The sequence below is a fragment of the Cupressus sempervirens genome, chromosome 1, assembly GCF_028749045.1.
Source record: "Cupressus sempervirens isolate cs-2001-9-10 chromosome 1, ASM2874904v1, whole genome shotgun sequence".
NCBI classification, from domain to species: Eukaryota; Viridiplantae; Streptophyta; class Pinopsida; order Cupressales; family Cupressaceae; genus Cupressus; species Cupressus sempervirens.
This window is the reverse complement of record NC_143118.1, coordinates 413,188,414-413,260,502: the sequence shown is the minus strand read 5'-3', so window position 1 is coordinate 413,260,502 and position 72,089 is coordinate 413,188,414. Positions and strand designations below refer to the sequence as shown.

General features: G+C 36.8%; 2 protein-coding genes across 2 annotated transcripts; both read left to right on the top strand.

Moving 5' to 3' along the window:
* Positions 1 to 13,862: 13,862 nt before the first annotated feature.
* On the top strand, positions 13,863 to 61,861 carry LOC149578052 (non-functional NADPH-dependent codeinone reductase 2-like). Its single transcript, XM_089827383.1, has 5 exons — positions 13,863 to 14,289; positions 14,376 to 14,557; positions 60,588 to 60,831; positions 61,009 to 61,188; positions 61,421 to 61,861. Exons 1-5 carry the CDS (start codon positions 14,083 to 14,085, stop codon positions 61,646 to 61,648), a joined length of 1,041 nt encoding a protein of 346 aa, XP_089683509.1. The 5' UTR covers positions 13,863 to 14,082; the 3' UTR covers positions 61,649 to 61,861.
* On the top strand, positions 34,447 to 35,754 carry LOC149578053 (uncharacterized). Its single transcript, XM_089796216.1, has 2 exons — positions 34,447 to 34,912; positions 35,031 to 35,754. Exon 2 carries the CDS (start codon positions 35,122 to 35,124, stop codon positions 35,476 to 35,478), a length of 357 nt encoding a protein of 118 aa, XP_089652342.1. The 5' UTR covers positions 34,447 to 34,912; positions 35,031 to 35,121; the 3' UTR covers positions 35,479 to 35,754.
* Positions 61,862 to 72,089: the final 10,228 nt, after the last annotated feature.

Here is a 72,089-nt window from a genome sequence, read left to right as displayed (position 1 = left end):
CTGCCATGTCATCGCCAACCGGGCCCCATTGCCATGTGTTAGCTAGGTGCATTACCACATTATAGTGAGCAGATGTTGACTATGCATGCAGGGATGCACCTTCATGAAACATGTCCCCCATGCCACATCAACATCTCATAACTTATGCTAGGCTGGAAATCCACAACCACATCATCCTCTGACTCATCCAAGGAATGCCACGTGTCAATTCTTGATTGGTCCATCTGTCACCCTATCATTGCTAACATCATCACTCTATTTTGCATGTTTATTTAAAATTTGCACCATCATCTCTAGCTGGTCGGCATCCATGGCTCCCACACTTGAAACCTTGGCTTATAAAAGTTGATGTCTTTAAGACAACTTGGCTTTATGTGTTCACGATTATAAATATTTAAATTTTTGAACACTCAAGCTATGTTGGAAAAAAATTTATACTATCATTCCTTTCTAAAACATGCAAGCCTCCTCTTGGGCTTTTTATTATTTATCCTCCATCTCTGGTATAGGGCATCTCCTTAAAATGAGATTCATTTTTTAATACATTCCTCACCATCCCTCATGCCTTCCTCCTACTTTCACCCGTGTAATGCGCCAAAAGGGAACATTTTCCATTTCCACGCTCTACAAAACCATGATGTTTCAAAACTGTTCTTCAAAGGTGCATGGAGTTATGACAATAACCACCATATTCATCCATGCTTTGTAGAGTCTGGCAAGGAAATTGAAATTCAAAGGGGCAACAGTGTGGCCAATGGTGGATGTGCTTCCCTCATGCATAAAAGTCCATCAATGATCAAATCTTTTGCCTCCAAAAACAAACGTCTATACCACCACATTGTAGAGTGAGGTCTGCATACGGTGGAGCCAGCAGGCCATCCCTTTGGCTTTGAACTCTTATTTTGTTCTGGTTGGAAAATTACATTATCCTTGAAAGAAGTGGGGTCAGTTCAAATAAATTCCCTAGAAAAAGGGTAGATGCATGGAGAAGGGGAAGTGATCTATCCACTAATAACCAATAACCAAGTGGGGGGTTGATAGAGTTAAGGGGAGAATGCATTAATGCCAATGGAGATAGAAACCATGGTAAACATCAACTAATGAAAATAAGCTTCAGATAGCATAGATGCCCCTTCCTTTTAAAAGTAGACCTCCATGCAAGGGTGAGCCGAACTATAGATCACAATGAGGGAAAGAAAAGATCAGGCAAGCTTACGACATCTGCTCTGTGCTACGTCTAATCCCAAAATATAGAACCATCATTAGCATAAATTATATGAACAAGCCAGGGAAAAACTCTCAAATGCTATCCTTCAAATTGGCATTTGTAAATTTGGTCAACCCAACAATAGAGAAGCTCTCCAACTCAGACTAAGGCATCATTGCCATTTTAAAATATGCAAATTTGATTTTTACCTTTGTGAGCTCGTAGATTTTTCTTTAAAACTCTTTCAAATTAAGCCATTATGAATTTGTCTTTAATTCAAAACCAAGAAACTTACCCCAATTGAACTTTAAATAGAATATCCATGGATTCAAGATCAACAAATTGAAAATTGAGGCAACTCTCTTCCACTGGTGGTATACTGGTTGTTTAAATTTTTTAACTCACCATATCTTCTAATGACAATGGAGGCAGCTACAACTTGTATAACAATCTCCCTCAAACATGACAATACACAACTACCTTGTCCATTCTAGTTCTTTCTTTGAGACACGAATCAAAACAATATCTCTCCTTGGGTGCTTAATTTATTTCTTATTAATCTGCAACTTGTATAATCTTCAACAGTCGAGTGACATTAGTTGGACCCCAAAGCCTGACTAATTTTTTTTTGAATGAGTATCTGTCATTGATTGAGATCAATTATGACTGCTGAAATGTCAATTTTAACTCATTTCACCACTTTTTTGCAAGATGAGAATTTGATGCCAAGAGGTCCTTTGACTAGCCTTAAAAAACTAACCAAAACACCTGACCGAGCTTTGAAATCAGACCTATTGATTCTTTGTTCTGCATTCTTGCATCCTACCAAATCTTGTCTCACGAAAAATTCTTAGTCAAAAGATATTGATTGTCAAAGTTGTCTCTTCAGAACTGCTTGCAAGAAAACATGTCAGAAAACCATAAAATGCATTCAAATTTGGCTTTGAAAATGGGGCAGACTGACACTTAGGGGCACAAAAATTGGGCATTGGTTCACTTTTATGAGGAAAATATAAATCTATGATTTGGGCTCATGATGAATAACAAGACACATTTGGCAAGCGGTCAAAGTGGGCTATTCAGAATTGTAGAGTTGGGAACAATGACAGAAAAGTAGTTTTTGTAGATGGAATGGACCTGGGAAAGTGTGAAGAAAAATTCATCTAGACTTATAAACTGGCACACTTAAAGAATTTTTAGAGTAGAACATAATGGTGTAATCTATTTGATCTTACCTATCATGGATTCAAAGACATGAGATCACGAACAAGGGTACTGATCAATCTGCATTTACTGACACTAGTAAAACATGATAAATTGCATTTGGAATCGTGTTTGAAAACTGATCAAATGGGTTCATCATAAGCTCAAAATTGAAACATAGCAAGTCTTTGACCTATAGTATGCAAAAAAAGAAGAAGGAATTTTCTCATTTTGGTCAACTAGGTCAAAGTTGTAACAAGTCAAATAGGGTGTTGGTGTAAATAAGTATTCACTATTTACACTTACTTAAGCTTACTTAGGTTAATGCATATCTTTTCTTTATTTATTTATTAGCCACCTAGGAGTATGCACACTCTTGTGAGTTTTCACAGTGACAACATAGGAGTTTGCACCTCTTTTATGCACATGGTGTCTACAACACAGGAGTTAACACACTAATAAAGCTCATGGTGTCTACAACCTTCTCATTCTTATCCACTCATCTAGAATGTTGCATAAGGTGTGTGCTTAGTTGTCAATGCTTATCTTATCTCTTGGTTGTTTCTAGAGACATTCTAGGTGCTTCCTGATAAGCCTTTATATACAAGCACTCCTAGTGTGTTTGGACATCATAGACTGAACATAGCAATGTATTAGGACATACTTTGATTAATTGATCATTATCCATTTTTGGTCTACAATTGTGCTTGTGTTTGAGTTCTTAGTTCTTGGGTGAATTTTTCCCTTAGGAAAATTCTTACATGGTATCATAGCTATACCAAATTCTTACACAGGGCCTCCCAAAATTCAAAACAAATTGAATCAACATGATGACAATAAATGACCAACTTTGAGGGATTTAAAACCTAGTCAAAACATATCAAAACAACTTGAAATATGAAACATAGGTTCTTTGATATGGACACTAAACACTTCCAAAGTGGTGAGTCATGAAACATTACTGGGTGAAAGATATTCAATTGCAAACAAGTCCTCTTGTCATTGTTTGACACTTAGGCAAAAATGCAGATTTGGACATTACTCAAAATGGAACTTCATGGAATGACTTGGACTGACAATTTATCTTCATAGGATGAGTGGATATACTAAATTTAGGGTGTTAAAAACATTAAACACCTCTTAGGCCTCGAATGGACATCACGGTAAACTTGCATTAAAAAGCACTTATGGGGCTTGATTTCTAGGATGGTGCTCATGAAAATCAGGTCTTCAATTTTGAGTCCCAATAGAACCTTAATAATAAACTATGATAACATGGAAATCATGTAAACATGATCATAAACAAGAAGTTTGCATATATTACTTTTAGTTTCTTGTATTTGAACAACAGGCTCCTTTGCTTGTCTAAAAGCATCAAGATTTGACTTTTTCCCTTTTGTATTTATCTTGACTTCTTCTACACCTTGAACTCTCACTCTCTTCTTAGGTTTTCACTTTTTGGCCTTACTATCCTTTATCTTGACAACCACTTGTTTTTCTTCTTTATGGTCATCATTCATCTTATGGGTTATGTCCTTAATGAAAATAACAGATGCCTTTCCAACATCATTATTAATTGTCCTATTCCTTACCATCTCAACAATTATTCTATCAATTTCTTCTTTGGATGGCTTTCTCAAATTCATATGCTCAAGATCTAATGTCATGTTACACATCTTATCTTCATCTTGATCTTCATCATCTAAAAAAACCTGCTGAAGGTATCATTGATACATGCTTCGATGATTACTAACATCAATCTTAGATTCTTCTTGATTAGACTCTTCATAATTACCACATATATTAACCATTTTGTAGGTTGCATCATTATGGCTCTTTTCTTTTTCCCCTTCTTCAAGCCTGTATTTTCTGACATGTAGAGAATGATTGAGCAACAACATAATAGTCAGAAGGATGGGGAGATAGACACACTATGCACCAAGGCATTTCTTCCATCATATTTACAAAATTTCTCTATAGTGGATCTGGTATTTTATCGTCACTTGTTCCTTGGGTAGGGTTGGGAATGGGCCTACCATCTTTCTATTGTGTGGTGTAGGGGTAGTTCTGCAATCTGGTCTACCTATTATAGTTGTTATTGAGCTATGACTTTTCACTAGAATTAGGCTTATTTGTTGGAGGATTCACATTCTTAAGCAAGTTCAAGACCTAATCCATTTTGTCTTCCTCGATTTTCTTAGTTGTGATAGGTGCATCACCTTCCTTTTTGTTTCCACTAGGATTAAACAATTAGGGATCATCTCTCCTTCCATGCCTACCATATGCTCATCTATTATTTTCAATGTTGAAAGCTATCTTAAAAGAATTCGTTAATGTACTTAACCTTAGTCCCACCATTGCACCATAAACCTTTATGCTACACACAATTGTTGCCTTCTAATGCCTCCACATGTCTTATCTTCAAAATGTTATGAGGGTAGCGATTGAGAATTAGTTCATGTTCACACAATTGCAACTTGAAATTATAACTTCATACTTGACTGTTTGAAGATGTGAAAGCCCACCACTTATTTGTGTCATACCTTTGCAGTCTGGATCAACCATTTGTAATTAATTGTGGTGACCAAGTGAACACTGAGCACTTGACTATGTCTCACCATCACATCATAAAAGAGTTAAAGATTTGACAAACTAGCAATAGATTAATGACCTTTGGTTTTAGGGTCGCACCTTAAAGTTTCAAAAGTCCCTTTAAAAGTGCAAAACATTATTTAAAACAAGGAGGGTTTAAACTATGAAAATATGTAGGAGGATAAAGACTTAGGGTTTTTTAGGAAGACTTCTACAATAGGAAACATGTAACCCTAATCTCATATTTAAGATTGGATTTTCAAAATAGGTTCTTAGGATTTAAACAAGGTAAAAATACAAGCCAACACAGTTGTCTCCCTTTTTTGGGGGTTGTATAAGGTTGTTTAGTGCCTCAAATTGAACTTAGAAGCATTTCTAGGAGGTCTTCAAGAAACTTAAAACTATAATAACGTTCAAATTGTAAAACCTTTTGACCTAATTCTTTTTTTCAAGCACTTGAAATTTCAATGACAACCTTCCCTCCAACTCACACCCTCTAATTCTTCAAAAGTATATCTCTACAACAATATAACTAATTTTTTGCATTTGCACATATCTTGAGGTACACCAAAATACTAACCTAGAAAAGTAACAATAGAAATTTGAGAGTTGGAGTCTCTATTTTGCCCAAATAGGTATCCAAAAATGTGAACACATCAAACAAAAAATACTTCTAAACATTTTCTTGGGTTATACAAGATTGCCCTTACACTAATGAATGCTCCTATATCAAACAAGCTAGGTAAATTGAGAAGTGACCCTATTAGGACTCATCTAATTAAGGAAAATCCAAGTGGTCAACCTTCACCTTAGATAATCAAGTTGAGTCTTCCAAAAGTCATCCCTTCCACTTAACATGATACTCCTCAGACTGCCTATTTTCAGTACTCCTTCTCATATGACTTACCCATGATTTCTTCAATCTCCTCCTTCCCATAGGTAGGAATTGGATATTTCTCAAGTATCAATTGTGTCTCTATACCACCTTCTTGATACTCTATTAAATGTGCATATGTTTCCATGTAGGCGATCTTGGCTTCATAAAATTGGATTCATAACTTCTACATGGTATTAGAGTACTAGCAGTTCTCTAATGCACATAGCTTTGAACTCCTCTATGTTCCACTTGCACCACCAAACTCCATGCAACACCACTAACCTCTTCTTACTACCCCCTACATGTGTTACTGACACTAAAGGGAACTACTCCATACCTTACAAGTTTCTCTTAGTATCCATGTAGCCAACCAAGCTTTCTAGATCCACCACTAGAGAATAGAACCACCAGCTGCTAGCTAAGTGTTGCGAACAACACTACTAGGAGTGCTACCTCCATAGGAGGCCCTTTTTTTTTGGAAAACTTTATTTTTGATGATGGTCAATTTTTTTTCATAATCGAAGTTTTTCTCTAGCACATTTTTTGGTCATTTTGTTTTTTATGGTGATTTCCATATGAACATCAAATTTAACCCCACAAACTACTAACATCAGCACTACACTAGTGCTACATAAATAGGTATTGAAAGGACCTCCTATGGAGGCAACACTCCTATTAGTGTTATTGGAAACACTTAGGTGATGGCTGGTGGTTCTATCCTCTAGTAGTGGATCTAAGAAGCTTGTTTAGCTACATGCATGCTAAGAGAAACCTGTAGGGTGTAGAGTACTACCCTTTAGTTTTGGTGGCACATGAAGGGGAAATAAGTAGAGTTCAATGGTGTTGGGAGAAATATGGATTCCATTTGGAAACTCCATCTTGTATGCATTCCTTGATTCATGTTTCTTCAAGATCTTGCATGGATCAAATTTCTTCATCTCCAGCTTGTTGTAGGTGTTCACTAGAAAACATTCTTTCCTCAAGCACACCATAATTTGATCCCCAACTTAGAACTCCTTATGCATCCTCTTTTGATCTACCCTATCCTTATATTGCATTTTCAATTTGGTGATATGCTCATTCACTTCCTCATGTAGGTTCTTGACATGTTCAACAATGGCATCTACCCTAGCACTAGTCCTTCCTTGTTGCTCCATCATTCTCAATTTTGGTTCAGCTCTTGGACTACTCCCATACACAATTTTAAATGGTGACCTACTAGTACTTTTGTTCACAAAATTATTGCAAGAAAATTCTACCTATGGTAGAATTAAATCTAATTCCTTAAGCTTATCACCTACTAAAACCTCAACAAATTACCTAGACTTCTACACACTACTTCAATTTTCCCATTAGTTTATGGGTGATGAGTGGAACTAAACTTAAAATCTATCTTCAACTTCTTCTAAAAGGTTCTCCAAAAATAATCAAATTTTTTTTAATCGCATTCTGAAACTATACTCTTTGGAAGACCATGTAACCTTACCACCTCTTTGAAGAGAAAATCAACAATGTGAACTACATTGTGGGTCTTGTGGAAATGCATAAAATGAGCTATCTTTGAAAACCTGTCAACCACTACAAATACTAAGTCATTACCCCTTTGTGTCCTTGGAAACCCAAGAAAAAAATCCATACCTATATCTTCCCAAGGTCTTCATGGAACTGTTAATGACTGATAGAGTCCTATATATTCTGATTGATTCCTTTAGCTATATGACACACTCAACAAATATACACGAACTTCTTCACATCTTGTGACAATTTAGACCAAAAATAATGTTTACTGACAATGGAAATGATCTTATCTCATCCAAAGTGTCCTTCCAACATCCTCTATATTTCTCTTTGATTACATTCTCCCTCATGGAACTCCTCAAAATGCACAATTGGCTTCCTTTGAATAATGTACCATCTGGGATCATGTAGTCTAGACACCTTGTCCTATCTAGAGTAACAGGTTCCTTGTAAGCCTTCCAAGCCTCTACAAATTCAGGACCCTTAAGGTACAAAGTCTTAAGGTTATTAACCCAACCACCTCAACCTACATTTTCATCAGTAATATTTGTCTCCTATTTAATGCATCTACAACCCTATTAAGTCATCCACTTCTATGTTTCAATGCAAAGGTATAGCTTTGCAAGACTTCTACCATTTCAAGTGTCTTTGATTTAATTTACCCTAGCTATTTAGGTACTTTAATGTGTGATGATTAGTATACAAAACAAATTCTTTTGATAATAGATAATGCCTCCATTTCTTTAATGCCCAAACTATTGCATAGAACCCCTAATCATAATTAACTTAATCCTTGTTATTTTAATCATTTAATCTCTCACTAAAAAATGTAATACACTTACCTTCTTGGCTTAATAAAGCTCTAATGGCACTACTATTGGCATCACAATTCACCTAGAACACACCTTGTTGAAATTATGGAATACTAACATTGGTTTCTCTATCACCTTTTTCTTCAACAACTCAAAACTCCTTACAACTTTCATAGTCCACTTGAATTTAGGTCTCTATCCCCCCTCATTTTAGGGGTGCATTGGTTAGCCCAAAGGGCATTATTAACCACTCATATAAACCCTACTTGGTCTTGAAAATAGTCTTTCATTCATCACCCTCTTTGATACATGTCCAGTAATAGCCACTCTTGAGGTCTATCTTTGTGAAATATTGAGCTTTTCTCAAGTAGTCCATAAGATCATCCATCCTTGGTAGGGGAAACTTGTATTTGATGGTTATAATATTTATGGCCCTAGAGTCTATACACATCCTCCACTCTTCATCCTTTTCTAGTGCTAGTATTGCAGATATTATACATGGACTTGGGCTCTCCCAAATCAGGCCTTTTCTTAATAGTTCTTGAATTTGTTTGTTTAACTCCTCACTCTTAGTAGGAGTCATCCTATAAGCAACCTTGTTAGGAAAACTAGCTCTAGGGACTAAATCTATCTGATGATTGATTTGTCTTAACAATGGCAACCCCTTAGGGACATTATTAGATACAATATCTTCAAACTCATTCAATAGATCTGAAACCTTTATTGGAACTTCTTTAATATCTTATTTATCAACCCTAGGAATTAAAGCATAATACAAGTGTTGATGTTTCATAACATCTAGGAATTTTCTTTCATCAACAAGATATACCCTAGCACTATCACATACCTTTTCTTCTTTCTTCATTAGGGGTTTGAGCTTGTGATAAACTTCATCCTTTATTAGAGAATAGGTGTTTGTACAACCATTATGCACATCGTGCCTATCATACTACCACAACCTTCCTAACAACACATGACATGCATCCATTGGTATGATGTCACAAAGTACCTCATTATGGTAGCTTCCAATCTCAAACTTCACCAAGCATTATGGATGTGGGTATTTCTCTCTCTTTGGCTTTAACTTTGTGACCATCTCCTTTAACAAGAAGTTATTAGTGCTTCCACCATCGATAATTGCATCACAAATATTTACCCTCACACTTGCACCTATTACAAAATAAACTCCTCCTTTATTCTAGTTTATTCTCACTACTCAACAAGACTCTTCTATTTACTAGGACTTCTCCTATTTCAACATCTTTCAAATGTGACAACTTGTCATCCTTCTCCACATGTGCAACCCTATCCTGGATTTCAACTCTTCTATTTGTCCATCCTTGGCACTGAGGGCATTCATAAGCTTGATCACTTTCTTCTCCATAGTGAAAACATGTTCCATGAAAACCTCCTCTTCCTCTTCCTCTTCCTCTTCATCTTCCTCGCTAGTCTCCATAATTATGATCACACAAGTAGTTGAAACCCTCATTCTTCTAGTTTTCACTAGTACCCACATCTTCATTTTTCTTTTGGTCCTCATTTTGGCTTCTAAAAGACCTACTATCGCCCCTTCCTCCTTGACCTCCCCCTCTTAACTTTCTATCAAACCTCTTGTTTAGTTTCTCCTCAACCACAAAGGCAAATTAGTATGCTTCTTCAATGCTGGTCATTCTAACTAGGCTTGGCTCCTCCTGAATGCTTGACCTTAACCCATTAGGGTAATAGGTGACCTTCTCCTTGTAGCTTTTGCATACCCTATCCTGACATGGACTCAATAAAACTCCTCTGTATATTCCTGGACACATTTTCTTTCTTGCTTTAACCCTTGCATCTCCTTGCACAAATCAAGCTCATAATCGATAGGAATAAATTGCTTCTTTAGTTTGTCCACCATCTTATCCCACCTTGTAATTTTCTCCTTTCCTCTTCTATTTCTCTCTAATTGAATCTCTTACCACTAGATTTTTGCACGACCCTTCAATCTAGCCTTCACAAATTTGACCCTATCAAGATCCTCAATATCTTCATACTCATAATATTCCTCTAATGCATTAATCTAGTTGATCAACTCCTTCAAGTTAAAACTTCTCAAAAATGTGGGGACCTCAAGATTAGTTCTTTTCCCAATCTATAAATGGCTCTAAAAACTTTCCTCCTATTGGTTCAAAACTTCTCTGTCCCCTTCCCAATCAACATTTCCTTAATCAACTCCTCACTTTTATCTCTCACAACAAGATCCATCCCTTTGCAAATCTCTTCTTGTGGTGATTGCACTTGTTTCTAGGAGGCTCTAACCTTACGTGACACATCTCTGACTCTTCTACCACATTCTCTTCATCGAGACATTTTCTCACTCTCTCACAACCCACAACTATAGTCCTGATGCAAACTACCTCACAATTGGTGATCGGTTTCAACACTCATGAACTACTCTAATACCACTTCATGAGGGCACAATTTGAGACAAAAATGAACGCGAGAAAAAAAAAAAATTGAAATAAAAGGATACTACATGCATTATAATAAAAATAGACCCAACTACATGATACAATACTATCAGGCCTTGGTGAAAAATCCTTCTCATAGTACCTTCTCCGAAACTCCACCAAAAACTACCTTTACACCTCAAGAATGAGCCTTAAATAACATGTCTTAGGTTTAGAGTTAAGAATAAAATTTACATTTTAACATTGGGCGGCCGACATGAAAACAAAGGTTCTAGAATTTAAATTTGAGCTCAGTGCAAAAATAGAAGATCCTACAAAAAGGTAGTCCAACTTCCAAGAGACATAACATTTTATCCTAGACTTCGATTGATGAACCGTTTACATTTTTGGAGAGCTCCCTGTGCACTCTATAGACTTGTTGATTACTTACAATCAACCCCCCATTTTTTGGGGTCATATGAGACCATTTATTGTCTCAAATCAAACTTAAAAGCATTTCTAAGAGGTCTCTGTACAACTTAAAATTGTAATAATGTAGTGCCTGACCCTAGTTTACATTTTCGAGCTACATTTCTGATATCATTTCCAAACTCTTTTAGGCCAATTTATGTTTGATGATTAGTATTATTATTTTAGAGATTATTAGATGATGTTTACACTCAGTTTATTATATGATGAGATTACTTGGTACTCTATATTTCATGCATGTATGATGATTATTCAATGGTTTCAGTTATCGATGATGATTAGTTAGATGGTTTATTATTCCATGTGCTTCTTATGGATACTTACCCCATACTGCATGTGTATGGTGTGCGTGCTGTTTTATTTATGTATGGTGTTTCTGATATGGTTAAGGAAGGGAGTCGTAGTCACCTGCTAGTCGGGATCTACACGATGCACCACTTCCTGCCATTGTCTGTTTAGCTTAGAATATTGTATTTGTACATGCGTGGATTTTATGCAGGTTGCAGGTACCGGGTATCGACTTCCCTGAATTGTCAGGATGAGCGTACCCTATCGCACTATCTCAATGGTAAGGGAGGGGAGATAAACTCTTAAGTCCAAATCCTAAACCCTTTAGCCAATTGTCCTAATTGATAATTAGGACAAGTATCTGAGTTAAGTACCCTCCGAATGCATCAAATGATGTAATTTCGTGATTATAACCCTTTTGTTTGATTAGGTATGTATTTTTCTATGATGGGTTTTCGTATATTGCTTTATGAGTCCTTGGTGTATTTTCTATTAATTAAGTCTAATTAAAAAAAAGATTAATTAATGATTTAATTTAATAAAGAATTATTATGACATCTTTATATTTAATTAATTAATTAATTTAATAAAAGAATTAAAGTTGGAGATTAAAGTTCAAAGATATATTTAGAACAGGATAATATTTATTGAATTTAATAATAATATATTTGGAGTTCATTTTTAAATAAATGCTAAATATTATTGTTATTTAAATTAATTAAATATGTTATCAATTAAGTTCTAAAATAAATTAAAAAGTTGAAAGATATTAATTTATTAAGAATTCTAAATCGCATGATCTAAACATGAGTTAAATATAAGAATTAAATTAAAAGATTAAATTATAAAAATTAATAATGTTATTTTAATTTCTTAAAAGTGCACATAAGATTAAAGTAATAAATTAATTAAGAATAGAAGTCAAGTGAAATTTTAAATAAAGTTATTTAATAATTCAACTTAATGTGCATGAAAGTTGAATGCAAAAGAATAAGAAAAGATAATAAAAGTTAAATTGGAGTTAACTGAGTTGTGCAAAGAGTCTTCTCGGGTAAACGCACAATTAGTGCCCCGGAATTGAGGAGAAATTGCTTATCACAACTTTGGGGGTGCCTTTTTGGGACACACAAATTTGGACAGGGAATTTTGGGGAAGACAGAAACTTTGGGAGACAACTTTTGGAAGCAAATTTCAGAAGTCGAATTCTAAAGAAGATTTTCAGAAGAAGGTTATTGAAGAGGAGCGAATTCTCTTACAGCTTTTGGAGATTGCATAATAGCATCAGGTTGAGGTAGGGTCTTGTGTTTGATCACGGGTTGAATTATGCAATTTGATAATCCTGTCTTCTTCGTGCTTATGGGTTATAAATCCAAATGGTCTAAATTTCATTGTATGATTCTTTCACTCTCTTGTCTGAATCTTAGGATATGTATATTGTGTCTCATCTGTGTAATAAGATTATAAGAGAAATAAATCCATTTAAAAACATTCGTAGTTCAACTGGGAAGGGTTTGAATTTAAAAATGAAGATTTTAGATTGAAGAATTCAATTAGTTAATAGAATTATCTCTATTAGATTATAGAGGTAAATGTTATTTAATAAAAAAAAAAAAATGTTTAGTAAACTTAGTGAAACTTTAGGTTAATTCTTTTGGATCCCTTGGCGGGGCGTTACAAATAACTTTCAAACCGTGAAACCTTTTGAACTGATTCTTTTTTCTGAAGTAATTGAAATTTCAATTACAACTTTCTCTCCAACTCACACCCTCTAATTTTTCATAATAATGTCCCTATCAAACCAATCCAATTTTAAAATTTGCACATATCCTGACGTATGCCAAAATACTAACCCACCAAATAAATAGTAAAAATTTTAGAGTTGGAATCTCTATTTTGCTTAAATGGGTGTTTAGAAATGCAAACACATCAAATAAAAACTATCTCTAAACATATTTTTGGGTGATACAGGATTGCCCTTACACCCGTAGATGTTGTTTCATATTCTTCTTTGCGATGAAATAGAATTTATACAATTAGACACATTCAATTTTAGAACATTTACGATTCTTGCCATAGACGATTTGATGTGGTTTCTCATGTTAAATAATTTGATGGTTTAAGACATGCCCCTATTGTAAATGACATATCTTGTTGAAGTTTTCTATTATAAATCAACACTGTGTATATAATCTCTTGCTATTAGATTATATTTAGTAGTTGAATTGATTATTCCACCTTCCCTTTCAAACATTATATATATTTCTTAAAAACAAAATCATTATATTTATAACATCTCTTTACAATCTTTTGTTTCTTATTCATCTAATTATAAATATATTTATCCCTTAATTAAAAACCATTAAATATTTAAACTTTCCACTAATTAATTAAGATATATTTATCTACCGGATAAATTACTTTAAATCCTGCAATCTAATCAACCTTAACGTAAGAGGGTTGTCGCCTTAAACTAGAATAGAATTTTAGATTCAAGTTCACTCTTAATGCAACCTGTGTAGAAACCTGGACAATATACATGGTGATGTTTTTGTTTAGTCTTCATAAATATTGAAGCCAAAAGGACTAGGCACAAAAGTTCCTGTTAATCGTGAATCCAGTTGAGCGAATCCTCTCCACTGAACTAAAAACGTTTTCCTTTTGAAGAAAACCATGGAAAGGTTTGGCCGGGCGATATCCTGCCCTCTAAAGCAAGTGAATGACTTCAAATTCAAGAATAGCTCAGTGGGACGCTTGCGCGCTACTGGCAACTTTTTGCACCTCAACAACGGAACAAAGATGCCCGTGATTGGATTGGGAATGGCTACAGAGCCCATTGATTCTCACCAGCTCAAATCTTTGGTTCTCTATGCAATTCAGGTAACGCTAAACTTCTTATCTTTCCTCTTCTCACACATGAGCGCAACTTGAATACCGTTTTTAATATATAAGGTATTAAAGTGCAGGTCGGCTATAGGCATTTTGATTCTGCAAGTCTCTATACTTCACAAAGTGGGCTGGGAGATGCTCTCAATGAAGCCATGAAAGGCCAAATTATAAGTAGGGAGGAGGTTTCTGTTACTTCCAAAGTGTGGTGCACTGACGTTCATGCTGATGATGTTCTTCCTTCTTTACAAAATAGTTTAAGGTGAGTTAATCTTACCGTGAAAATCCGTTCGTATATTTATTTTTTGTTTCAAAATAATTAAAAAAATTAGAAGAAAACAATGTAAAGTGAAGGTTCCGAAAGCTTTGTGCAATAGTATGTTTTACAAAATAGAAGCAGGGAGGCAGAGCTATAGGACTGAAAAGTTATGCGAATTTGTTTTGGCTTTTAGTTATTTCGACGAGAATTATAGAGCGTCTGCATTCAGAGTTATATGGAAGAAATTCAAATGATCATAAACACTTTCGAGATCTAATTTTCAGTTTCTTTTGAGGGTTCTTCTAGTTGAGATAGGTACCTTCCTTACTGAGGCCATTGTCACGGCGCGTCTTAAAAAAATGAGCAGATAGAGGCAAATAGATTGCCTACGGTTGTCACCAAAGAATTCTTGAGCGAGAAAAAGATGTGCAAGATGAAACGAAACTTCAAGCGGATGAGAAAAGTGCCATCCACTGAGTCCTTAATAATAACATAAAAACAAATACTTTTGTTATAGGTACGTTCCACAAGTCTATGCAGTAAAGTATATGAGGGGCAAAGAGGAAACAGTAAGTTGATGAATATAACCCCACTAGTGATAACCAACAAAAGCCCTACATAGACGCTAATATCTCTTTGAGGGCAAAGGTACGAATAGCCCAATTAAGGGCAAATAAATGAGATGAAAAAGTTTGTATTCTTTGCACAGTTGGGCACTTGGATGAAAAAGGCACTTTATTCTAGATTGTAAAGCCTATACTGACACTTGAACCAATTACAGCAAGTACATTAGTGGAGGCCTCTTGTTACAAACACTCGATTTTTAAAACTTTTTTGGCAAGATGTAATCTCAACATAAACATATCAACAATGATATATTACTGTCATAAAATTTTGCTACAAGTGCTAATACGAAATATCAGTGATGAAATCACCTTCCTATGTACCCACAATAAAGAATTTAGCAACCGGCTTTTATGTAACGACAGTATAGCTCAAATTGATGACTGGGAAGATTGTTGAAGGTGTACTAAATTTTTACTTCTGATAACAGGGTCTAGACATGTCTGCTAGAGTTCTGCCATTTCTTCAAAAATAGCATACTTACTATATATTTTTCTCCAACAGCGAACTATGATAAAGTAGTATACCTAGTGATCAATAAAATGCACCCAACATGTGTTGGAATATGAAGTCAATTATATTCTTATTTCAGCTGTGATGGACAGTCGACATTGGGTGCCACTAGTTTTATTTCAACAGTGATGAATAGTCGACATTGGCTATCACTAGGGTTATCCTAGCAATGACAAGTAGTCAACATGGGATACCAATAGTGTCTCAAGTGGTGCCCAACGCAATTGTTGAAAGTCTTAAACTTTAGGCTGAAGGCTTGAAATCTAAGGGGGTTCATTTGTAACTTACTATTTATTAGCATTTCGACATGTTGCACAAGTCAACTCTCTATTTTTGATAAAGTTGTCTTCAATTAAGGTTCTGTCAATTTAGATTTCTTATGCTACATGAAGTTTTGTTTTCTATATTGTTGAGAAGACTGTTGTATTAGTGAATATTTCCTAACAAATATAATACAAAAGATCTTTCAGCATGCTTTTTCATGGTATAACTTTACCAGATTTTCCATGTAAATCTGTGTGTTTATTGTTTATGATTTTCTCTATATGAGTTTTAATGCAATTTTTCACAGTAGCAAGTGTTATATGCCTCAGATCAGATTTGCACGACACTCTTGTGCATTCTATATCACTCAGCACAGCCAGATGCCAAGGTATCCTGTTGCCCATCTCGAGGTTAACGTTGGTGTGAGTTTTGTGAGCACTCCAACATGCAGAATGAAATACTTAGTTTCATATCCTCTCTTCACCAAGGTAACTTAAAATACTAAACAATGTAATAAATGTGTGATCAAATGAAGCAACCCCAAGGTTCAAAATGTGAATGAGCAATTTTGTGTTGGATATAACTTAGAGAATATGATATGATCTTGCTGGTAATCACATAGTGACTCATGCCATTCATCCTGGACTTAATCAACTTCTTTTCTCTCAAAGTGACTGGAACTTAACACAGAACTCGACTCAAATAAATGACAAAAGGGATGAAGGGTTTAGAGAAATCTATAAGGTATTCCTAAGGATAACGATTTCAATGGACAATGCTAAGATGGGTGAATTCCTTAACCAAGCTTTGCTTCACCAAATGAAACTACTACACAAAGATGATGCTATCTCCAAAGAGACTGTGAAGGATTTTCATATTGTAATCATTCATCTGAATACCCAATACTAGCACAGTCCAAATGAACATTCACAATCAAATTTAGTATTTAATCAGGTCCAAACTAACCTTACACTACAACATGCAATTGACAAGGTCTGGAGATGGAATTCATCAGTCATCTTCACATTTCTCCATTTCAATAAATGAACTTTAACAAAACTATGAGAGCAAAAACCACATGCTAAGTGTAGAAACTCCAATACAAAGATCCACCACATCTTCAAAGAAAATTGTATTTTAACCAAAACATAATCTTGGTAACAATTTCTAATCTCCTACACCTCCTCTACTTCTACTCATTATCTAATGACTAACTAACTTTCTAGTTCCGTACAAATGAGAAGGCCAAGCTTATATAGATCTCTTAATTAAAATGAAAGGCCCTGATTGATTTGAATCAATGACCAAGATCAAAGCAGCCCTAATTAGGGCTATTACAACTTCTTGCTACATTTACTGTCATCCAATAGGAAAATTACGTTGCTTTGAAACACATACCATTATAAGGATGAAGCAATGAGAAAATTGCTTGAAATAATACATTAAATGCCATCCACATGTCCACCTGTGAATTAATGTGGTTGGATGAACTTGGACACATTGACTTGGAATTATTTGATTGGTTGAAGATGATTGGGTGTGACTTCATCATGCATATCCTTATCCTGATTTACAAAGAAGATATATCCTTCCGACGTCAATTAACCTTTTGAAACTATCCCTCTTGTGAATGAGATGTCTCATATTCCCAAATTGATTCATCTTTATATGTGTTCTTCTTCATCCTCTTTGTTTTGGAAAATTTCTCCTTGTATTGGTTCTCGAAATTGCTCTTGTCTTGACATCTTGACTTCGATCCTTCTTGATGTCTTGACTTTCTTGACCTTAACATTGTTGGGTACTTCTTGTTGATCTTCTCAAAGGAAATTCAAGATAGCATTCCTCATCTGTAGAATGATCTTGATATTGAAGATCCTTGTATTTGTTGACTTGAACCTTTGCACTTGTATTTCCAATCCTTTATTTTGCTATCATCTTTGTTGAAGTAGTTGTATTGTTGAAGTTATGATGTTCTATTTCAATGTTCTTCATCTTTGTGTAAAATTGATGTCTTCTGATATTGACTGGCTTAAGGGGTTTTAAATGTATGGTTCATAAGGCACAACACTTCCTAAAGGCTTTTCAAACCAGGCTGCAAGAAAAGTGGGCTTAACTTTGAAGGAAACTCCATGATTAAACCTGCTTGAGGTGAAGTAGTAATGGGATGGGTGACCTCCTAGGATGTCCCGATGCTTCATCTCTATAAGCATCACCTAGATGCAATGAGGACTAAGTGTTCCATTCATTCTCATGAGAGTTGGGTCCTAGTGAACCACTACTCATGAAACATGGGTCAATCCATTTGATTGAAAAGCTACACAGTTGTATGTTGATAAAAATACCACAATTTGGCTTGCTGTGGAAAATTTATCCTACTTATCAAATTAATGCCGAGAACCAAATCTTGGAATCGGATTGGAATCGGCAGGGCCTACTGGAATCATGAATGGCCTATGAATCAACTACGAATTGGCAAAGTGAAAAACCCCTTGAAATTTAAAGATTTTAATGATTTCAAACTTATTCCATGCACCCTTTAATGTATATAACTTAAAAACACTATAACATCATCAAATAGAAGCTAAAGCCTAACATACATAAGCAAGGAACATAAATGATAAATCCATCACATACGCAAATTTTTTTTGGTGATTTTTGGTTTTTTTTTACCAACTTGACTATTTTTGGGGCCAGCTTTGGTGATTTTTGACAAAAATTGCCGAGTTAGGCAATTCAGGTGATTTTTGCCTCAAAAATCAGTGATCTGGTTTAACGAGTCAGCAAAAATCGCCCATGCTTCCTCGGATCACTAAATCCAAAATCGCCAAAATGTGGCAATTCTTGTTACTCTGAATTAATGTCTCCTTCACAATCTTGAATTTCTTTCATGTTGATAGTGTGTTGTTGAATCCTTCTTCATTCTTTGCCATCATTCCTACAATGAAAAAGACATCAGTGGATCAGAGTCACAAATGAAAATTGAATGCAATAAGCCCTTAAAAAACATAAAATATTTTCTTGGTAAACACTTATTCTTGGAACAAGGATTGGGATTTCAATTTTCGAATGGAATTTGCATTTTAGGATATGGGATTGGGAAATTCAAACTATAGATTAGGAAATTGTTTGATCCCTTGATGGAATTCACTTTCCTCTTGCTGAGGGAGTTGATGCTTGATTTGTTTTTTCTTTCATCACTGCATTTGCCTGTAGATTGCTAGGAATGCATCTTGCTGAATTTCACCTTTGATTCACATTTTTCATTCTGATTTGATATTGCTTCTGCCCTAATTTTGCCTTCAAGATCCGAATTTCTGATTTTTCCTTGAATTTGCTTTGGTTGCTTGGAGGCTTCCCTTGAATTGGTCTGAATTTTTTCTCAAAATTCTGATTTGAATTTCCCTCCAGATCTGGAACTTACACTCTTCACTGCTGTCTATGTTCTTCCTTGCACTTAATCTTGCATGATTTCAGATTCTGGAAATCTCTCCTTCTCATGCTGAAGTTTTATTGTTTCTTCCTTAATTTGCTTTTAATCCTGATTTAGTTCACCTTTATTTTGATGGAATTTGCATTTATCTGATTAGATTTGATTTTGAAATGTGGATGCTTCCATGGTAAAAACAATCTTTGACTGCTGGAAATTGCCTTTTACTTGTAATTTGATTTCATACTTCTCTTGGAGTTTGCACCTTTAGGCCTGAAGTTTGCATCCGCTGGAAAATCTCTACTGATTTGTGTTTGAGTGATTATGAAACAGTGTTTTTCTTCTTTAAACTATGTTGATTCCATGAAAGGCTGCAACCTGTTTAACTCAAAGAGGGACAACCCTATTAGGAATTGATTTAAAGTTATAAATTTGCATTTGAAATCCTTCTTTCTTTAGTGCCCAGCCTGGGAATCAGACATGGCCGACTTCTCTGATTTTCTCTTTACTTATCTTTGTCCTCAAAGAATGAGATCGGGACTTCAGGAAGGTTTGTCTTGACAAAGGGTGGGAATTCATGGTTTACCATGAAATACCACCCTTCTCCTTCATTTGTCATTATAAATTTTCCCTTAGAGTGGAAAGTCGACCTCCACAAGGGAGTCTTGCTTTAGCAGTTAAAATCACCAAAGAATAAACATTCGATGTTTAGAAGGAACATTTTAGTTTTGTCATTTTTCTTCTTTCTACATTCCCATGTACTTGCATTGTTCATCATCTTGCTTCAAGGTGGAAAATTAAACTCCACAGGGAAATTTTACAAAGGGTTGAGATTTTGTGTTTCACCATGATATTCCACTCCTTTTTCATTTTTGCTAATAAATTTTCCTTGAGTGGAAAATTTACCATGACCATGTTTATGAAGATTTTACAAAGGGTGGGATTTTATGGTTGATCATGAAATTCCGCTCTTCACTTTTTTTCATAGTTACACTGCTGTTGAGGACGGGGGGACAAAGAGGCCTCAATTTTGAGACGACAAGGGGACAACAGGGTGTGTGTGTGTATACTATATACTATACATATAGTACTTAAAATGCGAGTTATGAAAAGATTTATGACTATTAAGAAGTAAAATGCCCAATACTAAACACTTCAACATTGGCATTGAACAATGAACATTGAAGTTTTCTCAGCCCTTAACTCTTCTTCTTTCTGTAGCAATCAATTTGAAATGAAAATGTGAAAACAAATGAAGCTTGGAGGCTTTTGAAGGAATGGAAGACCATAGATGGGCTCCATTTATCCTTAGGGTTCGAATAGAACCAAAGAAACAATTAAAAAAGGTTCCTTTATTAACATATTTTTTATGTTGCTGCAATGGGAAACACCTGGGCCTCCATAGGACGCTTGAGGGATGCACACGCGTCCCCCTCAGCGCCTTGGAAACACCAGGTTGTCTCTTTGTTCTCAATGATAATAGCCAAAAATGGTGGTGCTACTCAGGATGCCGGAATACTGTTCCCTAGACTTGTGTGCGCCCTGCTTAGGATTTAGTGTGGGGGGCATGGGGAATGCATTCCCGGAGTACATTGCTTTTTTTTCATTTTTCATCAATGTTTAACCTACATGAATGAAATTTGAAGAGTACCAAGGATGTTTATTTCCAACTTGTCAAATGCTGGAAATTTATGGCTGATGACGAAATTCTACTCTTCTTTTTACCTATATAAATTTGATTTAGGAGTGGAAAATCAACCCCCAAAATGGAACTCCTAAACTTGACAACATATTGACATTGCAAATTTTCACTATTCACCCTCAGTTTCCAGCTTTTGCAATCACAACATTTCAATTTCACCTCTTTCATAAATTGATCAAAATTCCACCCGAACTTGACAAGACATTACAATCTTCCCAATTGGTTAGGAAACCAAGAGACTCAAACTACTGTCAAGCTAGACTAAAACTAACAAACACCTATAAAATACTAAGCTAACACTAAGCCACTAAGTGAATAGAGGGGGTCCCCATTTGCAACAGGGCATGTGTGATTACAACACAGCAGTTAAGAGCTGTTATGAACAGTGACAATTTGGAAATCCCTTTGCAATGCTAATATAAGTTGTAACAGGTCCGACATATCATAAAGCCCTCATGTTGCACGTCTGATATAACTTTGCAGCACTGGTAACCCTCTGCAAAGATGGGCTCCACACTCCAGTCACTCCAATAAAAGGCCTTATATAACTTCAACAGAAGCTTTCAACACTTATTCCAAATCACCTTGGAAGAGGGATAAGAAAATCTGGAAATGATTTTAGACAAGAGCAGTTCTTATTAGAATAATATCTCTGTAATATCTCGTTTATTATTATTTTAACGGTGAATATTGTAAATCTTGTAAATATTAGAATGTTTCTAATATTGTTATTAGTCTTTCTTTATTAAAATGTTTCTGATAATAACAATTGTTTCATATTAGAAACATCACCTTTGTAAAGTATAGATGAGAGCATCTTGCTCATTGTTGAAAACGATAGCTTCGGTCAGATATATGATAATCAATAGCATAATATATATGAATGCATATATATCAGTATACATTGTGTATACTGATATATATACATACATATTCATATTACTTGAAATAATATTAATCTTATTGAAATTGATTATCATCTATATACCAGCTCATAACATCATATGGTACCACATATATTGTCGATCTGCACTTGCAGATTACTACTTCTGATTATTGTCATTTTATGTTTCATTTATCCCGATCAAGCAATGATCATTAAAGATCAAATGACTAAATGCAGAGATTTAAATCAGATTGAGTGATCGTATTATCTCCAGGTCGATGATCTTATAAGAAACTTGTTGTAAGTGCAACTTAGTATAAATCCTGATTAGTGATTGGGCACCATTTTGGATAATGAAAAGGTACAAATGGAGGGACATGTAATGAGTGGACATGCCTCCACTTTGTGGAGACATGTCCACTAATGGAAATGTCCTTTCATTGTGTTTATATACTAGATCCTATTGGTCAAGAAGAGCATTGAAATCAATAAATACTGTGTCTCTTGGAGATCAGGTATCACTTATATCAGATTCAGACTTGGACGATTATATTTAGTATTTTACAATATTGATTCTGACCAGAGGAATAATTTGGGGCAAAATTCCTCTAATCAGATGAGTTCCAACCAGAATCCCCTTCGTTTAGACTTAGTAAAGGAAAGTGGAGGCACGTCCACTGATGCAAGTGTCCTTTCATTGTATTTATATGCCAGATCTGATCAGTCAAGAAGAGCATTGAAATCAATAAATGCTCTGCCTCTTGGAGGTCAGGTATCACTTATATCAAATTCAGACTTGCACGATTATCTTTAGTATTTTTTAATATTGATTTCAACTAGAGGAATACTTAGGGGTGAAATTCCTCTAATCAAATGAATTCCAACCAGAATCCCCTGCGTTTAGGCTTAGTCAATTTTTCCTTTTAACCTGGGCACATTGACGTAGGCATACAAAATCTTAGGTTGTGTTGTCCTCAATTTTGACATAACAAAATTAAGGCAACCCTACGCAATTTTCTCGTGAAATTGTTTTAAGTTTTTAATGTATTGATAAAGCATCATTAAGACAAATCATTATCCCTAGTTGTACTCTATGTAACTTTGTTCATGCATTTTTTTTGAAGGTTTCCGTCAATTTTAATCCCCAAATGTTTTCAAGAAAGAGCTTTTCTTCTCTAACTATAGATGCTTGATTTTTGGTAAACTTTCACATTTTTGTGTATTTTTCTTTTTGTTGTGAATAGTTTTGAGTCTTGTTTTTGCCTTATGTTAATAACCCGTGCAATCCTACTTTTTTCGAGCTAACTTATGCCTGAAAGGGAGTTGTCTAGCTCAAGCTATGAAGGAAAAGATAGGGGTTTTGAAGACAAAAGCATGTCGTGATTAAAAACTTCCAAAAGTGGGCTTTTTAGTGGAAAATGCACAAAATAAATTATATTCAATATTTAAAGTGGATTTTGACCAAACAAACAAGACTCGAACCTGACTTTGACTCGGCAAGGGCAATTTGACTCAGGCCTGGCTTGGACTCAGTCGTGACTTGACAGTGACTCGGCAAAGTGACATAACCCTTGAAATTTAGAGATTTTTTAGCATTTAAAGAACATTTCATGCACCCATTACTAAATGAAGCTTAAAGACAATAACATCATGAAATAGAAGGTAATTTGATCACATACATAAACATACATCGATTACATAAGCACAAAGGTACATTGTAGTTGAAGGAAATAGCAAACATAGATATAAAAAATTCAAAATTCTACATATTGTCAAATCCAAATGTATATCAAATCCATGAAATCCATCACATCAATAGTCATCATCAAATGTTCCAAATATATGCAAACAAAAACAAGTCTATACCTATGGCTCCTCATCCTCATCCAGATCCTCAGGCTCAGCCTCAGAGTAATCTATATTATACCTCCTAGTACCTCCTAGTAAGGTATCTAAGGTAGGTTCTAAATGACATATTAGCCATAGTCTCTACCTGTGAGGGGCCACTAGGATCAACTGTAGCTCTCTGCTCCCTTCGTGGCCATAGCCATCACCTCGGCCTCTCTGTCCTCCCGATCAATCCACTCTATGTCCTCATCATCGAAGACAGGATTAGTAGCCTCAGTAATCCACTCAGACTGTGGATCAACCTCCTCTAGAGTAATAGGAGAGCTATCACTATCCAAAATCTCTCTGTTCGTAAGGCATAGGTTGTAATGCACAAAGACTAGATTATTCATTCTCTCCATAGACAATCTGTTACACCTCTTCGAGTGGATGTGCTTGAACATGCTACAGTTGCGCTCACATCCATAAGCGCAACATGGCTGGCTCTATATGTGGATGGCGATTTTTGGAAGGTTTTTGGCTGAAGGCCCAAACATTTGTCTTTATCTATCTGAAAAAGGAAAACAAAAAAAAAGATAAGTTTCTTTTCTGTTAATAATTGGTAGCTTTAGTTGGATAAACTATAGTGCAAATATATAAATGTGTGAGAGGGAATATATATATATATATATTAATATATTAAATATATGAGATATTTATTTGTCATTATATTTATTACATTCTAATGAATAGACGTCCTGTGAAGAGATGTGTCTATCCATACTTCATCCTATATTAGAGAGATGGCTTCCATTTGGAAAGTATATACTAAAACATTATGGCAGTGCTATTACATTTGCAGCAAATCCAGAAAACTCAACATGGTATTAGAGCCTAGTTGCAGATGTAAATCAAAAGGAAAGGAAGATAGAAGCATAAAATGCCAGGTGAAGGAAATAGGATAGAGCATGGTTTTGATAGCCTATACTCATGGAAAATATATTCTTAAACAAATTATCGTGTACTGCCACAATTTTTTGGGTATCATCGAAATATATTTGTCTGAAGCTTTATATTAGTTGCAAGATATTGAAGATTCAACTATATTGAGTTCCCTTAAGTGCCGAGACTTTCTTTATGTGGAGGATCACATTATCAGAATAGAAGATGGACAGTTCATTGTGCAAGATAATATCTATCTGCAAATATATGGATCAAATGAACGACTAAAATATCTGATTTTACTTTGATGGAAGTGGCATTTATGGAGATTGTCCTGATGAAATCAATGCTAGATATATGCTGATGTAATAAGGATCGATCTAAGAACATAAAGAGATTGTATCTACTATATTTATCCAAACGTGAGAATTTTATATCGATCAGAACATATGGATCGATTTTCGATTTGTAAGAATATCTGATCTGATCTGATATATTTGTGGTGTTATATGAAATTAAAATTACAAATATAATCACTATTATAGCGATCTGCAATATCAGTATTGCTGTTCCTGATCTTCATCAGTTTTGTGTATGCAATGATCCAATTTTTTATTCAAGTGATGGCTTGATATTGTGTGAGGGTAAAATGCTGGTCTAGTGGCTTCATATATGATTGTGGGAGGGGAAAATGTTGGTTGTGACGAGTTCCTTATAGTAGACAAATATAAAATAACCTGTGATGGAGACTTGTTTGCTCATATATGGTGTCACAGGATTTGATGCTTGACTGCACAGGGTAGAGAAAGATCCAAAGTATTGAACCCTCCAAACAAAATAGCTCCCAGATATTAGTCTATGTGAAGCTTCCTCCCTATTTGTACGATGAGTGCCTGCTATAATTTCTATAATTGTGAGGGAAGCTTATTGCTGTAATGAGTTTTGCTGGAGCCATTTGAGAAAGTGACCGTATTGTTGACTTTTAGTGCAAATATGTCTTTGATAGTTACATCAAATGAAGAGGAGAAAATCTCAATCTTAGCTTTTCAGCACATTATATTTCCAGGCATATTCCAAATGCTACTTTGAAGATGGCAATCAGATTCTATCATTTTTAAATTGCAGAACCTTCGTAGAGTCTTTTGCCCACTCAGTATTGGTTGACGTGAAACGTATTGAAATACCAAGCATAGATTATTTTAATAAGGGACCTGCGGGAATAAAGACTGACACCGTACACATTAGACAATAATAATGATGCCTATGATTATAAGGTTTTGAATGCATAACCAAAGGTAAAGATGGGCATAAACTATAAGGAAAAGGGAGACTATCATGGGCATAGGACAAACTTAGAGAATGTAGTCAACACTCTCTTCCAATTAGGAGGTTTATATCTCTAAAGTCAGCAACCTTATGGGTTGGAGATACAATAAGAACACAGACCATATATCGAGTCAGTGGATGGTAGAGTCGAAGTGGTAAATATTCATTAAGGATGAAGATTGATTCTTATGTTATATTTCCTATATGGGCTCACCTTAGAAGTGGAAGGTGAAAGGGAGTGTGGTAGTTTGGCGATGCTTGGGGCTCTTCTGCTTCAAGTTTACGGTGGCAGAAGATATGGCAATGGTTGTGGTTGGGTCAGGGTACTATGGTTAACATAGCCTTATGGTGGCTAAATGGCACCCTGCCTTAGACCCGATGAAGGAGTTGAATAGGTTGGCTCTGGTTTGGGTCAGGTTCCTAGCCCTCCCCTTGGAGTTTTGGGATGAAAGGGTCCTCAAGTCGATTGGGAACTCCTTTAGGCATTTTGTTGTTGCAGATTTAGTTACCCTTCAGAAGTCTAGGCTGGTTTTTGCGAGATTCAGCGTGAATGTAGCGATTGGTGCTACACTACTTGAGTCCATTGTGTTGAGTTCTAAGTGGGGGAAGAAGATTCAGCCTATAGTTTATGAGAATGTGGGGCTGTTCTGCCAGAATTGCTCAACGTTTGGACATGTGATTGTGGACTGTAAAAAGAATAGTAAGCCTTCTGGGATTGGAGGAGAGAAATTGAGGGAGAAAGAAGTAGTGGACCCACCTAATGAGAAGGTGGAAGAGGAAGTTGACTGGAGGGTAAAAAAGGACTCCGCAACTCCAGAGATCCTAGAGATGGGTAAGGAGGAGGTGAATAAGTTGCTCTTTGGTACTCACAGGGAAGGAATATGGGTTGAGGAGCCCTCTGCGCTCATTGAGAGGCCTCGGGAGGTGGGAGAGTCTTCGGGTGTGGTAGAGGAAGGAGAGATTGTAGACATTGATAGGGGTGATCCTTTCCCTTTCCTGCAAGGAATTGAGGGTCTCCTAAAAAACCCCATGCAAAATAAGGTGATTGAGGAGGTTTGTGGGGATTTAGAGGGAATGTGTAAAGAGATTAAGGAAGACAAGGGGTTTGAGTTGGTAGACAAAGAGGTGGCCCGTATGCTTAGTTGGAGGGAGGAATCCCCTCAGAAGCCAAGCTAGTGGAATCAATGATAACTTCTATATCGGCCTCTGCCTCCCCTCTAGGAGTAGATGAAAGAATATGGAAAATCCAGAGAAGACAGACCAGAGTGTCAAAGAAACTGGAGGTAGGGAAGGCGACAAAACTAGACATGGGGAAGATGACGAAGTAGAATAGAAGGACGAAGCAGATGGCAAGGGAGGTGGTTGTGGCAGGCAACCAACCCTGAAGGCTATGACCAAGGGTAGGAAATGATTGCCCTATCATGGAATATGTGGGGGTTGAATAGCCCTCAAAAGCAGTTTGTGCTTAAACAACAACTGACTAATACTAGGATAGATATCCTACTAATTCAAGAAGTTAAAATGTCCTTGGCAAATGTGGATAATATTGCGGTTTATATTTGGTCGGGGGCTAGTTATTGTTATAGTGAAGTGGAGGGAGCTTTGGGAGGAGTGGCCACCTTTTGAAACCCTAGTGTTGGGAAAGGGAGATTTATTCACATTTCTAAGTGCTACCTTATTATTAAGCATAAGAAGGATGAGGAAATATGGAATGTCATTAATGTGTATGCCCCAAACTCGAGACATGGAAGATGCCAGATCTGGGAGTTGTTGTCTGACTTCCTATCACATTCCAGGAACTCCTTTTGTATGAGCGATTTCAATTCTCCATTGTACCCCTCAGAGAAGTCTGGAGGAGCGGTTGATTTTACTGATAGTATGAAGGATTTGGCTGAATTTATAAATACAAAAAAATTGATAGATTTGGAGTTGAGAGGTGTCAAGCTTACATGGTCGAATAATAGGAAGGGGGAAGACCTCATTCAAGTCAAACTTGATAGACTCCTTGTCCCGGCTGGTTGGAACGGGCTGACTTCGTCCACTATCACGGGACTGCCTAGGACGGTCTCAGATCATGCCCCTATCCTTTTCAATTGGAGAGAGGAGGTGCAGGGGGGCCCAATGCCTTTTAGATATGAAATAATGTGGCAGTCTCATCCAGACTTTAGAAAATGTGTAGGAGTGGTGGAATATAAATATTGAGGGTACTGCAATGTTCAAGGTCTTAGCTAAATTGGATATTGTGAGGAATGTTCGACCTTGGAATAAGAGATACTTTGGTGATATCTTTAAGATCAAGGAGGAGGTGGAAGTAAAGTTGGAGAATCTCCAAAAGGCGATGGGGGATGTTTTGGCCTCGAAAGATATGATCATGGAAGAGGAAAAATGTAGGAGGATGTGGAAAGGCACAATGAACAGGGAGGAAATGTTCTGGACACAAAGATTGAGAATCTTGTGGCTAAAGTTGGGGGACAGGAATATGATGTTCTTCCACAGGTCTGCCTCTAATCATAGAAGGAGAAACATGATTGACTCTATGATGGATGACCACAACAAAAAATTGACAAAGATGGAGGAGATTGGTATTTGGGCGAGTAGTTACTTCCAAAATGCTTAAAAGGAGGAACATAGCATATACAATAGGGAGGACAGGAAGTGGCTGATTGACTCCATACCTAATGTGATCTCGGCGGAGGAGAATGCAGATCTTACTCAACAGGTCATGGAGGAGGAAGTGGGTAGGGTTGTTTTCTCCATGAAGGCCTATAAATCTCCGGGTCCTGATGGATTCCCCCGACCTTCTTCCAACACTTTTGGGATATAATAAAAGTTGATGTGGTTAGAGCTGCAAGAGATTTCTTCAGGATTGGGAAGATGCTCAAAAGAATTAATAGAATGTTTAGTTCTGGCCTCGAAAATGAAGGACCCGGTGGCTCTCACTGACTTCAAACCTATTACCTTATACAATACAATCTATAAGATCTTCTCTAAGATCTTGGTGAACCTCTTGAAGCCGCTACTTCACAAATTCTTTGGTAAATTTTAGAATGGGTTTGTCTCGGGTCGCCATATCCTGGATGCTGCTATTACTACCCATGAGGTGCTTCACTCGATGGATAAGAGTGGTAATCTAGCTATGACTTTGGAGCTAGATATTTCAAAAGCTTGTGATAGGATCAGTTGGTCCTTCCTATATGAAGTCATGGAGAAGAATGGCTTCAACCAGGGAGTTATTAAAATCATCAGGACAATGATTGAGATTGTGAACTACTCAATGCTGGTGGATGGTTCGCTTTGGGGTAACTTTAATGTGGAAAGAGGCCTTAGGCAGGGGGACCTTATATCACCTAATTAGTTCATCATGGTTGTTGAAGTGCTAGGAAGAGCATTCTTGAGAATGGCGGAAAGGGGAGAGATCAAAGGTATTAAATTGACCACCTCCCTCTCGACAGAGGTTAGACAACAATTTGTGGATGATACTTTCCTATGTGGGGATTCTTCGATGTCTGAAGCTAGAGCCTGGAAACATGTCTTGGAGATTTACGTAATGAATGCTGGCCAAAAAATTAATCTAGATAAAAGCAAGGTGCTCTTCAATACGAAGCTTGATATCCAGAGGAGGGTGCTTAATATTATGGGATGCAATATGGCCTTCTTTCTTGATACTTAACTGGGGCTTTTATTGACTGTTAAAGAGGTAAGTAATCAATTTTGGAATACTATTCTTGAAAAGATGCTGAAGAAGTTGATTGAGTGGCAGGGTAAACTCTTGAGTAGTGCAGGGAAGCTCCAACTTCTGGCATCTTCCCTTCAGGGTATCCCTGTTTACTTCCTTTCCCTATTCAAAATCACTCAGGCTATGGATAAGAAATTGGAGAGAATCCAAAGAAACTTTCTGTGGTCGGGGGGGGGGGGTAGGGGAGGAAAGTAACCGACTACACTTGGTGAGTTGGGATATTGTGTGTAAACCTAAGAGTAAAGGAGGATTAGGAAACAGAAAGATTGCTGACTTGAATAATGCTCTCCTTAGTAAGGTCGGATGGAAATTGGCGAAGGATGAGGCTAGTTGGTGTAAGATCCTCAAAGCAAAGTACCTAGGGAATATGAAATATGTCTATTGTATGTGGGAGAATGATCTTCCTGCGTGGTCCAAGATGCAGGTTAATATCATCAAAAATAGAAGTCTGCTTAGGGAAGGTGTGAGATGGTTGGTGGGATAGGGTAGCCAAGTTGGATTCTGGGAGGATACTTGGCTAGATGGTAAACCGCTGGTCCATTCAAAATTTGGGGTCCTCAGGGATTATCTCCAGCTGATGATAGGAAATAAGGTGATGGATTATATTGGGGCTGGCAGGAGGTGGAGGAAGACACAATTGCCTTTGAGATATTTGGATGGGGGGAGCCTAGTGGAGGATCTTAAAGAGTTGCTTAAAGGATACAAAATTCCAGGGGTGGCTCAGGAGGATACTTTCATATGGAAGGCAACTTCGTCAGGGGAATTATCAATTGGTTCAACTTATAGGATGATATTTGAGAAGGATATGATGCCTAATTGTTGGCAGAATATTTGGCTTAGTCAATTGATTCTAAAAGTCAACATCTTCTAGTGGGTCACCATGCTTGGGAAGACTCTAATGACTGACAACCTTAGAAAAGGGGCTTCCAAATACCCCTAATAGATGCTATCTCTGTAAAGAGGAGGAAGAAAGTATCCTCCACCTTTTCCCAGATTGTAGCTTTTCAAAAAATATTTGGGGAAGGATTCTCCAAAAGATAGAGGTGGAGTGGGTTTTCCATATGGGGATAGAACAATTTGTTGTGAATTGGCAAAGCCCGTTCCACCACCCTCTACTTGTCCAATTGTGGAACATGATCCCCCCCATGTTTGCTGGGGGGATTGGAAAAAGAGAAATAATAGGGTCTTCAGAAATGAAGAAAGAAGTGAGGAGATTGTAACAGGATTGATTGTCAAGTTGATAGTGGATAACATGCAGAATTGCAAGTGGTAGAAACTGTCGTCACTCCCCACGCTGGGTGAATAGAGGACCGCTAGGAATTGGAATCTTGAGGAAGGATTCATTGAGGTAGATAATTCAAAGCAGCTAGCAAGAGCAAGGACGAGATGGTTCCCTCTAAAGGATAGCTAGGTTAAACTAAACTTTGATGGAGCTTCGAGAGGGAATTGGTCGGCAGGAGGGGGTATGGTAAGAGATAGTGATGGTAGAGTGTTGTTGGCTTATGCTGGTAATTTAGGAAAGTCTTCGAATAACGTTGCGGAGGCTATGGCTCTCCTTTGGGGCCTGAAATTGACAATTGGTGTGGGATGGGAGAATGTGATTATTGAAGGAGACTTGAAGGTTATCATAGACACAGTGAAGGGTAATATGAAAGCGGGTTGGGCGATCAAAAGGGTGATTGAAGAAGTGTGGCATTTATTAACGATCCTAAAGCAATATGACCCGCAACATATTTTTCGGGAGGGGAATGCAGTGGCAGACGCGATGGTGGTGATGGGTCTAAGGATGCATGGCTTATGTTGTTGGAGAGAGATTGGAGCGTTACCAAATTTCTTAAAACCTTTGATGAATAAAGACAACCACCCATGATTGGGTCTACATGGAATGGATATATTGATTATGGTGACAACTCAGTGTTGAGTCGATTGATGGGGCCGAGACATTGTAGACAGATGGCGAGAAGTTATGGAAAGGCTACTCCCAATAATAAAGACGCGAGGTTCAAGAGGGAAAGAAAATTGAAGTACGATTCGAGTGTATTTTTATGATTTTCCTTAGTATGAATCAGGGTAATGTGACTCGCGGCGAGTCACGTGAGTCGCGCGAGTTAGCGAGCTGCGCTGACCTCGCCGAGTCACAATGACTCGTGACCCGCAAGAAGCGAGTCACGGGGAGTGACTCGGGTGACTCGCGAGTCACAGAGTGACTCACCTGACCCGACTGAGCTTGACCCGGCCGCGGCAGGCAAAAATTTGACCATTAAAATATAGTTTTTTTCAACTTTTTAAAATTTTTTTAAAAACATTTCTCACTCATATAACCCTGAAAGGGCTCCCATAACAGTCTATAGTGAAAAGAAGAAAGAGAGAGAGAGGTAGAAGAGAAATAGAGTTTTCTTGTTTTGCAACCAGCGGAAAGGAGGAGGAGAAAAGCTTGCATTTGTGACATTGGAGCTTGCATTTAGATCATCAAGAAGTTTATAGGAGCTCTTCTCAACACTTCCCAAAGCATTTGAAAGAGGTAAGACTTGATTGTTTAGATTTTGATGATTTTTTTGTCTATGCTTATGGGTTTTTTGCATGAATTTTTTTTGTTTGTTTATGAGTTTTTTTATAACTTTAGATCTTCATAAAATGCAATGCTGAAATGGTAATATTTGATCTAAAATGTCTTATTGCAGCAACCTTTACCTTTTTCCTTAATTAAATCATAATGGCTTCAGGAGGTAAAAAACCCAAGCTCTCTAAAGGCAACAAAAAAGATGAGTGTTGGAAGTTCACCATAGAATTTCCGGGTAGAAAGAGAACTCAAACAAAATGCCTATTTTGCAAAACCATTAATAGTGGGGGGATAAATAGATTAAAATACCATATTGTTGGCTTAAGTGGTCATGATATTGAGCCTTGTGGAGCTGCAACTGTTGAGGCTCAACGTTTTTGTTATGTAGCCTTGGAAAAATATGAACAAGAAAACGAATTAAAAAAAAAACAATTAGAAGAGTTAGCTTTGATTGGTTCTAGTTCCCTTCCACGCTCATCTGCAAATGTTTCTGAGTCAGTAGGCTGTGTTGGAGAAGGTTCTTCCCGTCCCCCCTATCGTCCTAGTGCTTCTGTTGCACGTGCTTCTTCTACATCTATTCCTTGCACTTCTAGTGATGCTACTGCTGCTGCCCCTTCTAGTAGTGCTGCTCTTCTTCGTCCTAGAGTCAGAAAATCTAGTAAGTTGGACAACTTTTTTGTACCGCGTACCACTCTTGGTGCACAACTCTCACTTGAGAGCATGGGTTGGAATAGGGAGATACATGAAGCTGGAGTAAAAGCAATTTGCAAGTTTTGGTTTTTCTGCGACATTCCATTTATAGCAGCCAAGTACTTCAAATTTTCAACTTCATTTATATTTGATTGTTTTACGTTTTAAGTTTTAAAATTTATATTCAATTTTGTACTTTTAACTTGATGTTTGAAAATTTGAAATATGCTAATTAAAATGTTTTTATAAATGTAATAGGACTCCTTATTGGCAGGGGATGATTGCTGCAGTTTCCATCTGTGGTGCGGGGTTCAAAGCCCCCACTGAAGATGAGTTGAGTGGCCCCCTCTTGCTAGATATGGTTGAGGAGATGAAAGTTGAGTTGGAGGACCACAAAAAGATTTGGAGCCGAAAGGGGTGTACCATCATGATAGATGGATGGACAGATAGGAGGTCCAGAACCCTCCTAAATTTTCTTGTTTCTAGCGGAGGTAATTCATCATGCTCTACTTCTTGAAGTCTAAAATTTAATTTATACTATTATTGAATAACGAAAATTTTGTTTTATTGAGTATTGATTCTTGAATGATAATTATTTTGTTTAATTTTCACTTTCAAGATCCACCATGTTTTTGAGGTCCATAGATGCTTCCTCATGTGTGAAAAATGCAAAATTCTTATGTGAGACTATTGAGGAGGTCATAAGGGAGGCGGGGGAAGACAATGTTGTCCAAGTGGTAACAGATAATGCAGCTAATTATATTGCTGCAGGTAAAATTTTAACTTCTAACTTTCTAAGTTCTACTTCTAAAAAATTTGTTTTAGTTTTTCATTAAATTTTGAAAATTAAAAGTTTTTTAATACATCAAAAATTTCATTGTTTACTAACTAATTTAAAATTGCTGCAAGAAAACTATTGATGAAGAGACACCCAAAAATCTTTTGGACTCCATGTGCGGCCCATTGCATCGACCTCATGTTAGAGGATATTGGCAAGCTTGTATGGGTGAAATCATGTGTTACCAAGGCCAAAAATCTTTGTGAGTTCATCTATAATCATGCCTTGGTCCTTAGCACTATGAGGAAATACATGAAGGGAAAGGAGTTGGCTCGTCCTGGTATCACAAGATTTGCCTCTAACTTTATCACACTAAAATCCTTGCTGAGTTTAAGGTTAGAGTTGAGGTGCATGTTTGTTGGTCTAGAATGGAGTTCCTCCTCCTTTGCGAGCAGCCCTACAGGGATAGATGCAACAAAATGCATTTATGATGATGATGATTTTTGGGAGCCATGTTCGAAGATTGTGGAGGTAATTTTAAATTTAAATTTTAAATTTTAAAGCTTAAGTCTTAAAATTTTATAAATTAATTTGTCTCATACATATTTTTGTTTTATTTTCATTGTGCAACTTTGCAAAGTTTCATCATTCACTAAATTGTTTTTTTGTTTAATTGTTTTGTAGATCACCGAGCCCCTTGTAGCCCTCCTACGAGTTGCTGATGGTGAGAAGCCCTCTATGGGCTACATTTATGAGGCATGGATAGGGTCAAGGAGACTATTAAGGCCAAATATGTAGGATTTGAGGAAAACTATGGCCCTATTTGGGACATAATTGATAGGAGATGGCAAAATCAGCTTCATAAGCCCATCCACGCAGCAGCCTATTACCTCAATCCGGCATACCGTTTCCTTGATGATTTCAAGGTAGATGAGGAGGTTCTTAGTGGCCTATACACAGTGGTATCGAAGATGTCTCCTAATCCCACAGATATATTGCTTGAGATGGATGCCTATAATAATGCATCAGGGCCCATTTTTTCAAGTCAAATTTGCAAAGAAGGTCGTACAAAATTGCAGCCAAGTAAAGATTGCAGCTTAAGCCTTATACAATCTAGTTTCTAAATTTCTAGCTTTAAACTTAAAGTTCAAATTTTGAAATGAGACTAATATTTTTTTGTTTTCCTTTTTTCAAAATTCAGATAGATGGTGGCAAATGTTTGGTCCTTCAACCAAAAACCTTCAGCAAATCGCTATCCGCATTTTGAGCCAGCCAAGTAGCGCTTCTGAAGCATGTTTGAGCACATCCACTCGAAGAGGCGTAATAGGTTGTCTGTGCAGAAAATGAATAGTCTAGTCTTTGTGCACTACAACCTGCGCATTAGGATCAGGGAGATTTTGGATAGTGACACCTCTCCGATTACTCTAGAGGAGGTTGATCCAGAGTTTGATTGGATCACTGAGGCTACTGATCCTGTCTTTGATGATGAGGACCTACAGTGGCTTGACCAGGCAGATAGAGAGGGCCAGGCTGAGGCTGTGGCTATGGCAACAGAGGACCAGAGAGCTCCAGTTGTTCCTAGTGGCACCTCACCGACATTGGCAGAGCCAGAGGCAGAGAGTACAGTTGATCCTAGAGGCACCTCATGAGCTAATGCTATGGCTACTGAGACATCCAGGACCTACCTTAGACGCCTTACTAAGGGGCATTTTGTAGATTATACTAAGCTTGAGCCTGAGGTAGAGGCTGACGTTGGGGATGAGGATGACGATGACGATGATGATGAGGATGACGATGAGGATGAGCCTGAGGATGAGGATGATGATGACTCCGACTAGGAGCCATAGCTGTAGACTTATAGTCTTGTTTTAACTTTTTGTTTAACAGTTTAATAGTAACTTAATATATGATCAGTGTTTGGAACATTTGAATTTGATGATGACTATTGAATCTTGATGTGTTGGATTTCATAATGCATAAATGATAATACATATACATTTTAATGGTTTGCATGGATTTATCTTAGTTTGACTTTAATTACTAGTAATATAGTGTAATGTCCCCATTTTAGCAGTTGACCAAGTGTGTGTGCGTTAGCCTTGTTCTACATGGTCCCGAGGGCTAACAAAGGGTTTAATGGGATCCTGGAGTGTTTTGGCCTAGTCATTTCCAGTTTGGGCCAAAACTAAGTTGATTTACTCAGTTTCAGGCATACTTACTATTTTTAGTAAGTCGGCAAGACACAGTGCAGGTCAATTTTGGTGATTGGATTTGATACTCCTCGGTGAGAGCTTTCCGATGAGCTATCACTCGCATTATTCGGAGTCCGATTGCTAATACATTTTAATGCCTGAAGTTTTATTAAAGTAACGTCTAATTTAATTGTAAAATATTAAAGTGTTACTTTAATATTTATTTTATGGGGATGTGTACCCAAGGGAGACATAAGGGGTATTTTAATATATGTTTTATATACTACACATCTTTTATCCCACATTGCCCATATGAGTTGAGCGGACCCTTGGAAATAGAATAAAAGGAAGCATTTGTGGCTTCATTAGCCAGGTTGAATATGAGAAGAAATTGGTGTGTGAGTTGCAGCTCCGTTCTTGGCATTTGAGGACGTCTATCCTCTCTTGTAACATTCTAGACGTCATTCGCTTGGAGTTTGGCCTTTGGAATTCTTTGTTATTGGCTTCATTATCAGGTAGTTTAGTTGCATTTCCGACTACAGGCGGATTTGGTATTTTGCTCATATCTTCTTCACTACTTTTCCGATGCTTATGCCGCTTTGAGGGAATGATATTACGAAGGTAGTGGATTGATTGAAGGACAAAGCACTGTAGCAGCAAGTTCGAAAGCATGGGCTGGAGTATTATGTCAATACTGCTGAAGTAATTAGTGAGTTGATAAATCTGCCATGTATTTGGTTTTATGAATTCTGAAAATAACATTTTATTAGCAGCAGTTCATTTCCACTTTGCATATTATTGTAGTTTCTTTCTTGTTTATGTTGTATGATACCAATTCCATGCACAAAACACAACAAACAAATAAACGTTTGATTTCTGGAGTTATAAGGGGTTTAAAACATTAAACGGAGAAATAAGAGGTTGAATGCAAACTGTTTGACATAATTCCTTTCAGCAATTTGGTTTAGTTTTTGGGGCATTCAGGGGCGCCCATTACAGTGGTATCAGAGCTATAAGTCCTGCCATCCTGTGGAGGTCTTATAGGGAATTTGGAACAGCTGGATAGAGGGAAAAGTGTTTGACGAAATGTCAAAACACTAAAATCAGAAATAAAAACACAGGCTAAGCATTTATGTTTGAGCATGCGACAGGGGCCTTATAATTTCCGCGATACCAGAGCAAGACAAAATAGGATTTCAGACTTGCAAAGCAAACAGTCTAGTACATCCGTGCAGGGGGGACATTGAATCCAGCCATACAAACACAGAGGAGATATTCTTTGATCAGGACAACAATATGGGTGATCGAGATGACAGGAATACAGGATTAGGCGGAGGCGGGAATGTCGGTGCAGATCAGGGGGACGTAATGTTTAGACAATTACTGGATACATTAGAGCAGGGGCATCGTATGCAGCAGGAGTAGAATAGGCGAATGGACATGATGTTGCAGCTCATGGCTAGACAGATGGGTGTCAATATTAATCCAGGTGATGCCAACAACAGAAACAATAACAATGAAGGAAACAATAATAATGGGGGAAACAATAACCATGGAGGCCAAGGCAACAACAATGGTCCTGAGAATAACATTAATGGTAATAATGGACACGGCAGCAATAGGAATGAGGCTGATAACTTTAGACACGTTGCACGCCCAGCGCCTGCGAGCTCGAGACCTCTTCTACCCACCTTCTCACCCAGAGATCCAGTTCAACCAGTAAACGAACCGCAGATGACCGAGTTATAGGATCAGTTCAGGAGGGACTGGGAGGCTAGTGGACCGGAGTTTCAGGCAGATATTTCCCTCAGAGATTATATGGACTTGAGGATGAGACACATGCCTAGAGTAGGAGGGAGGAATCAAAACTTTGAGCTGAGAAAGAAAGTTGGAAAACTTTCCTTACCTTATTATGATGCTTCAGGGAAGATGACTGCACGAGCTTGGGTGCAGAAGGTAGGTACATACTTGCAGCTAAATCCTATGCCTGAGGAGGAGGCTATCAAGTATGCGGCTATGCACTTGGATGGTGTTGCACATGAATGGTGACTTTGGGGCATAATCAGATTACATCCTATGAGGAATTCACCGAAACATTGATTGAGAGATTTGACACTAGGGATCCCGAGTTATATTTCAAAGAACTAGCACAGCTAAAACAGCCAGGTTCTGTGGATGCTTACATTGCCGAGTTTCAGCGCTTGTCTGTACTTGTTACTGATATCTCTCCTAGGAGATTGGTGGTGTTATTTTGTGATGGTCTTGCTGATCCATTACGAGGTTGGGTGAAGGGACATGATCCACTCACCTTAGCTGAAGCAACTAAAAAGGCACGAGATTTAGCCCCTTCGGTATACAAAGGAAAAAACCATTCAACAGATTCTTCCTACCGCAAGGACAAAGACAAAAAACCGTTTCAGAAAGAGTATAGAAAACCCAAAGAAGGATCAAAAGGACTAGACAATGAAACCTTGAATGAACTTCGAAAGAAGAAGCTGTGCTTCCATTGTAGAGAGCCTTGGGACTTATCTCATAAATGTTCTCTCAAGGCTAAGGCAAATCAAATGGAGTATTTTTCAGCAGAAGATCAGAGTCAGAGGGGGAGGATCAACACTCTGATTCAGATGAGGGTAACACTATAGAGGAGAGCAGCATTCCTAAGGATGATAGATCGTTGGCACGCTTGACAGGGGCCCAAAAGGCAATCACATTTAAGGTCAGGGGTACTATCCAGGGGCAGAAAGTGATATCTCTTATTGACACTGGGGCTACACATAACTTCATAGATGCACAGTTGGTAGCCAAGAGAGGGTTACAGACAGAGGAGCATGATGGGTTTAGAGTCATGGTGGCTAACAGTGATAAATTATTATGCACTCGGAAGATATCTAATCTTCACATCAGGTTTGGAGATGGCTACGAGTTGAAGGATGAGTTCTATGTTGTGGACATGGGAGATTATGATGTCATCCTCGGCATGACATGGATGGCTTCACTAGTGGAGTTCACACTCAACCTAGCGAAATTGGAGATGAGATTCCAGCATGAGGGCAGAACTGTGGTACTTAGAGGTCTTTCAGATGGAGGTTGCAGAGTAGTGTCCTTGAGGAGAATGCAAAGACTTTTTCGTCATGATGACATAGAGTGGGCAACAGAGTGCTACATTATGCCAACTTCACCAGAGCCACAAGAAAAGAGTCATCCACCAGATATCCAGAAGATACTTGATAGACACGCTAAAGTATTTAGCGATATTCCTCATGGGGTTCCTCCTGACAGAGGGATGGAACATGTTATTGAGCTCGAGGAGGGAGCCAAACCAGTTATGATTACTCCCTATCGTCATCCTAAGAAACACAAGGATGAGATAGAGAAGGCGATTAAGGATTTGTTGGAGATGGGGCATATCAGGCCCAGTAAGAGCCCCTTTGCTTCAGTAGTAGTATTGGTAAAGAAGAAGGATGGGACGATGCGCATGTGCATCGATTACAGGGCACTGAATAAGAAGACAATTAAAAACAGGTATCGCATTCCTAGGATTGATGAGCTGATTGATGAGTTGCATGGGCATGCTTCTTCACCAAAATTGATTTGCGATCCGGATACCATCAGATCAGGATGAGAGCAAAGGACATTGAGAAAACAGCCTTTCGATGTCACTATGGCCACTTTGAGTTCATGGTTATGCCATTTGGTCTAACCAATGCACCCGCTACATTTCAAAGTTGTATGAACCAGGTATTCAGGAAGCAGCTGAGGAGATTTGTCTTGATCTTCTTTGATGACATCTTGGTCTTCAGTAAGACCTGGGAGGAGCACTTACATCATCTGGAGGAGGTGTTATCTATTCTGGAGAGAGAGTCATTGTATGCCAAGGAATCTAAATGTGAGTTTGGCATGACTGAGCTCCTTTACCTTGGGCATATCATTAGTGCAGATGGCGTTCGGGTTGATCCCGAAAAGATTAGAGCTATTGTAGAGTGGCCTACTCCCACAAACCTTACACAGCTTAAGGGATTCTTTGGTTTATGTGGTTTTTATAGGAGGTTTGTTAAGGGATTCTCACAGATTGCTACACCCTTGACAAATCTTACCAAGAAAGGAGCCTTCGTGTGGACAGGGGCAGCACAGAGGTGTTTTGAGCATTTCAAGTAGGTAATGTCTTCATGTCCAGTTCTAGCTCTACCGGATTTCACGAAGCCTTTTGAGCTTCATTGTGATGCATCAGGTGATGGGATTGGAGCAGTATTGATGCAGGAGAAGCATCCCATTGCATTCGAGAGTAGGAAGCTTCGGGGAGTTGAGAAGAGTTATTCTATCTATGACTAGGAGATGTTGGCCATAATGCATGCATTGGCCAAATTTCGATCATATTTGGTAGGTGGACGTTTTGTGATCAAGACTGATCACAATAGTATTAAATACTTCATGAGCCAGCGTGATCTTAATGACCGGCAACAAAAATGGGTGACTAAATTGCAGGCTTATGACTTTGACATAGAGTTTGTCAAAGGTAAGAAAAATGTGGTGGTTGATGCCTTATCTCGGAGACCTCACTTATGTGCTCTGGCAGAGATTTCAGGAGATTGGAGAGATCGGATTATAGCAGAGTATGTCGGAGATGCTTGGGCTTCTGGATTGATTTCAGGTACCATACAGGATGATCACTATGAGGTGATAGATGGATTGATCAGAGTTCAGGACAGGGTTTATTTGATTCTGTCATCACATTTGAGAGAGGCGATACTGAAGGCATTTCATGATGCACCCACAGTTGGACATCCGGGGGTCTTCAAGACCTACAGGCAGATCCGAGAGCGGTTTTCATGGAAAGGGCTCAAGGATGATGTTCAGAGGTATGTTAGGGAGTGTGTGGTTTGTCAACAGAATAACGGAGAGCACACATTTCTTGCAGGTTTATTACAGCCCTTGCCCATTCCTGATAGGAAATGGGAAAGTATTTCGATGGACTTCATCACTGGTTTACCACGAGTGCAAGGAAGAGATTGCATCTATGTGGTGGTGGATCGCTTGACGAAGTTTGCTCACTTCTTTGCTATTCTGTTCACTTACACAGTAGCACAGGTGGCAGATCTTTTCTTTAGAGAGATATTTAGGTTACATGGGCTGCCCAGATTCATTGTCAACGACCGAGATAGTAAGTTTATGAGTGTTTTTTGGCAAGAGTTGTTTAGGTTGTGTGGTATAGATCTTACACCTAGCACTAGTTATCATCCACAAACAGATGGGCAAACAGAGATTGTGAATAAATGGGTGGAAGGATATTTGAGGAACTATGTAACTGCACAACAAAAGGCTTGGATCAGATGGTTGCATATGGGAGAGTATTGTTATAATACCGCTTATCATATGTCCATCAAGATGACTCCTTTCATGGCACTCTATGGTTATGAAGCACCTAGCTTCATGGATTTAGTTTTGGGGGACAGTAGAGTGCCCAAAGCCAAAAACTTATTGCAGGATAGTCAGGACATCCTGAAAGTGCTCAAAGAGAATATACAACAGGCCCAGAATCAACAGAAATTGTATGCTGATCAGCACCGAATAGAGCATAGCTTTGAGGTAGGGGATATGGTTTATTTGAGCTTACAACCATATAGATAGTCATCGCTCAAGAAGAACGGAGCTGAAAAGTTGAAACCTAGATTTTATGGTCCCTACAGGGTGATTCGCAAAGTGGGCAAAGTCGCTAATGAGCTTGAGCTTCCAGAGGGCAATCGAGTGCACAATGTGTTTCATGTGTCTAGGCTTAAGAAAGCCATTGGTCAGAATCTAGTGCCTTCTGTAGATTTACCCCCTTTGGATGAGGAGGGGAAGCTTGTTTTAGTACCCGAGGCTATTCTGGACACCAGAGAGAGGAAGCTTAGAAACAGGATAGTGAAGGAGTATTTGGTTAGATGGAGAGACCTGTCGGAGGAAGATTCTACATGGGAGAGTGAGCAGGTTATTCAGTAGGCTGGATTGAGATTGCTTGAGGACAAGCAATTTCAAGGGGGGTGGACTGTAATGTCCCCATTTTAGCAGTTGACCAAGTGTGTGTGCGTTAGCCTTGTTCTACATGGTCCCGAGGGCTAACGAAGGGTTTAATGGGATCTTGGAGTGTTTTGGCCTAGTCATTTCCAGTTTGGGCCAAAATGAAGTTGATTTACTCAGTTTCAGGCATACTTATTATTTTTAGTAAGTCGGCAAGACACAGTGCAGGTCAATTTTGGTGATTGGATTTGATACTCCTCGGTGAGAGCTTTCCGATGAGCTATCACTCGCATTATTCGGAGTCCGATTGCTAATACATTTTAATGCCTGAAGTTTTATTAAAGTAACGTCTAATTTAATTGTAAAATATTAAAGTGTTACTTTAATATTTATTTTATGGGGATGTGTACCCAAGGGAGACATAAGGGGTATTTTAATATATGTTTTATATACTACACATCTTTTATCCCACATTGCCCATATGAGTTGAGCAGACCCTTGGAAATAGAATAAAAGGAAGCATTTGTGGCTTCATTAGCTAGGTTGAATATGAGAAGAAATTGGTATGTGAGTTGCAGCTCCGTTCTTGGCATTTGAGGACGTCTATCCTCTCTTGTAACATTCTAGACATCATTTCCTTGGGGTTTGGCCTTTGGAATTCTTTGTTATTGGCTTCATTATCAGGCAGCTTAGTTGCATTTCCGGCTACAGGCGGATTTGGTATTTTGCTCATATCTTCTTCACTACTTTTCCGACGCTTATGCCGCTTTGAGGGAATGATATTACGAAGGTAGTGGACTGATTGAAGGACAAAGCACTGTAGCAGCAAGTTCGAAAGCATGGGCTGGAGTATTATGTCAATACTGCTGAAGTAATTAGTGAGTTGATAAATCTGCCATGTATTTGGTTTTATGAATTCTGAAAATAACATTTTATTAGCAGCAGTTCATTTCCACTTTGCATATTATTGTAGTTTCTTTCTTGTTTATGTTGTATGATACCAATTCCATGCACAAAACACAACAAACAAATAAATGTTTGATTTCTGGAGTTATAAGGGGTTTAAAACATTAAACGGAGAAATAAGAGGTTGAATGCAAACTGTTTGACATAATTCCTTTCAGCAATTTGGTTTAGTTTTTGGGGCATTCAGGGGTGCCCATTACATATAGTATTTACTTTTAGCAATTTACCTTAGTTAAGTTTGTAACTTTGTAGTTTTGTATATATGTAATCGATGTTTGACTTTTAAGTTTTAAGTTTTTAACTTTAAGTATGTGGCATGTGCATTATGATCAAATTATCTTCTATTTAATGATGTTATTGTGTCTTTACGCTTTATTCAATAATGGGTGCATGGAATGCTCTTTAAATCCTAAAAAATCTCAAAATTTCGGGTTTTTTCACTTTGCCAAGTCACCGCCAAGCCGAGTTACGAGTCAGAGCCGGGTCACGAGTCAAGTTACCCTTGTCGAGTCCGAGCAGAGTCCGAGTCTTGTTACACTGGTATGAATTTGTACTGACGTTGAGTACTAATTCAAATTTCAAATGGCATTGGTTTCCTATTGATGATGAGACAGAGTGGAATAGGGGAAGTGGTAGATGGCATGGGAGAACAAGATCAAGAAATGACACAGGTTTCATTATATTAAAGGCATTTATGGGTATTATTTTGTGCAATGTATTTTTTTGCATAAGCGTGACTGTGATTTCAAAATTCATCCCTAGCCAATATTCTGAAGGGTGCGAGAATTGTTGTGAAGGATATTGAAATGGGGGGAGACCTACTGCGAATTTAACCTTTGATGATTGAGGATAGTGCTCGAAAACCCCTTACCTGGTACATGTTAAAGGAGGGGGGATTGGTCCTGTTCATGGAGGGGATGAATGGTTATGACGAGAGCTGTTCGCTTCAATTTGTGAATTCCTAGGAGCATAAAAGGGTGACGGTGAATGGTATCATGTTCCAGGTGTCTGAGGAAGTTATTGTTATGGCGACAAGCCTTGCGCTAAAGGTTAGGAAATGGCAGAAAGTGACGAGGGTTGCGGATGAGGCTAGCTTGAATTGCTTCTTTTAAGAGGGAGAAGAACCCATCCGCAACCATGGAGGGTTTCTAAGGAAAAGCTTTCGGAGCCCTAGAATGAGGTGTGTCCGGTGCTGATGAAATATCTCACTCTCGAAGGGATGCATGAAGTGTGCTATTATTACCATTTTCCCCTCCTAAACCATTTCAGACATTAGGATAACCTTTCCATTCCTTTCTTTTTGTTGCATGAGTTAGTTGACACTATTTCGAATGTGAAGGAAAAAATGAAAAAGGGTGCTAATTACACTATCCTTCACCAGGGTTTGATGTTCTGCCTGTACCATTTTCATTTGGCTCTGTTACCACCTAGAATTGTTGAAGTTGATATCCCTGCTCTTCATAACCCCCACCCTTATCATGTCCCTTCGAGAATTACTGGCCCTAGGGCCCCTACCCCCAATCCTCTCCTAGTGGGTCCCTTAAGGAGAGAAAAAAGAGCCCACTTGAGAAAAGGGTGAAATTGGAGAAAGGGAAAGAGAAGGACCTGGTGGATTCAAAAGAGGAGGTCAGAGGGGGTAGAAGGTCTGGAAGACTGGCAAAAACGAATACTAAAAGGAAACTAAGAACCACTGCCTCGTAGGAGGATGAGTCGGATTGTGATGAAACGCCCCCCCAAGCAAAGGATGAAATAAAAGACGACGGATTACAAAGCGGAAAAGGAGGACAATATGGATATGGAGGTGGATATTTTAAATTCCTTTGTGTCGGGTTTGGGAGGGGAGGAAAAGGAGAGTAAGGAGGTGACTCACGTCTTTGCGTCACTTACGATGGATATGGTGGACCTCACACAAGATTAGTTCCCGAAGATGGTGGATAAGGCCCGCTCTCCTACAACGGTGTCCTCCCCAGTTCAGGTGATTCCTAAAGGAAAAATTATTTTTGACTCACCGATTTTGCAAGTAAACAACGTGGACATGGAGAAGGGCAAATTGGGTGGCAATCTGGAGGAAACTGTGGAGTCTCTAAATTTGGGGGTAAAGGAGCTGAGGGAGAAAATGTAGGTCCTGAGGAAAGGGTTAGTCTTTTGTCAAAGTTCACCATCAAGGTGATCCATGCCGCGACTACTACCCTGCATTTGTTGAGGGACAACTAGGATGAGGATACGAATCAGGATGACTCCAAGTTGCTGTTCAAATTCCTGGCGGAAGACTGGGCGAATATCCTTTTCAAAGGGAAAGCTGATGGAAAGCCTAATTAGTGCCTTGCTCCTTTTTGGTTATGTGTTTTTGGTTTTTTTGGTGGATCTCGGACTTGTCAGTTTTAAGACAATGTTGCCTTTGTTTAAAAACTCTTTACTTTTAAGCAATGCAGTTACAGGTTTTTTTAGTAGGATGCCTGGTAGTTCTTATGCTCTTTCGTATGTTGTTTTTGGTGTGTTAAGCTATGTTAGGGGGTGATCTTTTGTGTGGTTGGTAATCTGCTGGTAGTTGGCCAGCTTGTTTTGTAAAGGCCAGCCCCCTTGTTTTGGCTGCTTAATATTTCAAAAACAAGTAAAGTCGGATGAAGATATTTGGGCGAGGAAATTAAGCTGCTTCATGTTTGTTAAAAAAATAAGGTTTATATGATTGAAATGTTTATCATATATTGAAGAGGTTATTTAATACTATAATGTAGACTATAGGAGATTCAAGTCGATTAAAATTTGTCACAGCAACAATAGTTGACACCAGTTCATATGCTTATGCCCATATCATTGCTGCAAAGAGATTATAGGTGGAAACAAATGTGTGGCTGCAGGCTTTGTATGTAGGACAACATAAATAGGTATTTCTTTCCGTTACATCCGGCAGAGATTGGGAACGAACATATGCGGCCAGTTTTAGGACGTTACATTTAACAGGTGTACATCAATATTGTTGTTATGCATGATATAATGGTTGCCTCATTGTAGGAAGAAGCCCTGAGATGGAATTTTTCTTTGATATCCCAGCTAAGCCGCTCTTTAATAGACTTGTGGCAATGTCAGGATTTGACACTGATCGGGAGATGTCTTTTGGAAAGATTGATCTTGGGAAGCTTTTCTTTGTAGTTTCAAAGTGTTGAGCACTACTAGTATTTTCTGTGAGAAGCCAATATCCAATATCTCAAGCATAGAAGAAGAAACTTTTGATTGGTACAGATTGTTTCTATTGGCATAAGCTTGTATCTGCCATTTCTCTGTGGGAAGAATTCTGAATTGGATGCGGCTCAATTCTCCTCTCCATGAGCATTTATGGATTGAACATGTGTTCTTTTGGAAATTAATTGTTGTATTAGTTACTTGACAGTATGAAGGAATCTTCATTGGAATTATTATCTGCACTCTATTGCTACCGCATATGTCTGATAACAATGATGTTTTGTTGTTAACAACAAATTCTACCAATGCATAGAGTTTTCTTTTCCTTGACATAGTTATCTAGAGAGTTTTTAACCCCTTGCTGGGCATATTCATAGACTCAAAGTTGCTGCACTTGTTCCCTGCTGGAAAGTATGATCTCATATCTTCGTAGCGTGGAGATCTCCATATTCATTTTTCTGGGCTGCTTCTCTATACTCCTAAACTGTTGTGCACTGACCATTTCAAGAAGATTGAGCATCTATTCTGGTATTGGGATCTATATGCAAACTTGCTGCTGCCATCTCAGGTTAGAACTTCTGTAATCCCCACCATTTATTTCTGTTGTTAGTGCCTACTAATAAGAGATTCAATAAGAGGTGTTTTTCAAACTATCTTCTAAATATTTTGAAGGTTTTGTTCTGAAATCTGAAAGCTTAACATTCCTTGAGTCTACAAACTTTGGAAAGATTAAAAGAGTATACAGCCATCTCAGTGCCATACTTTCAAATTAAGCACTAGACAATATGGCTCCATGTTTAAGAAAAAGTGGTCATAATCTCTATTGAGGGTATTGCAGAGGTCTGATAAATTTTGACAGTTTGTTTCAATAATTGCATGATTGAAATCTAATTCCCAAGCATTGGAAGTCTGAATCTAATGCAAAATGCAAAAATTGAAAAGTAACATGTTCTCACAAGACTTCAATGATACACTTAATGGAAAACAACTCAGGAACTTGCAGAAAGAAGAGGAAGTGGGCAATTGGCTCTACATAATTGATTTACAATTGAAATCCTTTGAAACTATGGATGCACTTCTTCCTAGGTTGGAAGAATTGGAGATATGTTTGTCCAAAGTAGAGCAAGTAGATTGGAGATTTCTGAATTAGGCCATGCAGCCCTCAATGCTCGCTTTAGTGCAACAGACATTTATGGAGCATCCTTATAGTGATATTAGGTTCGCTGTGGCTTCGTGTCTCAGTGAGACTACTTGAATAACAGCTCCTATAGTAGCCTATACTGATGATGTAATGTGGAAAGCGTTGCAGCTAATAGTGAAAAGCTTTCAGGGCTTACTGATGATAAAAGCCCTGGCTATGTTAAGCAGGTCAAGATCTTAGAAATTATGACAAATGTTAGAATATTCACTATTATGATTGACCTTGAATGCAATGATCTAATTTTCCACATGTTTCAATGCTTCTTGCCTGAAATCAGGGAGCATCATTCAGATAATGTGAAGGCTTGCATGCATACCATGATATCCTTCATCCTTGATGAAAATGATGACATGTGCAAACAATTGCAATCAGATGTGCTGGCTATTTGGAGCAAGGAGCATGTAGTATCACCTATTGCTTATGAGTTCTCAAAAAAATTAATTGAGCACAAAATTGAAAGGTTCAAAGAGAACATGTCTGAAAATGAATTGATCTCAGTGGGTTTACAGGTTGTGGAAACAACCAAGGAAAGTAAAAAACTAAATGAGAAGAGAGAAGATTTGTTTTACATGCCAGTGAACTTGGACACTGAATCATGCTTGTCAAGTCTATAATGAAGTTAAGACAGACAGAGAAATTCGGGAGAGCAATGAAGAAGATCAAAATCTCACTAAACTACCCCTACAAAACAACACAAATATTGGTATCAGTTTCACAACTCTCTACCATGTTGACTTGGAGGCGGTTATCGACAAGCATCATGAAGAAGATGATCTTACTCAAGGAGAGGGTGTGTTGGAGATTTCACGTGATGAGAAATTGTTGAAAAATGATGACATGACAGTGACCTTGCCTCTGCATACAGATCAATCAAACAAAGAGTTTGATGACTTCCATGAGTGTAATGATAAATCATGTGTCTCTTATATTAGAAACTAACTCATACATGATAGTGATTTAAAGGACCAAACAAACATGGTATTGAAGGATGTGTGATGTCCCCAATTTTAATGTAATAATTAATTAATTAATTATTCCCTAGAGTTAAATTAAATAATAAAAGACCTTTAATTAATCAATAAATATGGGGCCTAAATTAATAAAATAATAAAATAAATAATATTGTCAGCCAGTGCTTGTAATTTTCTAGATCCTTCTTGGAGGCCTTTATAGGGCAATGGTTGGGCATTATAATTCATCATAGATTGGATCTGACTCTTCTTTGTATTTCCAGAGGCTGAAGACTGAGGGATCATTGTGTGCAATTTCGGAGGTGGAAGATCCTTCCTACTCTACCTGTTGCAGTTTCGATGCTCTAGCACCATCGTGTTCTGCCATTGGAGGTATCGCTCAGATATCTCATTGTATGTGCAAAATTTGTTATCCGTCGTCATTTGGTGACTATTTTGACTCAGATCTTGTCCGATGCATATGTAACTTTGCCTTATTAGTGGATCTGTGAATATGATTTGGGTTGTCGGCATTTGGCGTCTATCCCTAAAATCTTGTGTTGGCAGATTTCACCATTATTGTTTGCAAATAAGTTACTATTTGCCGAAAAATTGGAATTTATTTAGAGTTATCTCTCAGTTGTCCGTGCAATCAATATTCAATATATTATCTACATTCACCTCTGGTAAGGAATCCTCGAATCATACCACCCATCTCTTTGTCATTGGTAATCCTAAGCATACCGCCATGGATCCTATGACTTGTATTTGAGTCTTCATGCTGATTATTATATCTTTAAGTTGACGTACGACATTTACCTACACAATAGCATGACATTTCAGTGGCCTTCCCGCGCATGCACACATCTGTACAACAGTAATGGTTGACTCCACTATACGGTTTACCACTGTATGTTACCAACTTCCACACCATATGACTTTCTCTACTCCAACATTGTACACCTTCACATCCTAGTACACTGAAGCCATTTCATACTCTACGGGCTTGTGCATCCAATCTTTAACCTTGCTGAACTGACAGGCTAGGTACGGGTTTGAACATTTCGACACAATGATCTTAGCAGCCTTCAGAACATTACAGTGGTATCAGAGTTGGTGATCTTGCCAACCTGTTGGGATGATTGAAAGATTTTGGGATTCGGATCACACTATGGCATCCAACAGTGATGGAGAGTGGTGGTTGAAGGCACCACAAAAAATTGGCAAAGAGCTCAGCGAGGGTGTTGATCTTCCATTAGATATATTGGAAGTATGTTTGTGTAAAGTGAACCAATTACCTTCAAGATTTATACAAAGGATCCTTTCTCTAATTAAGGATGCCTTAAGTCAACCTAGGCTTTTGAGACACCATGACAAGGAAAAAAAGTTGGTAGTTGCAACATGTCTTAGCGAGATCTTGAGAATTTTGGCTCCTAGAGCACCGTATGATGATAACATGATGATAGAGATCTTCCATTTGATCGTTGATAGCTTCAGAGCCTAGATAACATCGGCGGTGGTCTTTTTGGCAGGAGATCTACAATCTTGGAGAATTGTGCAAATTTCAAAGTGAGTAACCTCCTCTTAGATTGCGAGTTGCAGGATGTGTGATCCATGTTATATTTCATCACTTCTTGGTCACCATCAAGGAAGGTAATGATACTAAAATTTTAGTTGCTATATAGAGCCTTATGATTTTGTGCATTGAAGAGATAAATGAAATATCCCAACCAGCTAGAAAATGCCCCTCACAATGACAATGATGAGAAGCATGCCTTGAAGAAACAACTGAAAGTTACTAGAGACATGATTGTTACAGCCTTGGTGTGATATGATGAAACTTACAAAACCATTGAGGAAGTCTATAGGAAGGCTCAAATGGAAATGAGGCAAATGGGAATGGGAAGAGTTTCTTATGTTGCTGATTTACAGGGGGTTAAAGTAGCCCTTGAGTCTTTGAAATCAGATTATTTATGTTTACTTACAGACAAGAATTGCATCTTAAAAGTCACTGAAAAATATGCTGAACAATTGAAGGGAGAAGAGGATGTGATCAATAAGATCAATTGGGAGCTTAATGTTTCTTATAAGGTATTGGATAATACACTGGTTGCGCTTCATGAAGTAGAAAATCAGATTTTTGCCACCAATCAATCTAGGGAATAGGACGTCATAGGAAGGCATAAATTTTTCTGAGTAGTGATTAAGGAACTTTATAGCATTCAACAGACTTATGATTCAGATAGCTGCCCCAAGAATTTGTTGGAACCATTGCAGTGTCAACCTAATATGGAAAAAATTCAGTTCGGAGATGGATTCTGATTTGACTTTTGTTAATCTAGTTCTTGAATGAGGAAGATCCCACCGATTCACATGATGCAGATGGAATTGTTTGCAGGATTTGGGACCCAGATGCATGTACTGGTGATGGGACTTGGTAATATGACTACAATGATGGGGTGATTTGCAGAGACGTTGGTAGGAGGATACACATCTATTCCCAGGATCAAATGGATAGACTTGTTTGGGCTCCAAGAGTTGACAGGATGAGTGCTTTCTTTTGGGGGTTAATAATGAGTTGCTACAAAGTTTTGAGCTTGGTGTAGTCATAAATAGCATAGCACAATAGTAGCAGTATTTTTCAGATTGACATGGGCGCTATGGATACTATGGATAGATGAGTTGCAGTTGTACCCCTTGCTTCACAGTAAAAGAGGATGTTATCTCACTAGTTCCAAATCGGGCTGCAGAGCTTTTGACAGATTTATATGGGATCGAGAGATAATTGCAAGATTGATGATTGCTCGAATACCAGCAATCTCAAGGCAGGAGGACTGTAACGTCTTGTTTTTGGGACATTAGAAAAATTAAAGTTAAATTTATGAAATATTTAAATTGACTTGTGAGAGCTTAGTGTAGATTTATTAAAAAGGTCAATTTAATATTATAAGGGTGTTAATAAGAGTCAAAATGACAAGAAGATAAGGAGACAAGGTAGAGGAAGCCGAAGAGTCATGATATTGGACATTAAAAGGAGGAGAGATGGTTTCATTTGGGCATGCTTGAATTTGTGATTGGTTTTGTGGTTTCTCTTTGAAGAAGCTTCTAGCTTTCTCTTGCTGAAACTTGAGGATAAAAACCTTTAGGATTTCTTGGTGGATTGGATGGAAATCCAGTTCATCTATAGAGTGGATTTGCGACGGAGTTCACCTTGCATCGTAGGTTCTTATTATCCAATCTGGCTGTTACCTTGTGTATCTAATATTAGAATTCTTATGAAGTTATTGTATTGCTGTTTTATTATGCAATAACCATTTCTAAGCAATTTGCATGAGCATTTTCTGATTTTTATTGCACAAATTCTTGGTTGTTATTTCTGAAATTTATTGAGCAAATATTTTGGGAGTATACCCGAGTGAGATACTACACCTTTCTGTCTGTTGGCTATCAAGGAAAAAGGCCAAAAAATACTCACCACTGCACAACTCTGATAACTACCACTTGCATTAGTCCAAGATAAAAATAAGTTAGAAAGCACCCCTTGGATAGATGCACCACTCTAATGTACTAACTAGATGAATGTGAGGGAATAATCCCAAGCATTTCATGGAGAATCTCAACTGCATTCTGATAATCTGATGGAACATATCTTTAACAATCTTTAGTCCTTCTGACTTACTCAACATATAAACTTTGTTTGATGAGACAGGAGAAGCAATCCATTCCTCATTGCCAATAACAACCGGAACATTTACTTCTACACTTTCCCTTTTGTTTATCAACACCTTTTTCTCTTTCTCTTCACTGTTATTTCATAGTCATTGAAGTAGAGCAAATCTTTACTCTTCTGATTTTCTTGCTCTTCTCTTTCCCTTTTTCTTTAGCTTCAATCCTTAGAACACTAGTATTCTTTGAGTCTCAATAATGCTTATAAAATCTTCCCTAGTAGTCTCACATGAAAAAACAGTTGCCAAAACAATTTTAGACTCATCCTCTTCTATATAACAAAGAATCTTATCAACATAGAAGACAACATCATCCTTAACCTTGTCAAAATCCATAGGATGAAACTAGTTCAACACATGCATCCTAGCTCTCAATTTTCTGTAATCAATAACATTGTTATCCAAGCGATCCAAATGCATATCATTCCATTACCCACTTGAACACAATTTAGTATGAACAATCTCCAACATAAGTAGACATCCAATACACTGTTCATAGAATCATACAGCTATCTTTCCGGACCACAAAACATAAATGCTATCTCCGAAAAATTCTTCATGCCTTATTATCATGCTGAGGAGATACTGAACATTTAATCTTGAGGGAGGAACAAAGTTGCATGAACATTCGCCCTCAGGTTCTACAAATTGAGCCATTTAATAGAGGAAGAAACAACATTTGTAATGGATGCCAAACCAACATGAGAAACACCTTTTGTGCTCTTCATCAAATATTTCTTGTTCATTTCTTTTGATTCTTCTACATTCATCAAACAATCATTCTCTTTATCCGTACTTTTGTAGAACCTTGCAATATGTCTTGTCATGTTACAGTAAAGCAATACCAGACCATCCTTTTTCACTTTTGCAATTTCATTATTCTTGACATTGATGTTTATACTTTACACAACCTTTTTGTGTCCATATCCATTGCAACCATAGCAGTATCCTTTGAAATTCTTAACATTTCTACTTAAATTCACTCTATTTTTGAATTCTACGACCTAATGTGTAAACTTATTTTGATGATAGCATCTTCCTCTAGAAGTGTAACTCCTTTCCTAATGTGTACACTTATGAGTCTTGTGCCCTACATTATCGCAAGAAAAATAAACTTTATAAAAATAATGAATACTTGGAATGAATAGGAGGAGGTCTCTGATTCTTCAACCCCTTTACATCCTTTGTCTACATTTGATTTGCTAGATTCTATTTGTCTGTTATCTGCTTCTGGTCTACCAGTTCCTTTTTGTCTTCTACCTGCTTTCTATCCTTTGTCTACATTTGATCTGCCAGATTCCATTTGTCTTTTATCTGTTTCTGGTCTACCATATCCTTTTTGTCTTCTTGTTTCAGGTCTACCAAAATCCGTTTGATTTCCACCAATTTTTCTGGTTCATCCTTTCTTTCATCTCTTTTCTTTGGTAATACAAACTCCACTTTGTCTTGTTTGAGTTCCATCTCAGCATCATCTTATTATCTTCCATTGCATTGATTGAGTTAGAAAATACATTCTCACATTCATCTTCAATATGATAGATATTCCCAACAGTCCTAAGACCTTCGGCAACCATTTTATAGTGTGTTTCTCTTTTGTAACACAATCACCACTTCTGAATTTAACTTCATAACCTTTCTTACACAGTTGACTACTACTTAACAAATTATGTTTTAAACGTTTGATACAATAAACATCATTAATTTCTTTGCTTACCATCAATTGAAATAGTTCCAATGCCTTTGATTTGTGCGCTTCCTTCTGCAAATCCGATTGCTTCACCATCGTACTCTTCAATCTTAATGAATTTGTTCTTGTCATGCGTCATATGGTTTGAACATCTGCAATGTATAATCTATGCACCTGCAGTGACTTTAGCATTTGACGCAACTTTACCCCTCTCTTTTGTGAAATAGCCAAAAATCTACTTTCCCTCGAGTTTCTGGGATGGGGATGATAGGGGACAGCGGGATGGGTTTCTGGGATGACATTTCTTTTTGCCGATTTTGGGGATGGGGGGGTGGCAAATTTGGACGGCTATATAACAATAGGGAAAATTAAAATATATAGAGAAATTTGAAATATTTATATGAAAACATGGATAAAGCATGTACTTATACATAATAGAACCTTAACATATAAGAATAAGCAGAATTCATATGCCAAATTTGTGTTACTTTGAGAGTCAAAGTCTGATTTGTTCTAGAAGTCAAAGTCAAAGTCCCCTAGGTGTCCCCAAGTCTACGAGATGTTTCTGAGATGGGGACAGCTGAAAATATACTGGGGCCATGTCCCCAAGTAACATGACCAAAAATAGATATTCCTCAATAGTTTTATCATTGTCTTTAACTTCAGGAAAATGTTCCTCCATGGAACATAACCTCTTTTTATTCTTGCTTTTGAAATTTGTTCTTATTCTAAAATTAAGCTTCTTTTGATTGCTTTTTCCATAACCATATTCCAAGTCACTATAGTATTCCTCATACTTGCATTCATTAGCAAAGTGTCCAATTCTTCCACAATTAAAGCGCTTAAGAGGTAGCTTACCTTTGTATTATCCCATGCTTTGCTTAAATCTTCTTCAAAGGTTTGCTTCAGCTTCCTCTGACATCTTTACATGTCTCAGGCTTACCTTCTTTAACTGCTCTGAATGCAGTCTCTCTTTTCCCTTGCAACTTTTGCAATCTCAAATGGCAAACATGAACCAATAAGCTGATCCATTGAATACTGACTTAATCATTACTCTCCCTTATCGAACATGCCATTGCTATGAACTTGTAATAAGCTGCCTTGAACTGGTCTTTGGTCTTTCTAGCGCTTTATTTTCCTCACAGTGCTTTTGCTGAACAATTGGCTCGTAACTTTCTAGAGGAGCATTTTGTGTAGAATTGCAATGAATATAAAGAAATGCTCTACATTATTGCTCATTACTAACAACATCTAACTTAGAAAAACTTCTACCTAAGCACGCAGCCCATTCAACTTTTGGAAAATAGTTACATATATCAGACTTGTTTTGAGAATATTACTTGAATAAAAAATCAGTTACAGACGTGTTGCAGACCTGGTATGAATACTTTCAGTTTCGGTATCATAGATGGCTTCAATTCTCACAAACACCTCCCCCAAAATAGTGCATGGAGAGCAGCAGCTAGATGGTGGGCCTAGTTGCCTGTACTTCTTCCCATGTTCTCCTATGGACTGCAGACTTAGCAAATGGCCCCTTTCTGGAGATTAACGTCACATGCAGCAGCAAATACTTGTTCCCAGAAGATGCGATAACCTAGACATTAGTAGCCCCTTTTAAAGAAATGAAAGAAACTCTCTTACCAAGCTTTCTGTATCATTACAGACTCTGATCGATTAACAATGACAGAGCTCCAAGCTATTCACTATTAACGTCACAGCCAAAATGTATTCATAAATAAAACAGAAAACAAAGATCCCCTTGACTTTATAGTTTCAATAGAGAAAGAGATGTTGGCAATAAGGGGTAATGTCCTCAAAAAATCTTAGATACAACCTTAGACCAAACCTTAAAAAATTTGAATCAAATACAGCATGTCCGAGTCGGCCTTCAAGAGAAAACATATATCTTCTTCCCAACAAGTCGATTCCCTTGCATGAGCAATGCAGGATGTGTAGAAATGCATAAATAAAATATTATTTCCCCGTGAAGAGCTGCCTATGCATTTCTTTTAAAGGAGGTGATTTGGTTCTTATTCTATCTTATCAAAGTGACTTTCTATGAAATGATGTAATATTTAATTTAAATAGTCACTTTATAATTATATCTTCAAATATTAAAATTATATAGCAAACGAACTCGGAATCCTGCATGTAATGTCTCTTCAGAAAGAGCTTGACAAATTGCATCACCAACCATCATCGAAAATTTGAAAGCACTACATCCCTTCTGGCTTACTAAAAATAGTATGACTCTTCAAACTCCAAATAATCTCAAGATCCCTCTAAAATCCTAGTTAGCCCTCGGGACCACGATAGAATGGGCTAATGAGAAGTCATATCATGTCTGGCTAAAAAGGGGACATTATAGAACTCCTCCGATAGGGTTAATAAGATTTTCAGTATAGCATCTGTATTTTTTAGGCATCTACCAAGAATGCTGATTCCATCAACGGCATCTATGACTTTGTATATGTAGCTTTCAACATTCATTTTCTGCCTTTCTTAGGATCTCATACTTTTGTTTTAGGTTCAATTAGCCTTGTCTGTTTTGTCTTTAGATTTCTTTCATACACCGAGACTGACTTATCCCAAATCTCTTTATTCCCCCTTTAAACCTTTCACCTTCCCAAAGGTTGTGTCACATAGACTACTGAAAAGAATTGCTCTTGCTTTCACATTTACTTCCTTTAATTTCTCTTCAACAATAGTCAAAGGTCCTCCAAAAGTTGGATTGAAATGAGTTTGAATAGCTTCCCAATCATCATTTTGCAATGTTTCTAGATATGCTTCCATCTTGTCCTCCCAATAAGGAAAATTTGTTCCATCATATACCAGAGCTTGAAAGTCTAAATTCAGTGCGATCCTGGATCGTTCTGAAGTGGTTAAGCTTCTTCAAAAAGAACCTTCACTCTGATACCAATTATTGAATACACTCTAGATGCTGGGGGGTGGGGCGTCAATCAGCATGAACCAAAATCTCATTTAAGTAATCAATTCACCACTTAAAACATTAAGCAAATAATGATCTGAAACAACACAAGAACACCGAGATTTTTATATGTGGAAAATCCAAACTGGGAAAAACCATAGTGAACCTTTACCCACAAAGATAATTAACTGATGTAATGTTTTGATTACAAAGATAGAAGAAACCAATTTCTCTGGATCTGCAACCTGAGGCTCACTGCCAATACAACAATGAATAGAGATAGGAGCTCATTGCTCCAGACTTGCAAACAGACATGCAAATAGAGGCACACTGCTGAAGTAGAAAGATATAGTAAAGAACTTCTGTACCCAAGATAAACTGTCCTAGGGACAAGGCACATACAACTCTTCACAATGGATAAAGAGAAATTCTCCTGATAATGCAGTTGATTTACATAACACTGTCAAACTCAGCAACAGACTGTTACTACCTTCGTAAAATGAACTTCTTCTCTTTCAAAACTTTGCTTGTAGCTCTTCACTTGCTCAATAATCACCACATTCACTTATCTTTTGCTGAAGCATAAGCTGTTCTTATATACAATATAGGTCATTGGATTTTACCACAAGGTCGACCATGCCAAAAGCATATCACAGTTAAGTTACAAGCCGACCATGACCACAATAAAATACAATGAGGTCTCATGCTAGAAGCACCCAAACCAAAATATAGATTATGCAAAACATGGATCCATTTGGATTAAGATATAAACATTAAATATATAGGTCATACATAGCACAAACCCATCCGGCTAAGAGATAAACATTAAATGCAATATCCAGACCAAAAATATGATGCATGATCCACTCCAGGAGAGAGAGGGACTGCAAAGTACAAACACACGACAGAGTCCAATATCAGATCCCGAATTACAAGAAAATTTCTGTAGCCATCTCAAACGTGTAGTAACACACTGCCCAAAGAACCACATCACTTTCCAACGGTATCTGATTTTCCACATGCCATGTCATGTCAGCTGTCAACCATCCACATCAGAAGCTATCACAACACATGTTTGGACTAGACCACAAATTGATCAAAACTGCAACACATGATCACATAGTTTCCAGGTCACAAGGAACAATTTTTGGATCACCAGAAAATGCCACAACCAAAACCAAAATCTGTTATAACATGTGTACACCTTCAACTTTGATTTCCAAAGCAGAAACGATCCGGAAAACACAACTGAATAATTGTTAACTTGAACTGCATTACTCTCACTGAACCACTAAGATTTAGACATAACCATGGACTTCCAAACCTAAGAAAACAAATCTGAAGCATTGAAAAATAACATTCTCGCAATCTCCAGAATACATACATATTTGTATTCCACCATTCTCAATACATACTTGTTTACCACCATTTTATAGTACTGAATACATATTTTGTCATCCATTGTTCTCAGCACTGAATACATATGTGTCTTCCGTTGTCCAATAGGTTTAGAAGCACTAAAATGTCCAACATGCAAACTTACTTCCACTTTTCTATAGTATAATCTTACTTCTTCAAATATACCTGTAACATGTCACTGACATACTTTCGGACCACAGTGTTTGAGCAAACACAAACATCTCTGAATCACAATGTTTGACATTAACGAAAACAGACAAACCAAACATACATTTTCTACTATCTATTCCCAACATCGTCATTCTTTCATTTTTCTCTGGGCCATCCCTCGCCCTCACACATTTTTACATCTCTCAGAAACTTTAGACCTTTGTAAAAATCTCAAAAATTTATCTGTTGATTTCCAACTGCTTATAGCCCCAAGAGCAAGGTAGGTGACTTTCTTACTCTTTCAAGGACAAGACTCAAGCTAGAAGACTATAATATTGCCTAGCTAAGCAAAAGTTAGGGAACACCTTTAACAGATTAGGCTGGCAAGCCAAAAAAAGAGGCGATTCCCATTCATAATGGGGTGTGTGTGTTTACAGATAACACCATGAAGGAGGATATGTGCTCTCAACCTCCTTTTATTTTCACAAAAAGAGATTGAACTTATATTAATTTGAGTGTTGAGGGTTACAAGTAGGAACTTCTTTATGCAAAAAAGTAATGCAAGACAGCAAGAGAAGATATTCAACATCAGACCATTGTGGAACAGGAAACAAATGTTCAGTTAGAAATTTAGAAATAGTATGAGCTATAGACAGCTGTAAAAACTCAAGTTTCTGTATTCTATCAAGGTTTTAGAAATTGAGTGTTCTACTGCATACAATAGTACATCATGAATGAACATAGTGAACATGGAGTTAACCAGGGGGCTAAGGGTTACCTTCCCCTTGGAAATTGCTGAGCTTCAATGCTAATGATGTAGACGCAGGAATCTTGAACAATTTACTCGTTCTCATTCTCTGATATTGGCCTTGGTTAGGGTAAACTTTAAGAAATCCACCTCCAAAAAAAGATATAAAATATTGGTGAATAATTCATTATTTAAAAAAAAATTATTTCTATCGGCGAATCTCTTAAATTTTTATTCTAAATATGGTTAATATTGGTGATTATTTTCAAATCATAATTTTTTTTCTATAAAATATTGACGAATCTCAATAATAATAGGAAATTCATTAATCACCATGGAATATTACAAATCAAAATTCAACATTTTTTAACTTCGTAGAATATTATGAGGATTGTTACATATACTTTAAATCAATACTGGAAACTAAAAATTGGTGATTGTAATTAATAATTATGATAATTATTGGTCAGTTCAATTTAATTTCTCCAATAATATATTATATTTAGGTGACTTAAATCTAATCATGTAACAAATATTGTGGCGAATATTTGAGTTTAAATTTGTCAATAAAATAAATTATTAAGTGATTTTAAATATTCTAGAACTAAATTTTATAAAACTATGGCGATTTAGGTTGTATCAAATCTTAAATTATTAGCCAAATTACTAGCCAAAAAATTCTAAAATTAGCCAATTTGCGAATATTAGCCACTAAAAAATACCTTGAACTTGGTCGAGCTTTCTAGTTGTCCAACAAGCTTCTTTGCAGATGGCACGCAAATTCGACACGGTGCTTGATGGTTTTTTAAATTTCCCTTTTTGCAGATTAAGGCTTAAGAAAGTCATTCATTGCCTCCCAAAGATATTTCGTGTTGGTCAACCAGTGTGCTTAATTTATCCATCCATTTATTCAGGGCTTCATATTTTCTGATTCTTTCACTGTATAACAGAAGCTTGGAATAACAGTTGTGCACTATGAATTATGAATACTATTTATTAATGTGTAGGGGACTGTATTTCTTTCAAAATGGCCTGAACATTGCAACAAGAGAATATTGAAAAGGATAGTTTTCTACTGACAGTTGTTTTTTGTATTTACAATTTTATATGCTTGCTGCTTATTGAACTGCTGGATGTCTTCCAATGAAAAGCTGGTTATCAGATTTATACATGTTGTTTCAAGCCATTTGATAGCTTTATTAATTTACCTTTACTTCTGACTGTGGTCTGGATAGATAGATCCCCTTTCAGGATCACTGATACATTTGCATTTTCAAGATTTACCATCCTAATATCACAGTGCATATGATACATCTCTGTAATGATGCTTTGTGTCTATTAATTTAATGTTAATATTTTCTGAAAGTTTATTTTTTACTTTGTTATTTGTGTAGACATAATGTACCGAAGATAAGAACTGTGCCTGCCTAAATGATTGGCATTAATTAAACAAGGATTATTTTGGTGAAAAATATAATATATTCAAACTTTATTTACAAAAGACTAAAATTTTTTGTTACATTATCAAAATTGTTAATCAACTTAAATTTCAACTACTGGCTGGTGATGTGGATGTACTGACATTGCTCAAAATTATCTTTTCTGTTTCCTCTTTAGGACGCTGCAATTAGATTATGTAGATTTGTACTTAATCCATTTTCCAGTGAGGCTGAAGAAAGAAGTTTTATTTCTGAGCATAAAGGAAGATGATATCTTGCCACTTGATATCAAATCAACATGGCAAGCTATAGAAAAGTGTGTGGAACTTGGTCTGACAAAATCAATTGGAGTGAGCAATTTTTCTTGTAAAAAGATTGAAGATTTGCTTGGTCATGCAACAATAACTCCTCCTGTGAATCAGGTATCCTCCAGCTTTACCTGTCACTTATAAAGTTGTACGTAAAATATTCCTTTTCTTTGTTTAATTGATTTGATACAGATTATTAAAATCTAATGTCAGATCAAGATGCATCCTTGAGTAAAACCTGTTTCCAAGTCCTTGAACTGGTTTTGAATGAATGCTAAATCCCAATGTCAGGTTGAGATGCATCCTTTCTGGCAGCAAAGAAAATTAAGGGAATACTGCAACAAATTGAATATTCATGTTAGTGCATACGCTCCATTGGGATCACCAGCAAAGTCATGGGGTTCGAGAAGGCTATTGGAAAGCAACGTGATTAATGGGATCGCTCAAAAATACTCAAAAAACAATGGTCAGGTATTGCTTTGTTACACTCGCATGCCCCAGATACATGGGATCTCTGAATGTTTCTTGAGTTGCTTGATTTGTCAGGTTTGGACAAAGTAGTTTTAAGCTGTTTTGTCTAATAAGTTAGAAAGATAAAATCATTTCTGCCATAATCTGGACGTCCCACATGCACGGGATCATATGCCATGACTTTTAAGCCTTTCTCAATATGCTAACAAGTGAATGATTTATTGGCGAACAGATAGCATTGAGATGGGGAATAGAGCAGGGTGTATGTGTTATACCAAAAAGCATAAGGGAGGAAAGGTTGTTGGAAAATTTTGAAATATTTGATTTCCAATTGAGTGAAGAAGACCATCAGAAAATTGGAACATTGGAACAACAGAAACTCTTCACTGGTATAGAATTTATATCTCCAACTAACGGACCTTATAGAACATTAGAAGAACTCTGGGATGGGGAAATCTAAATGGTAACAATCTTTCAACCTTTTTAATATTTGTAATCTATTGTGCATAGAATAGGAAATGGTTATTATTCCTGCAAACCAAAATATAAATTGTTTATCAAGTTGTTGAAGTGTCCATACTTTAGCTGCAGCAGGTTGTACATTTAAGCTGTGGTGTTTACCATAGCCAATTTACATTATGAAAAAAGTGTAGTCTACAATGCTTTTTTGCCAGTTTCCTCAACCTTGAACATTTAAAATCCTTTAAGTCTGATTGTGATTATCTCCAATTTACAATTTCTTGAGTGTAACGCCCCACCAAGGGATCCAAAAGAATTAACCTAAAGTTTTACTAAGTTTGCTAAACATTTTTTTTTTAAAAGTAAGAATGTATAACATACACATCAAACACATAATAGCGGAAGCAATAACATGTAATCATCAACAACCATACATAACAGGTTACATTCCTTAAGGATCCCAAAACGTTGAGTCACATTTAAATTTAATTAATTCTAAGTCTAACAACTACCACATCCACATGAAAGAATAATAATAAAGTCCAATATCCATAATATACATTTGTTCCGAATGCCTCTTGGCAAATTAATTCGGAATGCTCAATCATCCACTGTACATGTCACAGGGTATGAAAGGCTTAAAAGAATATACATATGTAAAAATAAAGATACATCACCCTCAAATCCATGATACAAAGTATAGTAAAATAAATGAAACCATTCATTATACATGATACATCCATACATCCATAATGATAAAACATCTATCATAAAATCTAACCATCCATCATAATAAACCAAGAACATAGTGAAGGTAAATGCCAACCAAGAAAGCTCCAGCCATGGCAACTACGGACGGATCTTAATGGTAAGAGTGAAAAGCACTACCACCCGACCACGTGGAACCTAAATGGTCCACTCCCACCGCGCTGAGGAGATAGTCTCAAGTCCCAATGGAAACAAAACATGTAACATAAATACTCTCTAAGTCCAGGAAATCCTATAAGTATGCTAACTCAAAGGTTCCTAAAAATAGATTGACATCTAAACCCAGAGACACACAAAGACACGTTGGGAACCTACTATGCAAGCGGGAAAGTGTCATCGTAGAAGTCACGTTGGAAGTTACCCGAGCAATCCCTTAGAAATCTCGGGTCCCCTGTGATCCTGCGGCCACTAGTATCCTCTCGTACTGACGAGGCATACTATGGAATGCAAGGTCATAACCAAGCGTTCTCTCTACCCCATCCTCATCTGTACTAGCACTCAAGGCATGGGAGAGAACATACAATTATCTTATTAGGTCCATTTAAGTCAGTATTTAGGTGAGATGTTTTCACTTATTAAAACAACTTACAATGGGTTACTCCAGGCAGCCTCTTAGGGCCCCGATCCCCATTGCAAGCCACTTCCCGACACTACACATAGATAATCTACCATAGGCTCATGAAATCACAAATCAAAGAATCATAATAAAATCACCTCAGTCCTATATAAGCGACAGAAAGCATCATAAATATAATCCACAATAATCACATCAGTTCCCCATGAGCAACTGATAAGCATCAAATAATAATCATGATGACCACAACAGTTCTCTATCAACAACTGAAGGCATCCATGATAAATCACAATATCCAAAGATTCTCCAATGAGCAACCAGAAAGTATCCTAATAATAAATTACAATACAGATCGAAGACTCCAAAATGGTCAAGTCAAAACATGTCACAACATGACATCATCAAGATCTAAACAAACACTTCAGTGCTCTCAAAGCGACTAGAAGGTAACCCAAATATAACTGATCGAGACTCAAAATGGTTATCAAATATAATTGATCAATGACTCAAAAATGGTTAAGTCAGGTAACTCATAAACATACACCTCAGCTTCACACAAGGAAACTGGAAAGCAATAATAAATAGTAAAAAACATCCATCACAGAGCATAGCATCACATTACGAAGGTCGAGTATAAAGATCGAGAACAAATCACCATAACATCACAATCGCACAACCCTAGAGCCTCTGGTAAACGTCCTAAACTGGTCAACACTTTAGGACCACCCAAACCCCAAACATAAACAGAACATAGAAAGCGTAATAATCTCATAGTTCATAGTAAAAGTTCCAACTTTCATTTTAGTGTGAGTTTTCAATTAACTAAGTTTCATAGTTTACCCCAACGAATTAACCCGATTCTTATAATTAATCATATCACAACTTAAGAGTATTAATAATCATTTATTAAATTATTAAAATAATAACAATAATTGATTATTAAATAAAAATTAACCCAATCCCATTAATATTCAATTTTCTTTTCACAAAAATATAATTAACAATTATTAATTGATAATAATTATTAAATTCAAACTTATTCAAATATTTACATTAATAACTATTAATTATTTAATAATTATAAATCATTTAATAGTTAAAATTATTGACCAAATTCATTGATAGACGATATCCACTAAAAATATTAATTAAATAATTTATTTATTTATTTATTAATATTTTAAACTATGAAGTAAAACTCATATATATATATATATATTTTAAAATAAATAAATAAATTACATTTAACAATGCATTAATTAATTACATAATTAGTATTAAAATAAAACAATTTTTAAAAATTAAAAAAAAAACAATAAACAGACATATTTTTAATAAGCCCGCCGGCTTAATACAAAAGCTTGTGGCTGCCGCAGTCCTGCGGTCGCAGGGCCTACGGCGACAGGTACTTGGTACCTGACGTCGCAATACTTGCGACGCAGGTACTGTGCGCAAAGCTGCGACAGTGGGGGTGGGGTACGGGGTAATTCCCTCCACCCCATAATAAAATATAATATTTTTTTTTTTACTGTTTTGTTTTTTTTTAAAATGATTTTTATTTAATTAAAATAACCATTCAAAGCCCATTATTATTAATTAATTTTTTTATTTTTTTATTTATTTTTATTACAATTTAATCTGATAGGAAAATTAAATCGAACCAATCGAATTTTCATTTCCCAGATCAAACATTTTTCCAAATTAAATTTCTCAATTTAATTTTAATTCAACCCAAAACCCAATTTAATCCAAATTCTCTTTTTACCTACGAATGCAATTTTCTAAAATAGTTTTCCAATCTAGATTTATAGATGAAAATCGAATAGCAAAAGATCCAGAACGAAGAATTCACACATTCGAGAAGACAAGTTCTTAAAATCACGAAGTAGACAGAATATATTAAATTTCTTAAATCATTTAGGGGTCAAAATATCAGACTCTACCTGAACCTGATGCTAATACGCAATTTCCAAAAACTGTAAGAGAACTCGCATCTCTTCAATAACTTTCTTCTGAAAATCCTTCCTAGAATTCTCCTTCTGAAATTTGCTTCCAAAGTTTTTCCCCCAAAATTCCTATCTCCAAAATTCACCGTCCCTCAAAAATGAACCCCAAAGTTGTGATAAGGAGGTTTCTCCTCAAATCGGGGCACTAATTGTGCGTTCACCCGAGAGGACTCCTTGCTTAACAGACTCAAACTCCAAATTAACTTTTATTATCTTTTATTTTATTTTGCATTCATCTTTTCATGCACATTAAGTTGAATTATTAAATAACTTTATTTAATATTCCACTTGATTTCTATTTTAAATTAATTTATTACTTTAATCTCATGTGCACTTTATGAAATTAAAATAACATTATTATTTTCACTTATTTTATCTTTTTAATTAATTTCCTTTATTTTCAACTCATGCTCGCATCATGCAATTTAGAACTTTAATAATTTAATATCTTTCAACTATTAATTTATTTTAGAAACTTAATTGATAAAATATTTAATTAATTTAAATAACAATACTATTTAGCATTTATTTTAAAAATGAACTCTAAATATATTATTATTAAATTAAATAAATATTATCACGTTCTAAATTTATCTTAAAATTTTTATCTCCAAATTTAATTCTTTTATTTAATTAATTTATCAATTAATTAAATATGAAAATGTCATAATAATTTTCTATTAAATTAAATAATTAATTAATCTTTTTAATTAGACTTAATTAATAGAAAATACATCAAGAACTCATAAAGCAACATACGAAACCCATCATAGAAAAACACATACTAAATCAAACAAAAAGGGTTATAATCACGAAATTACATCATTTGATGCATTCAGAGGGTATTTAACTCAGATACTTGTCCTAATTATCAATTAGGACAATTGGCTAAAGGGTTTAGAATTTGGACTTAAGAGTTTATCTCCCCTCTCTTACCATTGAGATAATGCGATAGGGTACGCTTATCCTGGCGATTCAGGGAAGTCGATACCCGGTACTTGCAATCTGCATAAAATTCACGCATGTACAGACACAATATTCTAAGCTAAATAGACAATGGCAGGAAGTGGTGCATCGTGTAGATCCCGACTAGCAGGTGATTACGACTCCCTTCCTTAACCACATCAGAAACATCATACATAAAGAAAACAAACACACACACCATACACATGCAGTATGGGGTAAGTATCCATAAGAAAACACATGTGATAATAAACCATCTAACTAATCATCATTGATAACTGAAAACACTAAATAATCATCATACATGAATGAAATATAGAGTACCAAGTAATCTCATCATATAATAAACTGAATGTAAAACAATATCTGATAATCTGAAAGTAATGCTACTAAACATCAAGTATAAAACTGACCTAAAAGAGTTTGGCAAGATAACTGAAAATACAACTTAGGGGCAGGCACTACATCCACCCCCCCTAGACTTAGGCTTACTCCTGGAAGCCTACAAGAATAGAAAAGCTATGGACTCACTGTGCGGATCTCATTGGACCCTTTCCCCTTGTAGGAGGATATGACTCCACTGAGTACACTCTCTGGGCTCTACCGATGTCACCAACTGTAGGTTCAGAAGTTGCGGGTCCCTAGCCTGAGAACTGTGGTTTCCTTTGAACACAATGAGATGATTTGTGTCCACGTTGTCCACATGTGAAACACTCTCCATCGAAGCTCCTCTGAACTCTAGGTGCGCTAGACTGCTGAAAACTACCCCCACTAGGATAAGACTGAACATTCTGAGATGGCCGATTATACTGGTTGGGCTTGTTGCGATGAGCCTTGTGATAGTTCTTAGCATTGGAACCATCACCACCATTATGTGCTGGAGGATAAGTACCTTCCTGCCGCTGATTACCCCCAGAAGGAGGTTTCCTATTGCCACCTGCTCCTTGACCACCCTTCGATCCTGATGCTGAAGGTGCTCCTACAAAACCCCCATGTCCTAAGTTCACACTCTGCTCTACAAGGACAACTCGATGTACCGCATCCTTGAGGGTTTTAGATTCAAACACCTTAACACCCCCAATTAAACGGTTGTTCAAACCTCTGATGAAATGTTGCGCCAACTGTACTGGGTTGTCACTGAATCCCGAAAAGGGCATGAGCTCAAAGAACTTGCACTCATACTCTATAACGGTCATAGCATACTGCCTCAGGTTATGGAATTCATCTGCTCCATGCTGCTTCCATTCCTCTGGTAGGAATCGCTCATGGAAGCTCTCTAAGAATAACTCCCATGTGACATTGTTCATGGTTAAGCCCAGCTTCTTTTCCTCGATTGTCCACCAAGTGGCCCCAAAGAACTCTAGGTTGGTGATAGCAAACCTCGCTTTGACATTACTGTCAAAGTCCTGCATAGCAAAAATCCTGTCAAGGGCAATAAGCCACTGCTCAGCTACATATCCGGAACCCTGCCCGTTAAAGGGCTTGACCTTGGACCTCTGAAGGTCCTTCATCTGTGAAGATACAATGGATCTATGTCGATTCCTCTGAGGGCTCCTAGACCTAGGTCTATGCTCATGTCCTGCCTGATGTGCTCTATCCTGATCATGAACAGGAGGTAGGCGATCAATGATGGTTCACATCATTTGCCTCATGTCAACCTCCTCCGAGTCAGCATGCTCCTCTCTATGGTTCTCTTCCTGATGCTCACTGACATGCTCTTCCCTATTCTCTTCCTGATTAAGGTCTTCGTGGACAGACTCATGGACACTGATAGCTCTAACTCGCCCACGGCCCCTACCACGACCTCTAATGGAAGACCTCGTCCCAGATACCATCCTACAATAATATCCAAGACACAAGATGCTATAATAACCATGAAACATACTACTGAAAAACATAGATAAAAGACATGTTTTGTAAACAAGATAGTTTCAATTTTCAGTTTGCCTATAATTTCAGTTTAAGTATAATTTCAGTTTTGAAGTCTAAGTGTTGAAGTATGAAAAATATGCAACTAATAGTTTACATCATGTTTCAGTTCAACTAGTTTCAAATTTCAGTTTGAAAGAGATACACATAATAGTTTAAAGTTTTCGTTCTTGTTCAATTAGTTAACACTAGTGGCGTTCCAATATACCCAGAGCTCCCAATGTAGAAACTCGAGCTCTGATACCATATGTAACGCTCCGCCAAGGGATCCAAAAGAATTAACCTAAAGTTATACTAAGTTTGCTAAACATTTTTTCTTTTAAGTAAGAATGTATAACATACACATCAAACACATAATAGCGGAAGCAATAACATGTAATCATCAACAACCATATATAACAGGTTACATTCCTTAAGGATCCCAAAACGTTGTCACATTTAAATTTAATTAATTCTAAGTCTAACAACTACCACATCCACATGAAAGAATAATAATAAAGTCCAATATCCATAATATACATTTGTTCCGAATGCCTCTTGGCAAATTAATTCGGAATGCTCAATCATCCACTGTATATGTCACAGGGTATGAAAGGCTTAAAAGAATATACATATGTAAAAATAAAGATACATCACCCTCAAATCCATGATACAAAGTATAGTAAAATAAATGAAACCATTCACCATACATGATACATCCATACATCCATAATGATAAAACATCTATCATAAAACCTAACCATCCATCATAATAAACCAAGAACATAGTGAAGGTAAATGCCAACCAAGAAAGCTCCAGCCACGGCAACTACGGACGGATCTCAATGGTAAGAGTGAAAAGCACTACCACTCGACCACATGGAACCTAAATGGTCCACTCCCACCGCGCTGAGGAGATAGTCTCAAGTCCCAATGGAAACAAAACATGTAACATAAATACTCTCTAAGTGTAGTGCCTACCCTCGTTCACATCTTTTCTGGACATATTATTGCTATTATTATCAGACTTTGATGGACTAGTATTATGTTGGTGGATTAGTGGTATTGTTTTGAGACTATCAGACATTATGTATGGATTCAGTTGTTATATGATGAGATCACTTAGACTTTAGATTTCATGTATGTATGATGATCATTATATTGTTTTCAGTTACTGCTGATAATTAATTAGATGGTTTATTATCTCATGTGTTTTATTATGGATACTTACCCCATACGTGCATGTGTATGGTGTGCGTGTTTTCTTATTGTATGACGTTTCTGATGTGGTTAAGGAAGGGAGTCATAGTCACCTGCTTAATCGGGATCTACAAGATGCACCACTTCCTGCCATTGCCTGTTTAGTTTAACATTATATATATATATTGTATGTACATGCATGGTTTTTCTGTAGGTTGCAGGTACCGGGTATCGACTTCCCTAAATTGCCAGGCTGAGCGTACCCTATTATACTATCTCAATGATAAGAGAAGGGAGATAAATTCTCAAGTCCAAATCCCAAACCCTAAAACCATTTGTCCTAGTGAGTTAGGACAAGTATTAGAGTTGAACACCCACTGAATGTGTCGGATGACATATTTCGTGATTTTAATCCTTTAGACTGATTTTGTATGAATTGTCCTATGATGGGTTTTCATATTTTATCATGAAGGTCTATGGTGAATTTTCTATTAATTAAATCTCAACAAATAGATTTAATTAATAAATTAATTATTTGAGAAAATTAGATATCATGATTTTTGATATTTTGACTTATAATTAATTCAAGGAGAATTAATTGAGAGAAAAGAATTAAAAAAAAAAATTAAAAAATTAGAAAATTAAAATAAATAATAATTATAAAATACTAATAAATTAATAAACAAATAATAATAATAAAAGTTATCAAAATTAAAATAAAAGTTATCAAAATTAAAATGGGAGTTATAAATATTTAAATGGAAATTATTTAAAAAGTAATTGGAGTTATAAGCTTGCATGGAAATTAACGTATTCCTCCATTTTTCATGTGCCAACAACACGGGGGTTAGTGTATCAATTGAGCACATAGTGTCTACAACCCTAGGGCTCATCAAAAAAGGTTAGAAAAAGGCCCATGCTTAGATGGTGACACCTTCCAGCTGGTTCTATAAGCATTCTAGAGGTTTCCTGAGAGCTCTTTATATTCAGGCATTCCTTAGAAGCTTGGAGATAGCATGGTTAGTGTGGAGAGCAATTGGAGCATTGGAGGACTCGAGAATTCTGAAGAAGGCAGCTTGCACTACGGGTTTTCTGAGGAAGAGCGATATAGCATCAGAATCCAGGTAGATTCTTGTGATTTCACTTAAGCTACTTCTGCATCTTGCTTTCCCTGTCTTCTTCGTGTCTTCCATATGTCTTCATTGTGCATTTTCAATTTAGGCAATTAAAATTTATTTGAGGATTCTATATGCTTAGATCTGAAAATGACACAGGCTAGGGTTGCAATTCATGGACAAACCCATTAGAATTAGTTATTAGAAAATTTTGAAAAAACAAGTTTCATAGAGAAATTCTGAAAATGAAAGCTTGTATTCATAAATTATCATTTTTATATATACTGTAACTCTGTATATATATATATATATATATATATATATATATATATATATATATATATATATATATATATATATATATGCATATATATAATATATATTTATATATTCATATGAGTTATAAGTCGGATATCTTACTGAGGGCGGAAACGTTTTAATAAACGTTTTTTTCGCAAATGTAAAATCGCGCTGCGATTGTTTGTTTTAAAAAAAATATATATTAAAAAATGCACATTTGGGTGGGGGCGAAATTGCACCCCCGTACCCGTGCTCTGTATGGTCGCGAGGTACCTGCTACACAACATACCCGCGACAGTAATAGTCGCAGGGTACCCGCGACAGGTGTCACTTCGGTGACAGCCGACGGTTCCTGCAATTCAGCTTTGTTAAAAAAAAAAATTTATTCGATTTTTATCATTATATGATATGATTCGAAATTAATAATATTCGATTTTTTATAAAATGCGAAAATAAATATTATATATTATATATGTATGTATGTGTATATATATATATGTATGTATGTATGTATGTATGTATGTAAATATGTTATTAAAAGATTTAAAATTGTTGATAAAAGATTTAAGAATTCATCTTTTATAATGATGAATAGTTTTGTAATTTTATAATTTTAACTATTAAGATTTAATTAATAGTTTTAGATTATAAAATATATAAAGTATATGAAAATTAAAGTTGGTGGGAAACGTTTTTTTTAAATATTATAATTGGAAATTGAAGTTTAGAGGGAAATTTTAATCCATCCAAAAATAGTACATGGGAAAAACGGACAAAATGTTCCTTTAAATTCTTTCTCTAAACTTGGAAACATAAACTGAGACTTGGCATTTGAATTTTAAAATTTGAAAACTTAGCAAAACCAAAATATGTGTTTACATTGTGTATTCCTTATGCTAATGTTTTGGGATTTTGGGTTGACTAGTGTTGACCAGTATAGGATGTCTACTAGAGGCTTGGGGGTTATGTGATTGTGATGTCATGATGATATTTTATTTCTTGATCTTTATAACCTAACCATGATTATGTGATGGAATGCTCTATGTATTGTTGTAATTACTGATTGTTAAAGTTGAGATTCTTATGTTTGAGACCCTTGATTTAACCATTATTTTTGGTCATCGATCAGTTATCTTTGGTTATATTCTAGTCGCCATGATGGGACTGATATGTGGATTTATTCTTAATGATATCATGTTGTGACATGTTTGACTCAACCATTTTGGAGTCTTCGATCAGTATGATTTTGAGATATTCTTGGTTGCTTGTTGAGAACCAATGGATATGGTGACTTACTTGAGATATATTTTGGTTATTAAGAACCAATGAATACTTTGATTATCAGTGATACCTCAGTTGCCAATAGAGAGCTGTTGTAGTCATGATTTTCTATAGATATTGCTCATGGAGATTTGATGCTTTTATGCATATTTGATGATTTTATCATGGATATTTGATGATTCTTATTGTGGATATTTGATGATTTTATGGACTTTCTTTATGATTATGATACCATGAGCATTAGGGTAGGATATCTGCATGTAGTGTCGGGAAGTGGCTTGCAATGGGGGCCTGGGCCCTAAGAGGCTGCCAGGGTAACTCATTGTA

What these genes read in the sequence shown, in the direction of transcription:
- LOC149578052 (XM_089827383.1), top strand. Translation starts at nt 14,083, where the DNA reads ATGGAAAGGTTTGGCCGGGCGATATCCTGCCCTCTAAAGCAAGTGAAT. An exon ending in TCTTTACAAAATAGTTTAAG is followed by an intron (nt 14,558 to 60,587) that starts GTGAGTTAATCT and finishes TTTCCTCTTTAG; the next exon opens with GACGCTGCAATTAGATTATG. An exon ending in TAACTCCTCCTGTGAATCAG is followed by an intron (nt 60,832 to 61,008) that starts GTATCCTCCAGC and finishes TCCCAATGTCAG; the next exon opens with GTTGAGATGCATCCTTTCTG.
- LOC149578053 (XM_089796216.1), top strand. Translation starts at nt 35,122, where the DNA reads ATGTTTGAGCACATCCACTCGAAGAGGCGTAATAGGTTGTCTGTGCAG.